The following is a 72089-nucleotide window of genomic DNA, read 5'->3' on the forward strand; positions in this document are numbered from 1 at the left end:
TCCAGGGGTCCACTAGGGCTGCGTTGCACTCGGGCACAAACCAGCTTCAGAGCCCCACTGGGAGCAGACCCAGGGCTCTGGACAGGGACAACGTATAAGCCCTAGGGGACAGGAAGCAGGGCTGCCTGTTTGTCACCTGCATCCCCCTCACCCAGCACAGAGCCTGGCATGTAGCAGATGTGTAGTCAATGGATAAAGGAATGATCCAGGAACTGAATGAATGAAGGACTTCTAGAGTGTCCAAACATCCTATGGAGGCCGTAGCAGCTGCCACCCCTCTCCCTCCACCAGCATGGTAGCAGCCCCCTGCTTCTCTCTGAAGCTCCCCAGAAAAGCTGAGCTCTCCGTGGCTTCAGCCACAGCCTGAGAGGTGGCAGAGTGTGACCCCCAGCTCCAGGGGACAGGAGAGGCGGGAGGCAGGTGAGTGGCCAGGAGACGAGGACCTGATAGAGACCCATCCAACACTCCACTAATTGGGAAGGTCATAACGCTGGTTCTCTCAAGAGTAGACAGAGGAAGGGAACACATTAAATCATCATTTTTTAATTTCAGTCGGTAAAGCACTGAGGAGTAGCAACAGCGTGAACCACTCTCACAAGTAAATAATATCCGAGGCGCCTACACAGTGACTGCCAGTGTCTCAACACTTGTTTCCTTCCTTGTCATCTCTCTGTTGCTTCAAGCCGCGATCTGATGAATCTCTGTGCCAGGAAAAAACAAAATTTATTAAAATTATGCTGCCTAACTGTTGTAATTTTACTTGGTCTTGCTTTCAGCTATTTAAAAGAAAAATGTTCCCTCCCCAGCCCAAGAGCTTTAAGTTTAGAAACAACACCTGCCTCGGGTCTTTCTGCTTCTTTCTTGCACAAACAGAAAGGCCTCCTATATATTGTCGTCTACAAAGGTCCAGAGAGAGAAATCTCTTGTCATTCCCCCATCCTCTGACTACATGAGGGTTGTCATTACCATACGTATGAGGCATTTTGAGGTTGAGAAATTCCAGTGATCAGAATTTTGCCACATATATCCCAGGGGAGTGTGTGCGTGTGTGTGTGTGTGTATAAATATAAATATATAAATTTTTATGTGTGTATATACACAAGCAAAAAGCCAAAAAGACTTGACCTCCATTGGGTTGTGGCCATATCAGTGACCTTGGTCCTGCAGATGAGCTGAATGGAAGAAATGGTTGTTCCTGAATGGATCCACTGTCCAGGATCCCACTCGATCCTGGACAGTGGAAGGTATGGGGCCTGCCAGTCCCCTTCAGGTGAGAGGGGGCCATTATCAAGGGGTGATGGGTGTCCTTCTTGGGCATTATGAGGCCACTGGTGAGCCTCCGACTTCATGACCAATGAAACTAAAACTACCCAGAGGTAGGATCGGCCCCAAGAATGAGCTGGGGGGGGCTTCCCTGGTGGCGGAGTGGTTAAGAATCCGCCTGCCAATGCAGGGGACATGGGGTCGACCCCTGGTCTGGGAAGATCCCACATGCCGCAGAGCAACTGCGTGTGCCACAACTACTGAGCCTGCACTTTAGAGCCCGCGAGCCGCAACTACTGAGCCCACGTGCCACAACTACTGAAGCCCACACACCTAGAGCCTGTGCTCCATAACAAGATAAGAAGACGCAGTGAGAAGCTCGTGCACCGCAACGAAGAGTAGCCCCCCACCCCAGCCCAGCTCGCCTCAACAACAGAAAGCCCGCGTGCAGCAATGAAGAGCCAACGCAGCCATAAGTAAATAAATAAATAAAATCTATAAAAAAGAATGAGCTGGTGAAAGCACCTCTGGAAAATCACGGCAGCTGATGCCGGGGAAAGAAGCGAAAAGTTTGGGGGTCTGGCAAAAGCAGTCCCAGCCAAACTAGTTGGTGGCAGAACTTCAGTGGAGTTAAGAAATCAGCAGTCTGTGATCACATTCATCTCCTCAACTCATGTGTTTCTGTGTTGTTTGGCTGGGATTTGTTTTTCCATGCATTTCCTAATAAGATTCCTTTGGGGAAAGTCCAGCCTCACTTCAGTTGAATGAAGGGATGAGAGGAGGCAGACAGCTGGACCAAGTCACCAGTAGACATCAGGCTGCTCCCCAGCCACTCGGAGGAGTGGTGGCCCTGGCAGCTGCTCAGCTGGAAGCAGTGCGGTGGGTAGGAGAGAAAAGTGAACCACAGGAGCTGGAGGTTAGAACCCTGTGCCCCTGGGGTACTCCCTCTCACCCCCTTACCTCCTTGAGTCTCTAACCTTCGTTGTCTGCTCTGAAGAATGTGGGCTGGGGACTGAGGAGGGAGAACAGTGTTCTGAGCACAGCTGCGTATTCAGACAGATGGAGATCAAGGACTCAGCTCTGTCACACTAGGCTGAGTCACCTTGGAAATGATACTGAATATCTCCAAGTCTCAATTTTTTCATTTGCTAAAAAGGAATAACAGTAGTTATTTAATCATTGCTGGAATTAAATGAGATAAAAATATACATAAAAGTTTTTATTGCTCAGTCAGCCCATCACCTCCCACCTCCTCTGGGAAAAGCCCTCCTCCTTCCTGAACTACCCTTCCCCCACACCTCTACTTCAGCATCCACATGGGAGTCATTACCTTTTTACATGACCTTAACCGCAGTGACTGACCAAGAGGTAATCCCCCTTCTAAGTTATGCCAGGAACAGTAGACACCCCATAACTACAGTCATCGGTCCAGGGATGAGCATGTAACTTAAGCAAGTCCCTGGGACTCTTCAAAAGGAAGAGAGGCTCCAGTCACCCCACCCTTCAGTGGTCTGGCTACACACTAATCTGAATTATGTTCGTGTCACATGCGACCAAAAGAGTCCTGTATAAGCCAGGAGTGGAGTGTTCAAAGTGAAAAATCCTAAAATGTGAACAGGTTGAGTTGAGGGCAGTATGGCTGTTTTAACACGTTTGCAAGTTCTTTTTTTTTAAAATTTAACATCTTTATTGGAATATAATTGCTTTACAATGGTGTGATAGTTTCTGCTTTATAACAAAGTGAATCAGTTATACATATACATATATCCCCATATCTCTTCCCTCTTGTGTCTCCCTCCCACCCTCCCTATCCCACCCCTCTAGGTGGTCATAAAGCATCGAGCTGATCTCCCTGTGCTATGCGGCTGCTTCCCACTAGCTATCTATTTTACATTTGGTAGTGTATATAAGTTCATGCCACTCTCTCACTTTGTCACAGCTTACCCTTCCCCCTCCCCATATCCTCAAGTCCATTCTATAGTAAGTCTGTGTCTTTATTCCCATCTTGCCCCTAGGTTCTTCATGACCTTTTTTTTTTTTTCTTAGATTCCATATATATGTGTTAGCATGGAGAACAGCATGGAGGTTCCTTAAAAAACTAAAAATAGAACTGCCATACGACCCAGCAATCCCACTACTGGGCATATACCTTGAGAAAACCATAATTCCAAAAGAGTCATGTACCAAAATGTTCATTGCAGCTCTATTTACAATAGCCAGGACAGGGAAGCAACCGAAGTGTCCATCGACAGATGAATGGATAAAGAAGATGTGGCACATATATGCAATGGAATATTACTCAGCCATAAAAAGAAACAAAATTGAGTTATTTGTAGTGAGGTGGATGGACCTAGAGCCTGTCATACAGAGTGAAGTAAGTCAGAAAAACAAATACCGTTTGCAAATTCTTGACACACCTTCCATCAAGAGGAGAAATCTGTCCCCTCCCCCGACACTGGGCAAGACTTAGTGACTGCCTCAACGAACAGAATGTGGTGGGAATGACAGTGTAGGATTTCTGAGCTTAGGAGGAAAAGAGCCACAGGGCTTCTGCCAGGTTCTCTTGGGACACTCGCCCTGGGAGCCTTCAGTTGCCATATAAGAGATTTAGATCCCTGAGACCGCCGTATGGAGAGACCACGAGGAGAGAGAGTTGTGCAGGGAGCCCATTAGGGGATAAAGATGACTTTGAGAGGACCCCAGCCCCAGCCACTATCTGAGACCACGAGCCAGAACTGCCTCACTGAGCCCAGTCAACCCCCAGAATCACGAGCAAAAAAAAAAAAAAGGGATTGTTATTGTTTTAACCACTGTTTGGGAGTGGTTTGTTGCCCAGCAACAGGCAACCAGAGCAGCAAAGGGAAGGCGGTCAGGATCCCTTCATTCTCTCTTTGGTAAGAATCCGTTAAGCTGTTTGTTCATCGATTACCTGCCGTGTCTGGGGACTCAGCCCACTGAGACTAGAGCCTTGGGAACTTGGGTAAGTTGAGAAAAATTAAATGTTCATGTTGCCTGTAAATTACAGGACCATAAGAAGCTATATCTGGAGCTGATGAAAAGGAATGGACATCACAAAAGATGTGGAATTGTGGAATTTGGAAATGACTTTCGATCATTTCTAAAGGCTGAGGAGGTAGGTCTGTTTGCGGTTTTGCACAAGGTAATTGCATTTTTGGAAAGATCTCAGATGGAGAGAGAGAGAGAGAGTGTGTGTGTGTGTGTATGCGTACGCACGCATGTGTACACACATACCCAGGTACTGAATAGCCAACGGTATGGACTGTAATGGATTTATTTTTCCCTTTACCCAGCACTCCTCCCTTCTTTTGAGAACAACCCTCTCTCCCTCTTCCATTAGAAAGACCATCCCTCCCCCTCCTCCTTCACTACAAGGTCTGAAGCCGCCATTGCCGTCTTCTTACAATACCCACTATCACCATTGATCAGGAGGTAGAAACCTGACCCAAGCCAGCCATCCCGGGCCCTTCCCCAGCATTTTTCACACTTGAACTGGGATGGGAACAGTAGGGTTGGAGGGAGAGACCCCTCCTTTCTAAACTTGGATCTGTTGAGACGTAAGTCCAAGTCTGATAGTCGAAATGGTTCTAGCCTCTTGAAGAATCACATCAACCCAGAAAAAATAATTAATGAGAGACCAGTGAAGCCTGTACAGTGCTTCAGTCCCTACCTTTTCCACCATTTATTGGTATCAGCTAAAAATTCTTGGCCAAATTGCTTGATTCTATCATCCTCAACCGAGAGAATCTTTAATGCAGTACTAGGTACCTAGAAAGGGGCCAATTAGCTGTTTCCTACTGCTGTGCTTCTAGCAAGAAGGAGAGAAGTCAAGTGCGCATGAGAAAATCGCCGAAAGCCACACTCCACCGGGGCTTAGTGAGCCACCAAGTCGGCTCACCTCATCACCCTACTGGGAGCCCTTAAAATGTAGGAACGCCCAGATCCCACCCCAGGCCTCCACATGGGAATCTTGAGATGGGACCTGGATGCTGAGATATTGTTAAAATTCCCTCGGTGGACTTCTGATGACATAAACACAGGTGTTTATCTCCACTTCCTCCTAAAGCCTGATAAAATGACAGCAAAAGAGTTAAAGAGGGACTTCCCTGGTGGTGCAGTGGTTAAGAATCCACCTGCCCATGCAGGGAACACAGGTTCGATCCCTGGTCTGGGAAGATCCCACATGCCGCGGAGCAACTAAGCCCGTGCACCACAACTACTGAGTCTGCGCTCTAGAGCCTGCGAGCCACAACTACTGAGCCCACGTGCCTAGAACCCGTGCTCCACAAGAGAAGCCTCTTCAGTGAGAAGCTGCGCACCTCAAAGAAGAGTAGCCCCGCTCGCCGCAACTAGAGAAAGCCCGCGCGCAGCAACAAAGACCCAATGCAGCCAAAAATAAATAAATAAAATTACACTAAAAAAAAAAAAAGAAAATGTACAAAAAAACCCCCAGCAGACGAGAAATGTCAATAACATTCTGTAACATGGAAACTACATGGAGAGTCAAAAAAGATAGCTGAGTCTTAAGTGCCTTCTGGGAAGGCAATCAGAGGCGAGGTTATTGTACCCCAGGACCCCAGGAAGACTCAGGAGTTGGTAATATTATGTACCCCTGAAGGCAGAGGTACAAAGCAGGGTTGCAAAGAAGAGGATGACTGATGGGGAGTCTATGTAAGAAGCAGTTCATGCCCCGGGTGCCTGCCCCATCCATGCAGCCAGGTAACAGCTCTTCCCCCGCCAGGCAGAAAACTAGGTTCATTCTGGGAGGATAACCAAGACAGCAGTGGGAGTCTGCGGCTTAGGCACAGGTGAGGGCAAGATGAGATGCATCTAAAAGAGGAAAAATTGAAGAAGATACTGCAAGCTGTATGGACAGAACCTCCTGCCCCTTCCCTTCTTGCTCCCCAAATGCTGGAACTAAATTGAAATTCTCAAGACAAGAGTATACAGAGGATTCCTCTCCAAGAAAACTGATGGGCCCAAGGGAAAGACTCCCTCCCAGATAAAAACATGTGGGTGTCCCCAGCAAAAAGCCAAGTGTCCCCGTCCATCTTCCACACCAGCCCATAGTCCTGCTCATGCACACGAAGCTCCCATTCAGCTTCTCAAGACCTCACACTTAAGTGGCAATGACAGCCAAGGATCCCAGACAAGTGAGGAAAACCACTACAGGAAAAGAGAGTCCAAAACCAATACACAGGACAAAGAAACCAGGAGGAAATAAAGACGATGCAGGGAATAGAAGAAAAATTCCTTAAAAACTGTAATTCAAAAATTCAAATAATAAATAAATAATTTTTTAAACTGTAATTCATATCCTCTTAGATATAAAGGAAGGTATTACATCAATGAAACTAGACTAAAATGCTATTTTTAAGCATCATTTGAGGAGAAGACATATGACAACAGAATTAAAGAAGTGGAAGATAAAGATGTGAAAAATTCACAGAAATTAGAATTTTTTAATGGGAAATTTTTAAAAAATGAATGATCATTCAAAAGATTAAAAAATGCGAAGACATGGGCTTCCTTGGTGGCGCAGTGGTTGAGAGTCCGCCTGCCGATGCAGGGGACACAGGTTCGTGCCCCAGTCTGGGAAGATCCCACATGCCGTGTGAGTGGCTGGGCCCGTGAGCCATGGCCGCTGAGCCTGCACTTCCGGAGCCTGTGCTCCACAACGGGAGAGGCCACAACAGTGAGAGGCCCGCATACCGCAAAAAAATGCGAAGACATAGGGAAAGAAATTGACTTCCAAAAGGGACAAGAAAAATTCTTAGAACTAAAGGATACACATTTCCCTTTTATGATGCTGTAGGTGGCAGAAAGTCCAATCTCAAAACCCAAAAAACACTGGGTGACTGTTCATCATATCTTTACACTGCTTACATTCACAGGGAATACATGGGAATAATAAAATAACAGTACTTACCAAGGGCTTGCTCTATGCCAGCTACATGTTGTGTTTCCTATTCCCTATATCTCATTTAATCTTCATGGCAATCCTATGAAGTAGGCACTGTTATCTTTCCCACTCTCAGATGAAAAAATTAAGACTCAACGAAATAACTTTGGGACCTGTGACTCAACCCAAGACGGTCTGTCCTACTAACCGTTACGTTCTTATGCACCTTGTCTGTTAATGCCAACTGTGTATATGTACGCACACACACACACACACACACACATACACACACAGACACAGATCTTTTTTTCCCAACTTTTAGTGGGTTTTATTATCGTGTTAAAAATCTCCATTCCCCCCAACTCCATGCCACCGTTCCCAGATTCTTTTTTTTTAATTGAAGTATAGTTAATTTGCAATGTTTTGTTAGTTTCAAGTGTACAGCAAAGTGATTCAGTTACACATATCTATCTACCTATCTTTCTATCTATCTATTCTTTTTCAGATTCTTTTCCATTATGGGTTTTTACAAGACATTGAGTATAGTTCCCCGTGCCGTATAGTAGGTTCCTGTTGTTTACCTATTTTATATACAGTAGTGTGTATCTGTTAATCCCAGCACACACACAGATCTTTACCTGTGCCATCCCTTGCTCTCACTACTTGGGTAGCTGCTAACAAGTCTTATTATTTGTTTTTATGGTGGTTATTTTACTTTTCAGAAAGACTTTTAGTCCTTTGTACTACTTCACATTCTCAAGTTTTAACTAAATTGGTCATTTTCTGCTTTTCATTTGGGAGAAATGTGAAAAATAGATCAGTCCTTGAGTCTGTTACATCAGCTCATATGGCCTTTTAACCTCCCAGTCGGTCCTTGGAAGTCAAAATCCCCTAGAAAAGAAAAATCTTTTTTGTCCTGTTTGATGAAGTGGGGACCTGCTAAGGAAGGACTTTGCAGGGACGGAGAAAAGTACAAATGCTTGTCCCTCGCATTCTCTGTGAAATGCAAAGACCAGCTTGGCAGCCAGTATTGATAGATCTTGGGAGAGGAGCAAGACCGCCTTTCACCAAGGAACGTTTTATTTGAAATTGCAAAGATAATGTCAACTGTGTCTGTCTTTGGACTTTATTCTAAAGGAAGAGTATATCTTCAGCTGGGCCAAGCCAACCCTCTCCGGATAAAGGCAATGACAGAAACTTTCAAGACATGTTGTCTACTATGGAACACTATTATACACCAGCACTGAAAAGCACGGAAAAAGCTCATAAAATGCCTCAAAGGCTACATTGTTACTGCACAGCAAGAAGAGGACTTTCTTCAAAAAGGCACATTTATGCAATTGCTTAAGTTCTGCCTGTCCATCGAGGTGGTCTGAATGTGTCTGTTTCCATAGTGTCTCTAATATTCCCCTCCTGCTCCGTAAAGATTCTGCAGAAGCAGTGCCCAACTGCTAGCAGAGATCATCTCTTCCAACTCTCAAAGGTGAAAAGAGCAATGAGGAAATTAGCGTTGGCTGCAGGCCAATATGTGCTAGCTGTGTATTGCTGAAGCAGACAATAGAGAGATCAGAAAACAGGGGTTATATCTGCCAAAAGGAGAAAAGGTGGGTACAATGATGGGTCAGCTTTCAAGAGGAGGCTGTCCTGTGAAGTACTGAAAACAACTTTTTGGTCACATGAGAACATTATTTTCTTAAGCCACCAAGTTACAATTATGCTGTTGACTACTTAAGGGATTATTAGAATCTTGGAAATCACCTGTATATCAAACAAAACAAATGGCAACATTCAACAAGGAACAGCAATCATTCAATCATCCCCAAATGGACAACACTCAAGGCATTTCACTTGAATATTTTTAAATTAATTTTTCTAAATTGCTAAAAAAGTATTTTGCCATTTACCCAGGTTTTAACGTTATCTCATTTTGAACTTTAAGAAAACTTTATGGAGTGGACAGGCCTGCTATTACTCTCCCCATTTTACGAAGAAGGAAACCAAGGCTCAGGAAAGTTAAGAGATTGGCTCAAGGTCCCACAATTAATAAGAATAATGGCTAAGTTAGTACAGTACTTTAGAAGACACAAAGCACTTTCAAGTACATCATATTCCATGGAATGCACCTAACAGTCCTATGAGAATAATGTTACTGATAGGTTCATTTCTCAGAGATAAACTGAGGCTCTGAGGGGTGAGAAGGTTTTCACAGTTGCTAACATTGGTCCATATAAGACCCACATCTCAAATTTCAAATCTCACCCTCTTTCCACTTGAGTTCAAACCCAGCTCTATCAAGTACAAATCCACTGCACCTTCTTCTAAGCCATCTGCCCTTGAAGAAGATGGAGAAATAAATCTGCTTCCTCTTTAACAGGCAGTTGTTGAGCCAGATGTTTTGAGAGGTTTAGCATCCTTGGGTTCTATGTTGACTGTTTCAGCTCAGCTCACAGGATATTGGAGCAATAGTCTACCCAGCAGTCAATTTAAACTGATTTACAAATGGAAGATGCCTGGGAAACTGTAGAAGTCTTAACATGCCCTTATAGAGCACAATATTTGGCATTTTAGATCCAGCTAAGAACATCCATGGCTTAAGAACAGCTAAGTGTGTCTTGGAATGCCACCACTAAGACCTGAACCAAACCAACATACTCGAAATGAAGAGGACTAAATAAGGTAGTTTCAAACAACACGATACTCAAGCAGCCAGCTACAAAATGCCCAGCTGTCCTGTGTAACCTAGACACTCCTTCTTTAGAGTAATCTAAATTGGGGTCCAGTGTGGGAGACAGTGTATCTACAAACAAAGCCCAAAAGTTATTAGTCTTCACTTGGCATTCTGTCACTTTCCTTATTTTCTCATTCAAAGTTAACCTTATTTTGGCATTGATTTTGGTGTCTAATTTCATTTTTCAAGCAAAATTTAAAGACTGTCATTTCCACACACATGTACCCCATGAGAAACAGCTCTGGTGACAACTTTTTTAATTAAAGTTCCTCATGACCAAACAATAGCGCTTCATTCATCTGAATTGAAAGACCAGGTTGTCAGAAAATCTGTAAGCTGTTTCCACAAAAATCCCCAAGTGCTATGAATAGCGCCTCTGTCCAGCTCCCTTCATAGATCTGGCTGGCTTCAGCACAAAACTTGGCTCAGTGGGTTTCATAAAACCAGTCTTGAGCTGCCATACATACCCAGGGGGTTTTGTGTCGACTCTGAAAATACCGTGTATTTGCCGTGTATTTAATCCTTTCATGCAACATGCTCATTCGCTCAGTTTCCACATTCCTGAAATACTAGAAGTTTCTCGGGTGTTCAAGGTCCGCTTTGAGACATCAAATTAGCTGATTGCTTTTTAAGTTTTGTACAAAACATTAAGAACTACTCTCTTTTCAACATTCTTACTTTCCTAAACAACGTGAAGGCTGGGTGAGAAGAGAAAAACTTAATATTGGGATGAAAAAGTCCCAAGTGTTTCTGTTTTCTTTTATGGAATTCTTGTGTAACTATGTAAAGAATCTTTGAATTCAATGCCGAATCTCAATGTCAAAGGAAATCTTGGTCCCAAGAGAATTGCTAAGGATTTCAAACAGAAAATAGCTCACATGACATGTGTAGCTGGCATAAGTCTGAGAAGCCAGCTTATTAGGGAAGCTACTCTTTGAATTGCAGCATGAAAGGCTGATCTCGTGGCTGCAGACAGTATCTTGACTCAGGGAAGGTAGAGCAGGTGCCTATGGTGATTCTCAGATTTTGCATTTGATTTTTTTTTTTTTTTTTGCAATTCAATGAGAAGTTAGGAGCCTCTTGATTGCTCACGTTTGTTTTTGGTACAGCTGCTCCCAGGAGAAGCGGGATCTTCGCCATCTGTGAATCGGCAGTGACTCCCAACTTTACGTCGTAGCATATGTTAGCAGCAGTTTTCTGTTGCTCGTGCACTTGATATGCTCCTTGAAATCCCTACTTAAAACTCACTTCTCCTGTGCTTCCGTGTGTGTAGGCCCACCAGCTTGCTCCTGGGTCACTATCGTGTGTCTCCATTTAATTTAGCACCTGCTACACGCCTGTTCCTCTCTATGCTCTCAACAACCTTCAGGGATAGGTCGTTTGTTTAAATTTATGTTATTGAAGTATAGTTATTTACAATGTTGTGTTAATTTCTGCTGCACAGCAAAGTGTTTCAGTTTTACATATATATACATTCTTTTTCATATTCTCTTCCATTGTGGTTTATCACAGGAGTTTTTTTTCTTTCTTTTAAATTTATTTATTTGTTTTTGGCTGCGTTGGGCCTTTGTTGCTGCATGCGGGCTTTCTCTAGTTGTGGCGAGTGGGGGCTACTCTTTGTTGCAGTGCGTGGTCTTCTCATTGCGGTGGCTTCTCTTGCTGCGGAGCACGGGCTGTAGGCACGCAGGCTTCAGTAGTTGTGGCTCGCAGGCTCAGTAGTTGCGGTGCACGGACTTGGTTGCTCCGCAGCATGTGGGATCTTCCCAGACCAGGGTTCAAACCCATGTCCCCTGTATTGGCAGGCAGATTCTTAACCACTGAGCCACCAGGGAAGCCCATATCACAGGATATTGAACATAGTTCCCTGTGCTATCCAGTAGGACCTTGTTGTTTATACATCCTATATAGAACAATTTGCATCTGCTAACCCCAAACTCCCAATGCATCCTTCCCCCGCCTCTCCTCACCCTTGGCAGCCACAAGTCTTTTCTCTGTGAGTCTGTTTCTGTTTCATAGATAGGTTCATTTGTGTCATATTTTAGATTCCACATATAAGTGATATCATATGGCATTTGTCTTTCTCTGTCTGATTTACTTCACTTAGCATGATAATCTCTAGGTCCAACCATGCTGCTGCAAATGGCATTATTTCATTCCTTTCTACGGCTTAGTAGTATTCCATTGTATATATGTACCACATCTTCTTTATCTATTCATCTTTTGATGGATATTTAGGTTGTTTCCATGTTTTAGCTATTGTGAATAGTGCTGCTGTGAACATAGGGGTGCATGTATCTTTTTGAGTTATAGTTTTGTCAGGGTATATGCCCAGGAGTGGGATTGCTGGATCGTATGGCAACTCTATTTTTAGTTTTTTGAGGAACCTCCATACTGTTCTGCATAGTGGCTGCACCAATTTACACTCCTTCAGGGATAAGTTTTGATGTCCCAGTTGTACAGATGAGCAAAGGGAGGTTCAGAGAGATCAAAGGAATTCAGCCACAGTCACAAAGCTTGTCACTGGGGGAACTGGGATTTGCTCCCAGGGCTACCTGACCGCAGAGCCTGGCCTAGCCATTCCCAGTGTCCTGCTTGTTAGTGATGCACCATGTCTGCCTGGAGGAGGAGAAGGCCTATGAACAGCGAAGGGCCTTGGCCACATGTGTATAAACGTCACACGGATGATGGGTGAGCCTCGTACATTCAGCGAGACTTCCAGATCATCTAGTTCAAACTTCTACCCCAATCAACAACAATCTCTCCACAGCAGTCCAGTTTCCCAGCCTGTACTTGAGTTGTTTTTAAATGAAAAAAAAAAAAAAAGGTAAATGGCCATGGCTATGATCACATTTACATGTAAATATTCTTCCAGTGTTTGCGTTTCTGCAGCAACGTTCTATTTGGGAACGATTGTGCAAACAGCCACGATCAGGTTGGATCAGTGTATTCCCACCAGCAGAGCCAGGCCCACAGGAGAGACTCCGTATTAAGGTATATTCAGGAATTGCAGCTCTTGTTGCTGTTTATATGCCTTCCTGGGGCTGACAGTCTTGCAAGTGGTTCCCCAAAGGGCAGAACAGCATCCTTTTGAAACTGCACAAACAACATGAAAAACAGCACACAAATGCCAAAAGCAGAGGAATCTCTTACAATTCCGCTGGCTGAATTAATTATCTGTTTTCATTCTCCCTGCTTCCTGCTAGTCCTTGCCACATGTAAACATGATTTTTAGGGTTGTAATGAGGTATACATGCAATTTGCTATTCCACTTTGTGTGCTTAACATTATATCATAACCATTTTCTGTTGCTACACAGTCTGCCTGATTCTAAGTTTTAGTGACTGCATAATAACCCATCAAACTGACACAACGTAATTTACTTAACATCTCTTCGGTTGTTTCTAGTCGTTCATTATAAATTACTCCACAATGATCACCTTCATTTTTATTGACTTGTTATTGACTTTTATTGACTTTTCCTTCTTTTGGATTCGTTCCTTGGCGTCAAAAATCGGTATACTCTTTAAAAAATAAAGTTGATGTAAGTGGATTCTGTGTTGAATTTTTTTTTGTTGTTGTTGTTTTTTCGGTACGCGGGCCTCTCACTGTTGTGGCCTCTCCTGTTGCGGAGCGCAGGCTCCGGATGCGCAGGCTCAGCGGCCATGGCTCACGGGCCCAGCCGCTCCGCGGCATGTGGGATCTTCCCGGACTGGGGCACGAACCCGTGTCCCCTGCATCGGCAGGCGGACTCTCAACCACTGCGCCACCAGGGAATTTTATGACATACAACAGATCCAAGTCCTTAGTAGAATTCACATCAGGTGTGGTTGTTCATCCACATATTACTTAGTATTTAGGTGTCTAATCACTTCGTGTCATAAATTAATAAAATTCTGCTCTCAATGAGCTTACTTTCCACAAGAAAGTAAAAAGGCAGGTTTTTTAAAAAGAGTTAAGCAATTTTCAACTCTTCCCCCCAAAGAAAGTTTTTAAATTTTTGTTATCTTTCCTTTTTTAAGTCAGCCACATCTACGTTTTATAGTCTTCAGGCACAGGTTTTTAAGCAGGAGGATGAGGTCACTGGATTTGTTATTCAGGCAGATCACTTTGTCCCCAACATGGGAGGTGGCCTGGACAGGGTAGAGGAGTAGCAGGGGTCCAGTTAGGAGACCCTAGCAATTGTCCCAGCAGGACAGGGTGAGGCTCTGAGGTATGTAGGGCAGATGTGATGGGGATGGTCAGAAGGGGCCAACGCAGGTGACAGAATGGTCAGAGCTTCGGCTTCCCTGGAGGCGCAGTGGTTAATAATCCGCCTGCCAGTGCAGGGGACATGGGTTTGAGCCCTGGTCCAGGATGATCCCACATGCTGCAGAGCAGCTAAGCCCATGCGCCACAACTACTGAGCCTGCGCTCTAGAGCCCATGAGTCACAGCTACTGAGCCCACATGCTGCAACTACTAAAGCCCATGTGCCTAGAGCCCGTGCTCCACAACAAGAGATGACACAGCAATGAGAAGTCCATGCACCACAACAAAGAGTAGCCCCCACTCAGTACAACTATAGAAAGCCTGCTCGCAACAACGAAGACCCTACACAGCCAAAAATAAAAATAAATAAATAAAATTTATAAAAAAAAAAAAGAATGGTCAGAGCTTGAAGGTCAATCGGATATGCAGGTTAGGCAAGTGAACTTGTTTGCCAGGTTTTGGGAGATTTTCAGAATGATCCTGCCTCAGGCTTAGGTGTAGGAAAGAGAGACACCTGCTAATTCAGAGTCCTTTGAGGTACCCCAAATCTGAGCTCACCTGCCCAAAATGCAGCCACAGGAGGGTCATTCATTTAAGTTGACATCCTCTCCATCAGCCTCCAGTTATGAGGTGACCTGCTCTTGAATGAATGACACATTATGACATCATCCACAATGTGGTACTGGGGAAGGGACAGTGGGCTAGGGAGTCAGAGAACTGAGTCCTAGTCTTTGCTGCATGGCCACAGGGAGTCACTTGATCCTGCTAAGCCTGTTTATTTATCTTTAAAATGGGGATAATAATGACTGTGCTGCCTCTTTCACAAGTTGTGTTTGAGTATCATGTGAGCTCACGTATGTGAACTGTCTGTAAACTGTGTTGTACAACACAGATGTTGGAGGGGTGAGAGGGCAGGAAAGGGAGGCAGGAAGCTGATCATGTCACCAGCTGTTGCTGAATGGCGGAGAACAGAGCCTTAAATGAGTGGGACACAGGACAGGGAAATGTTGATGAGTGTACCTGAAGGGTTGTCTTAATCTGTTCAAGCTGTCATAACAAAATACCACAGACTGGGTGGCTTAAACAACAGACACTATTTCTCATACTTCTGGAGGCTGGGAAGCCCTAGATCAAGTTGTTGGCAGATTCTCTTCCTGGTGAGGACCCTCTTACTGCCTTGCAGATGACTGCCCTCTCACTGTGCCCTCACAAGGTGGAGAGAGTGAGCTCTGATGTCTCCTCCTCTTCTTATAAAGGCACTAATCCCATCACGGGACCCCACCCTCATGACCTCATCCAAACCAAATTACCTCCCAAAGGCCCTGCTTCCACATACCATCCATGGGGGCCAGAGTTTCAACATATGAATGGCAGAGCACTGGAGAACAGAGCACTAAGAGAAACAGACCTAAATGGGAGGCTGATGGGACTCTGAGCACCCGGAATAAGGGGATGCTTGAGGACGGTGAGTAAGATGTGAATCCTGGCTCTGTCACTTTCTAGAGCTGGACAACTTGGATGGGTTACTAACTTTGCCACACCTCAACCACCTCCTTTAAAATGAAGACTTAACTGTTCATCCACCAAATATGTTACAACTGGAACGGTTGTAGGTGCTGGGGATAAAAAGGTACACAAGACAGGCCACGTCCCTGCCATTGTGAAGCATATATCCCCAAGGGATGGTAACAGTGTCCCATGGGGTTGCTCTGAAGAGTCCGTGGTATAAGCTGCATGGCACGGTGATTGTGCAGAATATGTGCTCTAGAATTGTTAGCTGCTATTACCATCTGTTTCACCATTCCTCCTCAGGTTGGTCCTGTTAAGATGCTATATGAATAGAACAAATGAATAGAAATCAGGGGCATCAACCCAGAGGTCCATTCATACGTCGCATCTGTTTGTATTTGCTGCCGTGGATAGAACTTCCAGGGTCACCTCCACACTGCTCATTTCACTGAGTAGCCAATATCTGTGTCATTTAACCATTCTCTGGGCTCCCTTCTCCAATGAGTCCAGAAGGGCATTGCTTATTTAGGAAATGACATGTTCCGAGTTATTAATACATTCCAAATATTAAAATTTCAGTCGAAGCACTGGGAAAATCATGGCAGGCTCATAATTTAGGGAGGCCAGGTGGCTAATGAATGCTTGGTGCCCAGGAATATCTCGATTCCTCTAACCCTCTCTCCCAATTAACAAAAGCACTGATGATCTCAGGGCTGTTTCTGGCCAGCTGGGATAAATTAGCCCACTGGCAGCTGCCCAAATGATGTATTTTAAGGGCACAGGCCATGTGGCTCTCTATTGCAAAGCAATTGGGGTCACCGTGTTTGCATATGGATTAACTTGCTGTGCAGGGATCCTACCCACTTACTGCGCCCGCTGTGGGTTGACACGCAGTAGCTATTCAGCAAGGATGCAGAAGAGGCAGACCTAATGATCCTTCAGGATGCCCCCATCTTCATTTCTCTCTATTCCCATGTTTATTACTTTCAGCAAAGAGAATTCAACTGGCTTTCCCTATCTATTTTCACAGTCCCTTTTCTTAGAAGGAATTTCCCGCAATTGATGGAAAAACATATCTGGATGAGTATGGCTGGAGGACCATAAAGATTCATATGAATGGGACTTGAAAGTTACCAACTTGGCCCATTTTCCTTAGTGATTCCAAGGCAAGGTGTGTTGAAGTCATAGTCATGTTAAATAAACTGTTGGGCTTCCCTGGTGGCAAAGTGGTTAGGAGTCACGGGTTTGAGCCCTGGTCTGGGAAGATCCCACATGCCGCGGAGCAACTAAACCTGTGCACCACAACTACTGAGCCTGCGTGCTACAACTACTGAAGCCCACGCCTAGAGCCCGTGCTCCACAACTAGAGAAGCCACCGCAATGAGAAGACCACGCACCTCAACGAAGAGTGACCCCCACTCGCTGCAACTGGAGAGGGCCCACCCACAGCAACGAGGACCCAACGCAGCCAAAAATCAATCAATCAATCAATCAATCATCAATTTTTAAATAAATAAATAAACTGTTAATTGGATGAGCTGTTCTCTGAGGGAAACCCAGGGCAAATCAGTGAATGGGCTCAGGTGGTAATTGCTCTGTTGTGAAGAGTGTCTAGATGTTCCTGAGTATTCTGTCTCCGTTCCCCTGAGCAATTACGTGCAACACAGAGGAGATGACTGATTTACTCCGTCTTCAACATCAACAAACATCAGGTGGCAATTGCTCTGTTGTGAAGAGTGTCTAGATGTTCCTGAGTATTCTGTCTCCGTTCCCCGGAGCAATTATGTGCAACACAGAGGAGATGACTGACTTACTCCCTCTTCAACATCAACAAACATCTACCAATGACCTACCATGTTCGACACACACCACTAAACATTGGAAGGGTCCAAAGTTGTACAAGACAGTCCCCAGCAACACAAGGTCATACAGTTTAGATGCCAATTGCTCTGCTATCCTTATGATCCGTGATCATAGGTCCTGGATTTACTAGGCTAGTTTTATTTTTCTTGCCCCCCCCAAAACAGGCTAGTATTAATACTTCATTTTCTATGTCATTATCCCCATAACTCATTGAAGTACTCCAAGAATCAGCATGCAAACTGCATTTCTCAGACCACCTCTCCTATCTGGAAGGAAGGCAAAAATCCTGTTAAACCATGAGTTCTGGTTTTTAGCTAAAAATGATGGTCACTGAACACACGAGTAGCTCCTACCATAAGGTGAGTGACCATTCATAATTCTACAAAGGCAATTAACAAGGAACATGAGCCTTTCCAGCAACGTTTCCTAAACTATGACTTGTTTTCAATGGCCCTTGCGCTGCTTCTCTTTTCATTAATTAATTAACTATGCATCTATCCAATGAATGACAGTGAATAAGACACAGTCCTGACCTCCTAGAAACTTACACCACAGTCTGGCGGGGAAAACAGACAAATAACTAGAAAAATGGGCAACTGGAGAAGTGGCTGGAGCCTCGTATGTTCTTTGAAGGAAGATGGACTTGACTCTGGGCACTGAGAGCCACTGTGGGGTCTTAAGCAGAGGTGGGAGGGGATGGGAGTTGCACTTTAGAAAAGTGGATCTCACTACAGTGCAAAGGGGTTGAAGGGGGGCAAGCCTGAAGGGAGGCAGGCAGACACAGAGGACGTTCTCATGATATCCCAGGGATTACTGCCACATAAAGCTCCATCAAGGGGGATTTCAGTTCTTGAGAGTGGAAAGGTGAGATGGAGCCAATGAGCCGAGAAATAGCCACCTAGAGGGGTGCAGTGGCAGGCTACGGCTCCAATTACGTATACAGGCTCTGTATCACTATGTTCTGCACGTTTTCTATACACTCTGGCAGTTAGATGAAGAGAAGGAGGCAGCTCAGGGATGAGTAGTGAAAAATCATCTGGAAATCAACCTATCTATGTGGACTGACAAAAATTTTAAAGGCTCAAAATTGGCTAAGCTAAAGGGAAGAAGTCCTGCTTTGATGACCCCAAAAGGCAGATAATAAACTAACCCCTGGTATGTAGCATTGGAATGTACCTTTTTTTTTTCCTGGAGTGTATCTGCCATCAGTGCAATGGCTTTTTATTTTGTCAGTATAAAAATGTTCCCTGCACTAACTCCAAACTGGCTGCACAGCAGGAATTGGGAAAGGAAAAGCAAACAGAACTCATGAGCTAGCTCATGAGCACGGGGATATAGGGACTGGAACGATACACCAAGATTTAACTGCCTACGACGGCCGTACATCAACGCGCTCTCAGTCCCCCAGTTGTGGACATCGATGTTGCCACGGGAAAGTTATAGAGAGGTGCCAGCTGCCTGAGTAGAGTAAGTGTGTGTTAGTGACACCATGGAATCCCTTTTTCCCCAGTTTTATTGAGAAATAATTTACATATATCAATGTGTAAGTTTAAGGCGAACAGAATGGTGGTTCGATTTACATATATTATGAAATGATTACCACAATAGGTTCAGCCAACGTCCATCTTCTGATATGGTTGCAATAAAAAGAAAAGAAAAGTAGGAAAAGAGTTTTCTCCTTGTGATGAGAATTCTTAGGCTACACTCTCTTAACAACTTTCCTATATATATACATATATATCACATAGCAGTATTAACTATAGCCATCATATTGTAAATATATTACCTCCCTAGTATTTATTTGTCTTCTACTTTGTTTGTACTTTTTGACCACCTTCCTCCAATTGCCCATCCTCCCACACTCCACCTCTAGTAACCACAGATCTGATTTCTTTTTCTGTGAGTTTTCTGATTTCGTTTTGTTTTTCTTTTAGATTCCACATGTAAGTGAGATCATACAGTATTTGTCTTTCTCTCTTGTTTCACTTAGCATGATGCCTTCAAGGTTGATTCACATTGTCAAAAATAGAATTTCCCCATTTTTTATGGCTGAATAATATTCCCCTGTATATACATTTCTCATCTTCTTTATCAACTCACCCATTGATGGACACTTAGGATGTTTCCATATCTTGGTTGTAAATAGTGCTAGAGTGAACATGGGAGTGCAGATATCTTTTTGAGTTAATGTTTTTGTTTTCTTTTGGAATCCCCTCTTTTAACCACTTGTCCACCATTTCCTCGCCTAAATGCCAGAGTATACAGGAAGCAGAAGTGATAGAAAACCCGTATAAAAGTAGCTACAACAATAGTGCTAATATTGGAGCTCTACGCTGCTCCTCTATCCCTCTCCTGGAAAGGAGACGTACTCCATGCATTCCCTGGAGACCAAAAGCTGTTTCTGGTTCTCTGCAGTCCATTCCCGGACTGGGTCTCACCACCCTCTTGGAACAGAGTTCTTCTTCTGACGTTCATGCATCCATTCACGCCATCTTTTTCTTTTTCTTTTTTTCACACCATATTATTCACTCCCTCATCTCTGGCCAAGGAGTTCCATGCAGAACATTCTCCCTCTTTCCTTAACAATTTCTGCAACTCTCTTATAGTTTTTTTTTTTTTTCTGTCACATCCTTATAACCCCTACTTCAACTTCAAAATCACCCTGACCTCAATATCCTCAACTCCTAGAAGCATCATCTCCAATCCGCTCTGTCCCTAAGTCCACACTTTAGACCACATTTCTATGCAGAACCAAACCACCTCTAAGTTCTCAAATTCTGTGTTCTCCCCCTCTGATTACAACCTACATAGCTTTTTCCTCTCCCACCCCATCAGGCCACCACCATCACGCCAATCCTTCTCCAAGTTCATCAGCACCTCCCAACTTCAAGGACCTCCCTTTCCAGCCCATACCCTAGAATCACTAGACCCTGAACTTCTGCCCTTCCCAAGACCATCTTCAATACCCAATTGTGATGGTTAATTTTTTCAGCTTTATTGAGGTATAACTGACATATAAAATTGTAAGATATTTAAAGTGTTATGTTGTGCTGATTTGATAACATATACATTGTGAAAGAATTTCTCCCCATCTAGTTTATTAACATGTTGTGATGGTTATGTGTCAATTTCACCAGACTAAAGGATGCTCAGATGGCTGGTAAAACATTTCTAGGTATCTGTGAGGCATTTCTGGAAAAGACTAGCATTTGAATCAGTAGTCTCAGTAAAGAAAATCTGCCCTTACCAATACGGGTGGGCATCTTCCAGTCTGTTGAGGGTCTGAATAGAACAAAAGGGTGAATTCACTCTCTCTGCTTGAGCTGGGACACCCATCTCCTGCCCTCAGACATCTGTACTCATTCTCTGGTCTTCAGGACTCTAACTGGGAATTAACAGCACCTGCTTTCCAGGGCCTCCAGGTTTTAGATGGAAAATCATGGGACTTCCCAGACTCCATAATCATGTGAACCAATCCCCTGTAATAAATAACTTTCTATTTACCTATATACACCCTATTGGTTCTGTGTCTCTGGAGAACCCTGACCAATATACCCATCACCCCCAACGTCATCCAGCGCCCTCTACCCTGCTCCTAGCTTGTTCCGAGCTGATGGGGTCCTGGCACCTTTCTGTTCTCCAGCTCCAAATGGTCACAGCTTCTGTAAACTCCATATTGTGTTTCTCATAAAACTGCTATCAACTTCTCCCACACTTCAGTAGCCCTGCTCCGTCTCCCAGCCTCTCTGCCTCAGCAGATGGCCCCCTCTGCCTCTTCCCTGACACTATCAAGTACAAGTCCTCCACCTGAATTTTTATAGTTCTTACACTTAACGTGTCCAAAATTCAGCCAGCACTCCCTCCATCTACCCAGTTATTTGTGCTCCAAATTTAGGGGTCATCTTGACATCTGCCTCTGCCCCATACCTCACACTCAATCAACCTTCAGAGCTTGTTGATTCTTCCTCTAAAAGAAATTTCCAATCCATTCCTTCCTTCCCATATCCATCGTTTGTGATTCTCCTGGTCCTAACCACCATCATCTCTCTCGCTTGGACTGCTAAGGAACCTCCTAAAACATCTACCCCTTTCAATCTTGCCCCCTTCCAATTTAGTCATTCTAGCCCACGGAGGTCAAAATGATGTTTCTATTATTTCATTTCATTTCATTTCATTTTTTGCAAGTAGTAATGTTTTATTTCTATGACTATCTATAAGGAAAAACATAGACTTATAGAAGGTCACAAATTGAGACGCCTTTTAGACTTTTCTTTCATCTTAAAGATGAGAAAAAAGAGCACCAAAGAAGTGAAAAACCTTACCCAAGGTCACACAGCAAGTATATGACAAGTTTAGGAAAGAAAAGAGGGTTTTCAATTCCAAGTGTAGCACTGTTCTATAGTCTGGTAAAGTATTTCCCTATATATAGCCAAAGATCTAGGCTACCGGGAAAAGGTGTCTGAAAAAATATAAAATCATTATAATCAAAAATATTCAGGTAAAAAATTTATCATGAGTTTGTGTGGGTTGTAATAAAAATGATGTCTTTAAAATGCAAACCTGATCGTGCCATTCCACAGTTTCAAACCCCTTATGACCTCCCAATCCCAAGAGAAAAAAATTCAAAACTCTTAACATGGCTTTGTCTGCTGAGATAACTGCCTCTCTCTGTAGCCTCATCTCCTGCCACTCTTTCTCTCATTCTCTACAATCCAGCCTCTCTTTTTTTCAAATGCCAAATTCTTTACCACCTCAAGGCCTTTGAACCCACTGTCTCTCCACACTTCCCACACCCCTACACCCATCTCCACCTGGAAAATTCTTACTCTTCTTTCGGTCCTCAGCTTAAATGTCACTTCCTCAGGGGCTCCTTCCTCTCCTGCCCAATGTAGAGTACATGTTATGTTATCTTGGGGTACCTGTACTTTTCCCTCTTATTGTTTATCACAAAGGCAGGGACACTTTTATTTTACAATTACCTGGCTAATGACTGTCTTTCCCACTCCATTATAGGCAACTCAAGAGCAGGGACCATGTCTCATTTGCTCATTGCTGTGTCCCCACACCTGGCACAGTGCCTGGCACAAGGGCAGAGTCGGGTCCCGACCCCCAGGAAATGAGCCCGTGGATTAGGTACAGCAGGGGGATGAGCAGAAGGGAGCAAGCCTGTGAAGTGGGGATCCCTTCATCCCCTTCACCCCGGACCTCCCGCCGTGCTCTTGCCTCTACTATCTTTTCATCATTCTTAACGATCATTGTATAAACGTATAACCTTAAAATTGTTGAAAATATACCACTTGGGGAGAATGTGCTCAGAGGATGTAAGTGGTCTCCCTGCCCAACCCTCACCGCCATCCCTCGAGCCCCAGTCGGCTACTTTCTGTAAACAGGCATCATTGGCTGTATGAATGCGGCAGAGTCCTGCATCCCCAGCCACACTCTTCACCCTCTCCTCAGCATCCATATCCCCAAAGCATCCCTATCGTTACTTACTCCCCCAGACCCTCTCTCCTTCTCAGAGTTATTCTTCTCGCTTGCTTTGGCTCCACCCCCTCCTTTCCCATCCCCCTTCAGCCTTCAAACATCTTTCCAGCCTGGGTGGGTTGGGGAGAACTTCCTTGATCCTCCAACTCCCTTGATCTGTCCTCCTTACTTTCTTCTCCCCTGAAAGCCAAAGTTCTCGAAAGAATCGCCTCCATTTGCAGCATTCGCTTCCTCCCCACCCACTCACTGCTATTTATTGTTTTTTTGGTTTTTTTTGCGGTAGGCGGGCCTCTCACTGTTGTGGTCTCTCCCGTTGCGGAGCACAGGCTCCGGACGCGCAGGCTCAGTGGCCATGGCTCACGGGCCCAGCCGCTCTGCGGCATGTGGGATCTTCCCAGACCGGGGCACGAACCCGTGTCCCCTGCATCGGCAGGCACAGACAGAATGCAGAACGTTCCAAAAGGTACACAGTGAAGCACCTTCCCCCCATTGGTGTCCCCAAGCCCCACGGTTCTCCTCAGAGGCAAACCCTGCTGTCAACATCCTGTGTGTCTTTCCAGAGAGCATATGCATATACATATTCTTGTTTGTATTTTTTTTTTGGTCGCACTGCACAGGTTGTGGGATCTTAGTTCCCTGACCAGGGATAGAAACCGGGCCCTCAGCAGTGAAAGCATAGAGTCCTAACCACTGGACCTCCAGGGAATTCCCTTGTTTGTATCTTTTATACAAATGGAGGCATTTATGAACATTTTCTACCCTTTCCTTTTTCCACTTAAAGTATCTTAGGTGATGTTCTTAGATCAGTATATTCAAAGCTTCTTCATACTTTTAAATGCCTGCCAAGATCCCTCTGTGAGGCTGTACCATAAATTCTCTGCTGTGGACACTGAAAACGTTTCTAGTCCTTTGTTCTAACAAACATGCTACAAGGAGTATCTTTGCATGTAGAGGACTTTTCCAGCCTGTGAGCGCATCTGTGGGATAAATCCACAGAAATGAAATTATGCTTTGCATTTTGGAATTAAATTTTCTCCATAAAAGTTGTACCAATTCACCCACCCACAGCAACAAGACCTCGTTTCCCCTCATACTCTCTAACAGATTGTTTTAACAAGGGTTTTTATTTTTGCCAGTCTGATAGGTGAAAAAGAATACTTTTCATTTGCATGCCTTTTTATAAATGCAGTCAAGCATTTTTCTTTTGTTGAAGAGCCATTTGAATTTCCCCTTCTGTGGAGTCTCTGTTCCTATCCTTTTATCTCTTGGTGGTCTTTTTATGATTCCGAGGACTTCTCTATTTAAGAAAACGAGCTCCTTGTCTGTGGTATGAGTTGCAAATATCTTTAGTCACTCTATGATGCTTTGAGGCATGTCTTCTGTGCCCAATAAATAAGACAACTGGAACTGCTGTCTCTTTGGTTCCCGCGCCCTCCTAACTGGGAAGTCCAATGGCCTTTCCGTGTATTCCTTCGTGCTTCCGTGATTTCAGCATCTGACTCTGTGGACCCATCCTTCCCGAACTCTCCTTTTCTTCCTGCATCACTACTTTATCCTGGATCTTCTCCCAATTTTCTGACTGTGACTACTCTTATTGCTTCTGAAATTCCCATTACAAGGGCCCTTGGGAGAGGAGGTCTTGAACTCTGCAGCAGTGCCCTGGGGCTGAGCCTCTGCAGAGTGTAAGGGGGTTTTTCAGCCCCTTACGTCTAGTGGGAGGTGCAGCCAGTGGTGCCTTGTCTGAATCCAAGGCAGGTTTGGGACGTTCCCGGGCTCTTCTTTTCCATTCCCCACAGCAAGCTCAGCAAGTCTGAAATTAGTCTTACCATATCCGCTCTCTCCCAACTGCTCCTCGCCACTTCCTCATTTCCCTTGGGCTCCCACCACTCTCCCAGCCTCCCTCGGCCTGAAGCCTCAGTCTCCCCAGCCCAGCACCGGCAGAGACCTACAGACTCTTCTGTGCAAGTCTCTTCCATTCCTCCGCTCCTTCCCAGCTCCGCTGTCATCATACTTGTCACCACGTGCCCCCTCTCATCAGCATCCCCTCAAAATCCAACACTTCCTCCTACCAAAGTACTGTCCACCCAACCTCCCGCTGCTCAGGAAACCGCAGGTCCTCCCCTGCACCGTCCCGTACCCCGCTTACTCCCCAGCAAAGGACTCTGCACCAAGCTAGAACCCAATTAATGAAACCTGGATCCAAATGAGGAACCACATAGTCCTAGTACTGGCAGATGGCATTTCCAAAAGTGAAAAAACTCTCTCCTGTTCTGCTTTAAAAACACATACTATATACTATATCGATCTGTCTATCTCTCTGTATATATAGTATAAAATACATACTATATATGTACATATATACTTAGCTATTCCTTTGGACATATCGGTGTTTTTGGTGTATGCGTGTTGCCATTGTTGTTTTTGTCTCTGTTTAACTTAGTCAATCAACCAGAATGTACTCTTATTCTGGTCTCGCCAGCTCTTTCCCTCCAGCCCCTTTGCTTGGCTTTCAGTTTTGCTGCAGCTGTGCCCTCCTGCTAAGGCTCCTAGAGAAACCAGTGACAAGGGCCCATCTCTAAGACCCTGATCCACGCTCCTGTCCCAGGGCCATCCAGCAGTGCCAGGCCAGCATAAACCCTGGCAAACTTTGGCCAGTGTCCCCAGTTCCACCTTCACGGCCCTGCTCTCCTCTGCGTCCTGTTCCACCAGCACCACCGCCCAACACACACATCCAAGGACACTGCAGGAAATGGGCCTCCTGCCAAGCGTCACGGCAGAGCCCTCTGACATCCTAAGAGATCCTTGGATGGTGGAAGGAGTGCTGGCGATTTAGCATTTCTTGGGGTCAGCATCCCTAGTCTACTCACTCAGCACCACCCACCATGACACACTCAGGTTTACCAGGATGTTTGGGGCAGGGGGTGCGGGGATGGGGGGGTGGGGGTGGGGGTGGGGATGGAGTGGTGAGGGCAGTAGATGGGAGAGAGCGAGAAGAGGGGCATCTGGAAGGCAGGATGAGCTCACTGCTGCTCCAGGCGCGAGAAGGAAGGGAGGAGAAAGGTGAGGCGCCGGGAGGGGTGGGGAGCGCTGGGCTGGCCCAGGAGGGACGGGGCACGGTGCAAGCAAGCGCGCGTGCGCCGCGTTGAAGTGCCCGGCACGTCGGGGCAGCAGGACAGAGCCCAGGGTGCGCGCGGAGCCGCCCAGTGTCCCGCTCCTGTGACCGCAGCCATGACGGAGAACTCGGACAAAGTGCCCATCGCCCTGGTGGGACCCGACGAGGTTGAGTTTTGTAGCCCCCCCGGTGAGTACCGCCTGGGAGCCCCAGACACGCGGGGCCCGTATCCCCTGTCCCGGGTCAGCGATTTGTGTCACCGAATTGAGGAGCTGGGAACAAATGTGGGCGCCCAAATGTGGGCTTGGGGTGGCGCCCCACGCGTGTGCGTGTGCAAGGGGCCTGGCATCCCCAGTCTGGTTTGAAGGGGAGGGTGGATAGGGAAGAAAGAGGGGGCGTCGGGTGGCTGGCGGAGAGAGACCCGCGGGGCGATGGCCCTGCACGGCGAAGTTTGTTCAGCGCACATCCACTCCCGAGCACCAGGGACCCACGGACGCAAGCGCGGCGAAAGGGGGAGCCCGGAGGAGCCCGGGGCGAGCTGTCCGACACCCCCGATGCGCCGGGTCGCTGCGCGCGGACATGACAGTCCCTCTCCCGCCGGCCCGCAGGCGTACGCCACGGTGACCGTGAAGCCCACCAGCCCCGCGCGGTTGCTCCAGGTCGGAGCCGTGGTCCTCATTTCGGGGGCGGCGCTGCTGCTCTTCGGGGCCATCGGGGCCTTCTACTTCTGGAAGGGGAGCGACAATCACGTAAGTCCGGAGGGCGGCTGCCGGCTTGCGGGCACGAGTCAGAGTGCGCGAGGCCGGGAGGGGCGCGGGGCCTGGGGGCGCACGGGATGGCGGGGTCCTCTCTGTCACTCGCGTGTCCCCTCCTAGGTGGCGCCAGAGCGGCCCCCTCGCCCCAGCTGATGCTTTCCCCTCGGGGCCTCCCGGGTACCTTCCCCCTTCTTCCAACCAACTCCACGATGCGGCTTCCCACTCACGGGCAACTTTGCAGAAAAGCCAGTCAGGGCTTTATGGGAAGATGTTAAAGACAGAGTAGCGGGGAAAAGCAGTGGACGGTTCCAAGAAAGTTCTTTTTGGCCCATCCCAGCCTGGCGTCTCCGCTAAGCAGTTGAGTGACCATGGGTAAGGCACATCCCCTCTGGCCTCGCTTTACTCATCCTTAGGAAAGAAATGGAACTAAGCCCTCTCCCAGCTGAGAAAGGCTGTGAATTTAAGACAAAGACAGTGGAGGGACATTCAGACCCAATAAGGGGACGAATCTGACCTCTCAGTAGCGCTGTCTCTCTCTCTCCCTCCCTCCCTCCCTTCCTCCCTCTCCCTTCTGTCTTCTCTCTCTCTCTCTCTCTCTCTCTCCCTCCCTCTCTCTCTCCCTCTCTCTCTCCCCATCTTTTAATGCCCCCTTCTCTCATGCAGTAAGGGGGAAAAAAAAAAAGATCTAACTTCCTTAAAGATGGCAAATGTCTTTAAAAATCACTTCTGGCTTGGTCACATGTGATTTAATGGTAAATGTTTTACTAACTGCTGTCCTACTTTCTTTGTATGCAACTATTTATTTTAGAGCTCAGTTGGCTCTCAAGGAATATAAAAAGTGTTTCTGACCCAACTAAGCAAAATACCCGTGTTTTTGTTAAATACTCTGAATTTTGTTCACCTACGTAAAGAGAGGCATTTTATCTTGATGACCATTGCCAGGCTTGGTATAAGTATTTCAATTAAAGGAAAAGAATTCCATCTCCAGGGTGCACACAAAGGGCTGTTTCTTAATCACTACCCTCAGAGGATCTGTGACTGCTGTTTCCCGTTTCTCTCCCACCATGAAATTCAAAGCATGAATGAATCCCAGTACTTAGAGAAAATGGTGCTGAAAGCAATTCAGCCATTTTACACATGACATCTTCTGCAGTCACTGCATAATTTGTATTTTTAACTCAAATGCCTAACGTAGATAAGCATGCCATTTAGCACTGAGTCTGTTTTAGAGACTATATCAAATTTACAAGCATCGATTTGTAAGATCAGAATTGCACAGTATCTTGTGTATATTTGAAAAGTGCCTTAATCTATTTGTATATTTTAAATATAGAAGCTAGGCCAGATGCTCACATTTGAAAGCAGCATATCTGAACATGAGAACGATGTCAGTAACTCCACCTCCATTAATAGCAGGGTTTAGATTGTCATCCCTTGGGAAATTGTACCATCTTCGAATGTAAATGCTATCTTTTAGATGACAAAACTTCAATGGTATAGGTCCTTTGGGTACAAAAATAGCTTTGCTTTTTTGGGGGGAGCGGGTAAAGATTTTGGTCCTCGTATGTATTAAAATGAGCACCATTTGGCATTTAATTATTCAAGGCAAACACAGCTAACTGACAAGCTTCTAGAAAGAGAGACTGAAAGATCACCTTGAATGAGCAGGGCCTCCTTTTATCATAACTTGTACTTTACTGCAAGATGTTTGGTTTTCTGGTTCAAGAGATCAGTATTAAATTCTAAAAATACAGAGGAGTAGTGAATCACATTTTATTGCCAACAAAGTTATCCCTGTCTCTTATAGAGGCAGGAAAATGAAGAAAATCGTGGTAGGTTTTTTTTTTTTTTTAACTCCCAAAATATTCCATGCTGATCCATATTACTTAAGTCTGAAAAACAAATCACAAAATACTAAATAGAGTAAATTTGGCACCATCTATGCATAGCACAGGCACAGGTCTGCTTTCCCTGAATACAAATGTAAATGGCCCAAACAAAACATAATCAAGTCTCTGTCAAACAGAAAGACATCCCCAACCAAATGAACTACCCACTCTTTGGGGATTATCTATGCCTCTGCTGCTCTATATTGGTTTATAGAGGAGAGCCAGCAGTAATTTACCTCCTATGCCTTTCATATGGGTAAATCCCCTTAGGACAGGTTTACTGGAAAGCAGCTAGAGAACTCTGAAGCATTGGAGTGCTAATAATCAGGGGACAAGCGACTGGGCTCAAATATTGAGGCCATGCTTCATCCACATTATTGTAAATGGAACAAGGCATTGAAATATGGGAAACTCCCACCAATATGACATAACTGACAACCCTACCCCGTGGGATGAGGTGAAGACGTCATTGCTTGGGGCCTTTATTCTCAGCCTGATTTTTCAAGACATTGTCCCAAACATGATGTAATTATCTTATGAACCCAGGCTTTATTAGAAACTCATTAGCAAACCTCCTTGGCTGTAAAAGGTACCATATTGAGCAGACTACTGGCACATAATAAACCTTCTTTGTGCTTGGACAGAAATAGCCTTAGGTGCTAACAGCTCCATCAGTTTAGAGCAGATAATGTGATTACTGCTCCACCAACCGAGCCACTTTCTGAGCTCAGGGCCCAGTACTTTGGAAATAACTTCCGACTTTTTACCACCCCCCAACCCAAGGCACTTCAGGAGGGCACAAACCTCCATTGCTGCCTCATGCAGACAGTGTACTGCTTATGAAAGCCGGGCTGCAGCTACATTACAAAGGACGCCTCGTTAGGGAGCTTTTGCTGGCGGGGAGGTGGCAAAGGGTGGTAGAGGAAAGTGAAATTAGGATAAAAGCCACAGTTCTAGTGTTGCGATCTTGTCTCCTTAAGACCCGCTAAGAATTTGCAAACAGTTACTTAAATTTAAGATTGCTTGAGTAGTAAAAAGCTTATGTGCAATGCTTCAAAAAAAAAAAAAAAAAAAAGAGCCTCTAGTCTCATGAGTGAAGGAAGGACACTCGTGCCAGCAGAAACTCACATGCCCGTTGTCTGCCATGTGCCCTTGGACAGCCAAAATTAGTTCAAGTGAATAGTGGCTGCTCAGAGAGCACAGGGGCAGAACAGAGCCTGCTTTCTGAGCTTTACCTGCAGAAAGCCCTGGCTCAGCCAAAGAAAACAGGTTTCCCCAAATTGGCTGATGGTGAGGAGGCCTGAGGTGCAAAGTGAAAACAGATTGGTGGGCTCTGCTCCCGCTTCCCCTAAAGCAGAACCCCTAGAAGTGGTTCTTTTTTATTTCTTTTTTGCGGTACGCGGGCCTCTCACTGTTGTGGCCTCTCCCGTTGCGGAGCACAGGCTCCGGACGCGCAGCCTCAGCGGCCATGGCTCACGGGCCCAGCCGCTCCGCGGCATGTGGGATCTTCCCGGACCGGGGCACGAACCCGTGTTCCCTGCATCGGAAGGTGGACTCTCAACCACTGCGCCACCAGGGAAGCCCCTAGAAGGGGTTCTTATGATCAGGTGAGCTGTGGAGACAGTGTCCTACAGGAATCGAAGTTCATCAGAACGAGGGAAGGAGGGTCACTGAGAATGAGGCTGAACTGCATGCCGGCATTTTCTCTTCCACTGACCGAGGGCTGTTACCTAAAAGGGTACACGCTAGCAAAGCCGTTTCTACGTCTCTGCTGATAAACTAAAATAGCACCCTGTGGGTCTTGCAATAATGAGTTTTCTACAAGTAATGATCCAATAACAACAGATACTTTTCCCAGGGTTTGTCCATGCTTCGGTCAGGCATTCGTCATAATGAGGGAGAAAATCAGACTTGAATTGAATCTGAGCTCTTTGCAGTTCTGACCTACTGACCTGACACTAAGTAGCAAGTGTCTTTCATCAGTTCCCATTCCTTCCCCTTTAAAGATTTTATAGCTTATATATCATATAAGAGATATATTATATATCATATATAAGATATAGATATATACATATATATACCTTGAAGAAAAAGGAAGAAAAGACAAGAAAAGGAACCCACCTACTACCCCATGACACAGAGAATGTTCTAGAGCAGCGGCATACTGAACAGGAGCAGTGTGTGAATTACTTTTTAAACTATTGTCCTTACCAGATGTCTAAACTAAGAGAGCCCTTTGGATCATCTAATTTAGTGGTACACTGTAAAAAAAATTTCTAATGGTGGAATTTTAAACAAGATGTTACTCAGAAATCCAACACATAAAACAGATCAGAAGCAGAGCTGCTCTGGTTGAACTGCGTGGGGCTGGGGCTTGGGGTGGATAAAGGAACCTCACAGTCCCACCTACTCTGCTCCCCTCACCTCTGGACCACCTCCATGAAGCCCCAGAACTCTAAGGACATAAATGAAAATCACCTCTGAGGGGGCTTACCTGGTGGTGCAGTGGTTGAGAGTCTGCCTGCTAATGCAGGGGACGCGGGTTCAAGCCCTGGTCTGGGAGGATCCCACATGCCACGGAGCAACCAGGCCCGTGAGCCACAGATACTGAGCCTGTGCTTCTGGAGCCTGTGCTCCGCAACAAGAGAGGCCGTGATAGTGAAAGGCCCGCGATAGTGAGAGGCCCACGCACCGCGATGAAGAGTGGCCCCCACATGCCACAAGTAGAGAAAGCCCTCACACAGAAACGAAGACCCAACACAGCAAAAATAAATAAAGTAATAAACTCCTACCCACAAAATAAAAAAAACAAAATCACCTCTGAGGTCCCACTTCATTGTTTTACACTCAAGGCAACTCCCAAGACCCAGGGATAAGGGGTGTGGCCACCTGTTTTTCTGATTCCTGGGCCAGTGCTCTTGGACAATGCCAAGCCCTTCTCCCCACACGTCTCATAACATAATGCCTTATGACGCCATGTCTGTCCCATAGAGTCATTAAAATGAGTACCTCTTATTTTGAGCTGAAACAGATGTGCACATTGACCTTGCTCTCTGTAAATGCTACTCTATCTCAGGCATATCCTAGTCCTGTCTGCAGTTCTTACTGTATACCACACTCCACGCCAAATCTTGACTGAAGGACTTAAAAAAAATACCTTCAAAGTGAGGTGCCACTGCAGATTTGTTCAGGTAACAGCCCAGTTAACCCTCTGCCTCCTCAATTTCCATTTATCCATCAACGGGTCTTAACTCTGGCTGCATAGTAGAATTGACCTTCAGAAAAAGAAAGATCTGTGCTCACACCCCATCCCCACAGGCTCTGATTTGATCAGTCCAATGGGGGGAACCTAAGCATGGTAGCTGGAGATTCTACTAAGATGCTTCTACATGTAGCCAGGATTGCAAATCACTGAGCTATTTGATTTAGCATCAGAGACTATCAAAAGCTTTACTTTTAAGATATTTTTTAAGAAATCATGTATTAATTGATTGGTCTATGAATAAAGTCCTCACAGATAACTAAGATAATCATCCCTACTATTAAGGATGATTCAGTGTATCTCTGAGAAATAGGAAGGCTACTTTATATACTGCAGATCTAAAGATAAGCCCTGAATTGCTCTAAAAGGGAGGCATCACTAACTCTGATGTTCTCTTCCAGATTTACAATGTCCATTATACCATGAGTATCAATGGGAAATTACAAGATGGGTCAATGGAAATAGATGCTGGGAACAACTTGGAGACCTTTAAAATGGGGAGTGGAGCTGAAGAAGCGATTGAAGTTAATGATTTCCAGAATGTAAGTATATTTCATGCATTTAGGGAGTTTAACCAGGCAAACCTGGGAGACTTCTCATTCAGGGAGAAGGAGCGCCCCACACACACATCCAAATGGGAACTGTTCTTTTTGGCAGTCATGGTACCGCTAACCCACCTGCACCGTGCAGCGTATTCTCTCTGAGAGAGGACCACTCTGTGTCCTTTACATTTTCAAAATGAAAAAGCAACACCTTAGCATTGAAAAAAAACAGGTTCTTAGAACTATACAAAGTCTTGGCAGAGGGACTTCCCTGGTGGTGCAGTGGTTAAGAATCCGCCTGCCAATGCAGGGGACACGGGTTCGAGCCCTGGTCTGGGAAGATCCCACATGCCACGGAGCAACTAAGCCTGTGCGCCACAACTACTGAGCCTGAGCTCTAGAGCCCGCAAGCCATAGCTACTGAGCCTGCACACCTAGAGCCCATGCTCCGCAACAAGAGAAGCCACCGCAATGAGAAGCCACCACAATGAGAAGCCCACGCACCACAACAAAAAGTAGCCCCTGCTCGCCGCAACTAGAGAAAGCCCACGAGCAGCAATGAAGACCCAACACGGCCAAAAATTAATTAATTTTTAAAAAAACTTAAAAAAAAAAGTTTTGGCAGAAAGACTTGCAAGAGCTATTTCTTTCCAAGCAGCTTTCTTAACACAGTGAATAAAATGCTCAAGCTCCTCTAGAACGTTGCAAGGTCTGAAAGTGGCACTTGTCAAGAGGAGGGAAACTTTAATGACCTAATAATCTCATCAACAACAGGTGGGATCTATTTATACATGTTTCTCAATTCTTCAGATTTCCCGTTTAATCCAGGAAATGACCGTGGAGAAATTCCCCTGGTGTATCACCTGCTTTCTGACTATGGCCTATGACAGATGAAACCTTCGAGTCTCCTTTGAAAAGGGCACACATGTTTGCTTTCAAAAATTCAATTTACAGGCAGTTGGAGACATTAAGCCACGCGTTGATGCTTCAGTGGACATCTGTGAACCAAAGTGTCACTGCAGGCCTCCTCTCTGGATGACCACCATAAATATCTTACTCTCATGTTCTGAGATGAGAAAGAGGCATCACTGTTTGTGCTCTCCTGTTAAATCTGTAGATGGAGTCGGTGAGACTTCATGAAAAAAGGCTCTTGAAAATAATGTCTCTCCTGATAGTTTATTGGCCTGCAAACATCTCATCGACCTGTCTTCCTCTGACTGATGAGAAAAACTAGAGATGCTTTTCATTCGAATGAAAGAACTCCCCTTGTTGATACCCAAACACACTTCACAAGCCCTTTTGAATAACAAACAGATGCTAACCTCAGAGCCCGACTGATGTTACACATTATTTGATGATGACAAGGGCTGGCTGTGTTCAGCGTGGGCTCTGCCCCGGGACCAAGCTCTGCAGCCCCATGTGTGCGTGGCTGCATTTCGCTTAGTCATAGCTTTGCAGATGGTTCTGGTCAAGGCACAGGGATAATTTCTCTGGACCTATTAAAGGCTTTTACTGCAAGACGGAGGACAAGGTAAAAGGCATGTTTTTCTTTGCACTGCTCAATATAAAATTATAAAATGTGACTCCCACACATGCTTTATTCATCCAACCCAGAACAAAATTGAATACCTAGGATGTGCCATAATATCAAGATATGCAAAGGTAGCTATGCAGTTAAATAAGAAAAGATCCATCTCTCTCAAGATGTGCATGTATCAGGAATATCCTTTTAAAATAGTTAATCCTGGGCTTCCCTGGTGACGCAGTGGTTAAGAATCCACCTGCCAATGCAGGCGACATGGGTTCGAGCCCTGGTCTGGGAAGATCCCACATGCCACGGAGCGGCTAAGCCTGAGAGCCACAACTACTGAGCCCACGTGCCACAACTACTGAAGCCCGCACACATGGAGCCCATGCTCTGCATCAAGTCGTCGCAATGACAAGCCTGCGCACCGCAACGAAGAGTAGCCCCTGATTGCCGCAACTAGAGAAAGCCCATGCGCAGTGAGGAAGACACAATGCAGCCAAAAATAAATTTACTAAAAAAAAAATTTAATCCCAAACCTATATTTCTGTTTTATAATCCTTTGGTTCTAATAATGGTATTGATTGTATTTTGTTCTCAGAGGCCAATGGGGCCACACATATTTTATAAACTGATCAATCCTCTTTGATAGCCTCCACATTTCTCTAAGTCAGAACTGGTGAGTAGAACATTTTTTTGATGGATAGAACCTGTTATGGGTTTAAATAAGCCCGGACTTTTGAAAACCCATGAATCAGCCACTATGGTACCTGCAGTGTTACTTTCTCCTGTATTCCAAACTGTCAGTCAAATTCAGGAAGTGTTATTGGAGCCCACTGTGTGCAAGGGATGGTGTGAAGCATGGAGGATGCAAAGATGACTGACACTTGTTCCCTCCCTCAAGGACCTTACAGTCCGTGTCCAGGAGGCAGACATCCACACAGAAGTGGCTTCAGGTCAGGCCGGGAAACACGCTGCCATGGAGCTATGAACAGAAACGTGGAGCCATCGAGAGGAGGAGGCCATCGCTGTCAGTTAGGGGATGGAGCAGGTTTTACAGAGGTGGCAATGAAGCTGAATCCAGTCTCTGAAAATCCCAACACTGAATTAATTTTTGGAGACAGAGTCTTGGGTGAAGTAGAAAAGAATAGCTTTATTGCTTTGCCAGGCAAAGGAAGCCACAGTGGGCTAATGCCCTCAGAACTGTGTGTCCCAACCTGGAGGGGGGAGTGAGGAGTTTACAGTAATGGTGCAAAAAGGGTGTGATCAGCTCGTGGACCTTCTTCTGATGGGTTGGTGGTGAGGAGTCAGCATCATCAACCTTCCGGTTCCAACTGGTCTGGGGTCTACGTGCTTGTGGGCAGCGTACAGCTAACTTCTCCCACCTGGAGGGGGTTTCAGGATCTGCACAACAGCTCAAAGATATTGTTGTTCGTATCCCTTGATGGGGAACCAGGACCCTGCCCCAAGGCTGCACTATTGTTTCTTGACTGTTCCTCCCTGGTCTCTGCATCCCTTCCCTTCCTTAATTAGCAACTGTTTGAACCTGCCCATTGGAACTCAGGGAAGATCCTGAAGGCTGAATGATGCCTATTTCCTGTAACCAAAGAAATAGGGGACACAGAAAGGCTTTTGTGCCCAGGAGCCCCACAGAGACCTGCTCATTATCAGCAACAGTTGAATCAGGTCTGGAAGAATGGAAGAAGAATTTTGACCGGCAGAGAAGCTGGGGTAGGGCTTTCCAGGCCCAGGGAAGACTATGCAATACCCGTGCTCAGGTCTGCTCCCAAGTTCTAAGTAGCCCGGGAGGTGGCAAAGATGAGAAAATGGAGTTGCAGGTGGGGCCAGAGTAGGAAAGTTTCTGAATAGTAAGTGAACAGCCTTCCCCGCTAACCCCACCAAGACTGTAGTAGAGCCAATGGAAAAAAAAAAAAGCCCCCTGAGAGGGAATTAGCACTGAACAAAGGGCTCCAGGCTCTACGCTGTTAGAGAAAAGGTTGTTCAGGACACTTGTTAAAGAAGGTGAGGTGGACTTCATTCAAGGCAGGCTACTACCATGGGGTTTTGTAGTAGGAGAGAGAGAGTGGGCTCAGCCCCGAATACAATAAGGAAAAGTGGGGATTTATAGCCAAAGAACAGGGTGGAGGTATTGGTGGATGGAAAATTACTAAGAGGTTCTTTGCTAAACTGACCTAACAGGATTTTTGCTGCAGGCAGGTCAAGGAGATCAGATATCCAGGTTGATCAGACCAAGGCTGACTCAGCAGGATTCTTGCTAAAACTGGAATAAACGGGCCAAGACAGAGCCCAAGGTTGGGGCCTAGTAAACAGAGGACCCAGAGGAGCCTGACTAGAGTTAGGTCAGGAGAGTCTTTGTCAATACACTGTGGAACACAGAAGCTAAGTTTGTTGATAATATATGAGTTACTTTCTAGAAAGTTACACCCTCAATAGCATGAGTGATGTTGGTCTAAGGCAGCCCTCTCAGACCTAATGACCCATTTATATAACAAAAATCCTGGTTAGAAATTAAGATAGAATAAACTGATATATACAGATTTTCACTATACAACGCTTTTGACTTTGTGTATATTTGAAATTTTTAATTTAAAAAGCTGGGAAAACGGAAAAAAGTGGGGGGGGGGGTTGGGAAAGGATAGCACAACCTACCTGGTAAGTAAGTAGGTTATTGGTTTCAAGAATCAGTATGGCCCCCAACTATAACATAAAGAAAAAATAAATTGAAAGTAATTTATAATAAAATTTGGACTTGAGCCTGATGTACTAGAAAACATCATAAAAGTCATATGCTTGGGTCACTGTCTGTGCCACAGCCTAAAATGCAGATTGACCTAAGTGTGTGTTGACAAATTAAATACCAGGTAATTTTCTCAAACAGTAAACGAAAGTACCATTTTTTTCTCCATTTGCACAGTAATTCCAGTCCTAGGAAATTGGTTGTACATTAAGACTCTTTTATATGTAAAATGGTGTTATGTTCTAGGCACAGATGCTTACCATCAGGTTTTTCACCCAGGGCTCTAGGTGGTTCGTTCTTCAGGGCCCCCCTGAGCTGGTTGGGATCTGACACCACTGGGCCCCACCCAACAAAAGCCCAGAGAGCCCCCAGTTTTTGTGACAATAAAAAACTCCCTCAAAAGTTTCTAAATGGCCCCCAGGGGAAAGGACCCCTTGCCCTCCCTGGAAACTTCTGGTTTAAGCTACAGAAATAAATGAGATCCCCTAGAAAGAAAAAAATTGTGCAGCTAACATGAGATTAGCCGACTCGATAAAAGGATGTTAGATCACTGGGATCTTCACTCATTACCTTTTTAGCAAATTTCTTCATTATCACCAGCTTCTAAGGTTTTGTTTGTTTGCAAAAACAGGATATTTTCTTGACTTTCCCTTCCCTCTGTTTAATCTCTTAACATGTCTGGCTGTTTGATATGGATTTGTAGCTAGACAGGGCGGTTAATAAGTGTGAACTCCTTCCCACAGGGCCCATTCCTATGGGGTTTCGGTTTTCTGTGCAGCCTCTAGACTGTCAGAACTAACTCAATACATACTACACTCACAATCAGGGCTGTGAATCCTTCCAGAGCGTCAGTTCTCTCCCTGGGGATATGGTAATAGCTCTATGGTGTTTCCTCCCTGGCATCTCAGATTCAGAGGCTATGAGAGTTTGAAGTTAAAAGAACATATCCCGTAGAGGGGCAGTAATCCCCCTCCCCGGCCTTCTGTTTTTCAAACCATGCGCCCTAGATTTACAAGTAGAATAAGAACAGCAGACCTTCCAGAGATAGCATGGTGGAGAGCAGTGGTTCACCAAGTGTGTTCATTAGGCCACCAGCAGCAGCAGCACCTGAGTGCTTGTTAGAAGTATACAGTTTAGCCCCCACTCCAGACCTCCTGAATCAGAAACTCTCGGGGAGGGGACCAACACAGTATTTTATTTAACAAGTCCTCCAGGTGATTGGAATACAAGGGAAAGTTTGTGAGCCACTAGTACAGAAGAAACTTGGGTCCAGAGGCTGTGTCTTAGTCCCTTGAGGCTGCTATAACAAATTGCCATAGACTGAGTGACTCTTAACAACAGAAATTTGTTTCTCATAGTTCTGGAGGCTGGAAAGTCCAAGCTTAAGGTGCCAGCAGGTTGTGTGTCTAGTGAGGGTCTTGCTTTCTGGCTCACAGACAGCTGTCTTCTCACTGTGTCCTCACATGGCAGAAGGGGGAAGGAGCTCTCTGGGAAAAGGGCACTAATCCCACTCATGAGGGCTCCACCCTCATGACCTCATCACTTCCCAAAGGCCCACTTCTGGGTACCATCACATGGGGGGTTAGGTTTCAACATAGGAATGTGGCGAGACACAGACATTCAGTGCATAGCAGGCTGTTTCAGTTATTTTAAAACTTTGTTACCCTGAACAAGTTTCTTTCTCCCTAAACTGGTGGTCCTCAGCTCCAGCTGAGTTATAAACACATGGGGAGCTTTTAAGCATGCCAGTGTCTGGGCACGGCCCCAGGCCAATTAAATGGGAATCTCTGAGGAGAGGCCCAGGCCTCTGTGTTTTTTAAATCTTTCCAGGTGATTTTGGTGCAGAATCGAGACCCTCTGCAGTAAGCCTGGAGTCCATCCTCTGTAAAGGGGGCTCGGGGGGTGTCATGCCGCCACCTCTCTCTGGGTGAGAGGTGACACCGGGAGGAATAAGTGAAATGTGTTACATGTGTATGTGGCCAATCAGGCTGCAAGGCGGATAACGAGAAGCTTCAGGAAGAAGGAGCCTTTCCTTCTCCTCTCCAGCCTGTCACCCACCCCGTTTTGCAGGGCTCCTGGCTCTGAGATTCCATATGGTGTAACCGTCCATGAATATCCTCAAGCATGAATGACGTTTGACTTCGTTCTTCATTTAAGAGGGCTGACTCCTGAGCCAGGCCCCTAGGTTGATAAAGGCTTTTCTTCTTCCCGCTCCTTGGTGTTGACGTTAGAACAAGTTCTGTATCTTCCTGACATTTGTCTCAGTTCAACAGAAGATTGATCAGTTGAGATGTTCAGATTTGTGTTGGTATCTACATTATGATGGCATAAAATTTGTAGGTCTTTAATACCGCTTTTGGCCACTCACTAGTCATGAAATTAACCAGCAGAGTGAAAGTAAACACTCTTGGGTCAGAACATACCGTTATGCCTGATGCGCTCCGCGGGCGGAGTCAGTGCCCAGCTGTCAGCCAAGACTGGAGCCTCGCGGCTGAGGCTTCCCTTGAGGCTGTTCCCTAGGCAGAGGAGGAGACACTGTTTATATCTCACAGGAGACAAAAACAAAACGTCCAAGTCCTTGGATAAGGTCTAGGAGCAAAATTCAGTTCCCAGTGTTATAGAAAGCTACTATTTACTCTGGGCTCAGCAACTTGGAAAAATCCGAACTGATGGAATTAATTAATTGGACCAACATCTTTTGAGAACCTTTGTGGGAGCACCAAACAAACGAAAACAAAAAAGAAAACATTCAGATCGATCTCAAGCTTAGAGCTGAGTAGGGAGGTGACATTCACAAGGAGCAAGGGCCCTGAGACCTAAGTGCCAAATGAGGGATGAAGATGGGAGGGCTTTCAGGGAGTTAGAGATCGGGAAGCCCACTTAGCCTGAGATGGTCAGAGAAAGCTGCATAGGAAAGATGGCATTTCATCTGAGCTTGGCGGGATGGATGGAGCAATGAACAGCTCTGTCTCAGCTTGAAGGCAGCCCCTGGCAGGGGCCTCCCCATCACACGGTCTAAGGCACCATCCCCTGTCACTCCTATCTCTGCACTCTGCTTTATTTTTCTCCATAGCACTTAACGCCACCTGACTTTATCTCTGTTTTTTTATTTTTGGTAAATAACACTAAAAGATAAGCTCCATGGGGGCAGAGACTCCATCTGTTTTGTTCATCCCTGTACCCAGGACCTGGAATGGTGCCTAGCTCACAGTAGACACTCAATACACTGAATAAATGAATGGATGGATAGATGGATGGATAAACTTTTGTTTCCTAGGGCATCACAGGAATCCGTTTTGCTGGAGGGGAGAAGTGCTACATCAAAGCACAGGTGAAGGCTCGAGTTCCTGAGGTGGGCACCGCGACCAAGCAGAGCATCTCCTCTGAACTGGTGGGTACCAGCCTGCACCACACAGCAAGGGCTTTGGGCAGACATTGAAGGTACAACCCTTTCTGTCTCTAGTTCCTGGATAGGTTCATGACCAGAACATAAGTTCTCTTTCTTCTCTGCCAAAGGAACTTAATTATTTTGGTCCTACTCATTGGTTCCAAGTGATCATTCTTACATGATGTAGTATAATTGGAGGTTTTGGAAAACCAGATTTTAAAGTACATAAAGGGGATTGGTCATGACATGGCCCTTATTTGCCTGATGTTAGGGAACTATCTGATCAGTGATTACGACAACCTAAAGGGGACTTCCCTGGTGGTGCGGTGGTTTAGAATCTGCCTTCCAATGCAGAGGACGCAGGTTTGATCCCTAGTCAGGGAACTAGATCATGCATGCCGCAACTAAGAGTTTGCATGCCACAACTAAGCAGCCCACCTGCTGCAACTAAGACCCAGTGCAACCAAAAGAATTTTTTAAAAAAATGACAACTTAAAGGACTTCATGGGCTTCCCTGGTGGCTCAGTGGTTGGGAATCCGACTGCCAATGCAGGGGACACGGGTTCGAGCCCGGGTCAGGGAGGATCCCACATGCCGCGGAGCAACTACGTCCGTGAGCCACAGCTGCTCAGCCTGCGCTCTGGAGCCCGCGAGCCACAACTACTGAGCCCACATGCCGCAACTGCTCAGGCCCGCGCGCCAAGAGCCCGTGCTCCCCAACAAGAGAAGCCACTGCAATGAGAAGCCCGCACACCGCAACAAAGAGTAGCCCCCGCTTGCCACAACTAGAGAAAGCCCATGCGCAGCAACGAAAACCCAACGCAGGCAAAAATAAATACATTTTTAAAAAAATAATAAAGGACTTCACGTGTTAGGATCTTTTCATTAAAGGGGCCTCAGGAGCCTCAAGCCTCACTCCAGCCTCAGCGCCACTCAGCAGGGGGATTTCCTCCTGAAAATTCACCATAGCTGATCCCTTAGCCTCTGCTGGAAAGCAGCAACAGGGCGCTCCTTCCCTGTGTATCAGGCAACTTCATGGGAGGTAGTTCTAATTGTTTTGCCCTACGTTGAGCTGAGTGACTCCCTCTGCAATTTCTTCCCACTGGTTCAAGTTCAGCCCAAGGAGGCTACTCAACATATATCGAATTCCTTTCCTATGTGTCAGGCTTGTGAGGTGCTTTAAACATTGTTCATCCATTTATTATTAATAGCTTGCCTTTGAGCTTGGTATTATAAAAATTTATGTTAAGAACTGCACACAGAGTTATAAAGACACATTTAACAATAATACCTTACACTTATTTGGTGCTTTAGGGCTTACAAAGTAGCCGCATTCGTTCTCATCTTCCATTTGAGTTGTGGCAGGGTAGGGTGGAAAAAAAATGGACTTTGGAAAAAGTGGGTTCAAATCCCAGCTCTGACACTTGCTATGGATGTGGCTTCAACTCTTTGAGCCTCAGATTTGTCACCTACAAACTACAGTGTGCACCCTGTCCCCATAGCCCTGAACTCGATAGATAATGAATACGGCTGCTCCTTTAATTCTTAATTTTATTATGATCAGCTTTGATCTTTCCAGTATCCCCGAGAGGGAGATATATCAGGCATCAGCTCCCTCAGGGCAGCTGAGGAAAAATAAGAATAAGCAAAATTGCCTGGAAACTGCCCAATTGTTTGCTCTCCTAGGAGCAGCCCCAGGTGTCTCAAAACAAGAGCTAAAACCAACCCGTGAGTTTTTAAAGTTGGCTCTCATGTCCTCAGTATCTCCTCTACTCCCAGTTTCCCCACCATTCATCCTGTGAGGTGGGTTCCAGCCCTTCATCCCTCTGGTGATTGTCCTCCGATCATGATCTGGTTTGTTCCCCATGAGCTGCGCCCTTCAGAACACAAGTGTGGACCCACTGGTACAGAGTCTAAAAATGAGACGGAGACCGCCTGTGTTCTGACCTTGAACATCCCTTATTGCATTACCTTTTTTTTAATGGTCCTATCACTCAGTTTCTGTTATGAAGCCTTTAGTGAACTAATAACTCTTGACATTTCCCCCATGAGTGGATATAAAGAACCAACTCCTCAACCATAGCCGACCGAGATCTTATCATAAGTTTGCAGTTCATTTTCTGATTTTTTTAAAAACAAGGTGGCGTTTTTTTTCTGATTTTTTTTTTTTTTTTTTTGGCTGCGTTGGGTCTTCGTTGCTGCGTGCGGGCTTTCTCTAGTTGCGGCGAGCAGGGGCTACTCTTCGTTGCGGTGCACGGGCTTCTCATTGCGGTGGCTTCTCTTGTTGCGGAGCATGGGTTCTAGGCGTGCAGGCTTCAGTAGTTGTGCTCATGTGCTCAGTTGTTGTGGCGCACGGGCTTAGTTGCTCCACGGCACGTGGGATCTTTCCAGACCAGGGATCGAACCCTTGTCCCCTGCATTGGCAGGCGGATTCTTAACCATTTTGCCACCAGGGAAGTCCCTTTTCCTGATTTTTAAAAACAATACTTTGTCATTGTAGAAATTTGGGAAATACATAAAAGAATAGAGAAGAAAATCACCCACAATTGCATAATCCACAGATAGCTAATGTTAATGTTTTGGTGGATTTTCTCCATGTGCAAATGTATGTGATATTCTTTTCAGAATTGAAGTTATACTGGTGTACATTCTTATTATTTTCACTTAACTTTAGGTCTTCTAAAATGTAGATTATAATGGATGTATTGTATGTCATCATATGACTATAATTTTAAAAGTCTTTTGTTCTTGAATACAGGTATCTTCAATTCTCCATTTTTCAAATAATAATAATAATTCAAAATAATTTTTTGAATACAGATATAATTCACTGTGGTGAATAGTTTTGTATTTAAATCTTTGCCTCTGATTCTTTTCTTAGGCCATGGGATGAATGCTTTTTCTTGTGTTTTTGTTGTTTATAGGGTGTGTGGTGGATTCTCTGGTGGACAAAACCAAATTCAGGCAACGTGTTTGTGGGAATTAGGAATGTGTTTGGCTGTCAGTAGCAGCACATTACGCTTAGAGTGACTTAGACAAATAAGGATTTTTCTCCACAGTAAGTAATGTGGAAGTAGGCAGCCCCAGACATTGGGGCTCTCTGATTTTTTCGTCCTTTCCTTCCAGCTCTAAACATCAACCACGCAGTCAAGTAAGGAAGGCAGGAAGACGCTGAGTAGTGCCAACCACGGTTTCCCTTAACTCGGGAAAAGCCAGATGCCTTCTCAGCCCCGCAACACACTTTAGCATGGGTCGCATTGTCTAGAGCTGGTCACACGGGCACCCCTAGCTGCCAGGGAGTCTGAGAAAGCAGGTGTCTCCCCTGGGGCCAGCAGATTGCTGCCACCAACAAAAGCAGGATTGTGTTGCAAGGAAAGGGAGGGAGGGAGGAAGGAGATGGGGTCGGCAGCTGAAAGTATGTGCCATACGCTTTTTATTTAACATCATACACTTTTTATTTAACATCCCTAGCTTGTAGGTTGCACACACATGCATTCTTCCTATCATCCCATTCGGTGTCCACACACTTTAGATTGTGATGGGGTAGATTTATGCACCACTAGCTCTCATACATTTTTCATCAGTTTTGTATAACTTTTATTTTATTTATTTTTTTAAAAATTTATTTATTTTAGGCTACAGTTATTTGGGTCTTCGTTGCTGCGCTCGGGCTTTCTCTAGTTGCGGCGAACAGGGGCTACTATTCATGGCGGTGCACGGGCTTCTCATTGCGGTGGCTTCTCTTGTTGCGGAGCACAGGCTCTAGGCGCATGGGCTCAGGAGCTGTGGCTCACGGGTTCTAGAGAGTAGGCTCAGTAGTTGTGGCGCACGGGCTTAGCTCCTCCGCGGCATGTGGGATCTTCCCGGACCAGGGCTCGAACCCGTGTCCCCTGCATTGGCAGGCGGATTCTTAACGACTGCACCACCAGGGAAGCCCAGTTTTGTATAACTTTTAAAAGCTCCTATACCCAAAGAACATTCATTTCCTGGATGGAGCCATTTAACTTAAGGTAAATAACTGGATTACCTGAGTGTTGGCTACCTCCAATAACTTTAACTTGTTTTAAGGCAGCCAGAAGCCTGAGGGAGAAAGCATAAATGAAGTGCTGCTTTTAGCTAAAAAATAAGAAAACATTTTAATTTCTCCAACCTACAACCTATTGCAAACTAATAAATGCATGAAAGGAGCAACCTGGCAAAATAAATTTGTCCCCTAGGTTATCAAACTATTCTCAGCATCTCGCTGTAGAAGAAAACTCAGCATTTAGCTTTGACATCTCAGTGGTGTGCTTGATGCAGAGAACATCTGAAATACGTTTTGTTATAGCTGGGAAATGTAGAAGCGGTTTATGTTAAATACTACTTAGAACTGAAGACATTAAAGAACCAGTTGCCGGCTTCTTCCATCGTGGTTTGGCAGTGGCAGAACAAGCCCCCAAAGGACTTTCACTTCACACGAAGGGCTCCTCTATCCTTTATCAGATTCCAGAGTCCGTTCAGTTGCTTTTCCTCTAAAACACCTTTGATCAAAAACATCAGATTAACCTAAATCTCAAAGTTGACATCAAGTAATTTTCACTTCCACTCAGGACGCTCATATTCACACATTCGAGTTATCCAAAGGCAGGACGGCATGAGGGGTGTGGAATATTGTGCGAAAAGCTACAGAGAGAAGAGATTAGAACTTCAGAGTGTGTGTGTGTATGCGTGCGTGCACACGTGTGCGAACGCGAATGCGCACACATATACACGGAGAATTCTCATTAAGTTTTCTTTTAAATTTTATTGAAGTATAGTTGATTTACAATGTTTTGTTAACTTCTGCTTACAGCAAAGTGACTTAGTTGAACAGATATATGTTCTTTTTCATATTCTTTCCCATTATGGTTTATCACAGTATATTGAATATAGTTCCCTGTGCTATACAGTAGGACCCTGTTGTTTATCCATCCTATATATACTAGTTTGCATCTGCTAATCCCAAACTCATTAAGTTTTTATAGGGCGAAATAATCTTTTACCAACACATGAATCTTAATATGCAACATGTTCCACTGCCATCTTTGTTTAGTGCATTTCATTTTCACTTACTTACAGGAAGGCAAGATCATGCCTGTTAAATATGAAGAAAATTCTCTCATCTGGGTGGCTGTAGACCAGCCCGTGAAGGACGACAGCTTCTTGAGTTCTAAAATCTTAGAACTCTGTGGCGACCTTCCTATTTTCTGGCTTAAACCAACCTATCCCAAAGGTAACATTTTAAATTCTTCTGACGCTGCTTGGAATTCTCCCTGCCCTGGTGAGGTTCCTGTGAGCCCCTGCACAGGCCCAAGCATGTGACAAGGAAGATGAATCCGGGTGCACATCACAGTGTCACAGTAATTGGCGTGAGAGATCAAAGGGAAGGGAAAGGACAGCCGTGAATGCCGCAGGGCAGGGCCAGAGCAGCGGGGTGACAGGAAGCAGGTGGGCCCGGAACACCTCTGCCTTACCTGAGGATTTTATTTATGACACTCCCACTGCTTCCGCTCTGCCCCTAATCTCTGTTGTTTGCACTTTGCAATTTTACATTTTTTTATTCCTAAAGCAGAGAATCAGGGGTCTAAGAAGCTGTTACGCCGCCGAATCCTTATTATGGTCAAACCTTGAATTCTGGGGCAGCCAAAAGCAGCTGTGGGCATAGGCTGAGATTCCTTAAGTTCAAGGTCCACTTCCAAGTCCGGGGGAAAATAAGTGAAGGACCCCTGGGGTTCAGAGCTAGGTTGGAGCACCCTGTGGGCTGTTTCCCGGTGGAGAAGGGTAGCTGATGAGCTCTGCAGGCCAGGCTCTTTTCCCGGATTTTGTCTGTCTCCAGGGCTGCTCTCTTGGTTCCCATCCCAGTCACCCCACTGGTCTCCCAAAGTCCTACTTTGTAGCTCTGGCTCAAGCGGGGCAAAAAGGCCCCTCTCCTAGCACAGCCTAGATAGGCTATGTTCTCAGAAAGATTATGTTGAACTCAGAGAGACAGCAGCATGGAAATAAAGAAAACACAGGAATTAAAACCACCAGACTTAGGAGAAGGGAACGAGCAGTTACTATTTAACGGGTGCAGGTTTCAGTTTTGCAAGATGAAAACTGTTCGGGAAATAGATGGTGATGACGTTTGCAGAGCCATGTGCCTGTACTTAATGTCACTTAACTGTACACTTAAAAATGGTTAGAATGGTAAGTTTTATATATATATTTACCACAATTGGAATAAACAGGGACTTCCCTAGCCATCCAGTGTTTAAGACTCTGCGTTTCCAATTCAGGGAGCGTGGGTTTGATCCCTGGTCGGGGAACTGAGATCCCACATGCCGCGCACAGTGCGGCCAAAAATTTAAAACACACACACACACACACACTCCAGGCTTCTGATTCTGCCATGGCTAACTTATTCCTACAGTTCACAAGTCTTATTCAGTTCCAAAGCTTGGATAAGACGGTTACTTTTTAGCCCAGGCAAAGCAAATAGGATGCAATTTATAAGCTGCTGGCAGTGGCTGACTGGAAGAGTGGGTTGAGAATTCCAAGGCTACACGCAGGCTCAGTGAGAAGGAACCCTCTGAGCGGTGTCTGCCACAACCCTAGGGGCTGCCAAATGGACCATCGCTTTTGCCATCCTAGGTCTTGCCCCAGCGGGTGGTCGCAACTCAATTCTCCGGCCATTTACAAGTTCTGGCTTTCAGTTCCCCACTTGCCTCCACGTGGAATGGGCCTTCTTGCCTTCCACTACCCAGCAACTCCTTCTCCAATACCTTGTCACCTTTTCCAGTCAAGGACAAAAGTCTCCAACTCTGCTACATGTAGACCTCTCTCTGATCACTTTCTGTTTGAGGACATGCTTCTTACCCAGAGAGTTCATTCATGTATTCATTCAACAAACATTTATTGACACGTTTATTATGTGCCATTTATTTGTTCTAGGCACCTGGAATGTGCTGATGAACAGAAGAGACAAGAATCCATGCCCCCCAGGGGCTTTACGTTGTAGCTAAAGGGAGACAGTAAATAAACACTAAACTAAAATAAGGAAATCATATGGGATGATCCAAGGTTCTATGGAAAAAGAGCAGGGCAAGGGGTCTGGGGGTGGGGTTGGGAAGACAGCGCTCTTGGCAGTGCTGGGATGACTGATAAAATGAGAACCATCACCCTCTGGGAAAGAGCTTGTTTCCTACATCCAAGATGTGACTTGGCCCCTCACAGCTAACAGCATGACCAAATCTTTTTTCTTTTTGCCGCACTGTGCAGCACGCGGGGTCTTAGTTCTCCAACCAGGGATCGAACCTGTGCCCCCTGCATTGGGAGCACAGAGTCTTAACTACTTGGACTGCCAGGGAAATCCCATGAGCACATCTTAAGTATTCAATTATGTATCATTAAGTATTAATTACACATCGTAAGTATTCAGTCATCACACCATCCATCCAAGAATTACACACATTACATACAACACCAGAAAAGTAGAAACCACCTAAATGGCCCCAGATTTGAAAAGCATTAAATAAGTGTTGGTGTAGTCATAGGATGGAATATCATAGACATTAAAAGTGAGGGAATTTTTTTTCCAGTCTCATAAATGCAGTCATATTTTACAATAAAGTCAACAAAATGAAACCCTCCCTGAGGATGCCTGGCTCCCCGCCACCTAATTCTAATAAAAGCCTCCCAGCTCCAGGGTCCAGCAGCCCCTGCCCTTGGATCTTTATGCTGGCAGGTTATCAGTGTCATGTAGCTATATCATCAGAGACCCTGGGAATGACGCTGTACAAGGTCAGAGGAAAGCGGGGAGGGGGGTGGGAGCTGAGGTCTGCTGAGCTCGGGCTGTGCACCAGGCACCGTACTGTGCTAGAGCTTTACATCTTGTCCTCATTTAACCTTTGCCACCAACTGTCCAGCTAACTAGTAATATTCCCACTTTATAGATGAATAAACTAAGGTTCAGAGATTGAATCACTCTCCTGAGGTCATTGTTAGTTAAAACAAGTGGAGTTGCTAAAAAAAAAAAAAGGAGTGAAGTTGAGGTTTGAATGCAGGTTTCCCTGATGCCTCTCCAGCCCTGCCACAGAAACCAAGAAGCTATCTGGGGAAGCTATCCATGGCTGGACGCACATGCATGCCCTCACAGATAACATAGCATCATATCATCACCACCTGACGTTTGAGGGCTTATGATATGCCAAACGCTATGCTAAAACCCTTAGAAACAAATTCTCATGAACTCTACTACTATCCTCTGAATTAGATACTATTATTATCCCCGTTTTACTGAAGAAGAAACTGAGACTGAGATGCCAAAGCCACCCTGTGTGGTCCTCTCTCCGTTCTTGTTACTCGGCAGCCATCAGTCCTGCTGCAGGGCCCATGAGGCATTGTGGAGAATGAGGGCAGTGGGCTGGAAGCCAGAGAAGTTCGTGTTCGACCCTCTTCTCTGCCACCTTCTGTGATCTCGGCCAAGTCACTTGGTCTTTCCGAGCCTTGTTGCCCTTTTGTATAAAAGTATCTGCTTATTCTATCCCAAATGATTTTTAAAAGAATCAACCAAGATAATAGTAAATCCCCTGAAAACTGTAAAGCTTTATACCTATATAGTAAATTCATGAGGAATGTGTAGGGCGGCAAGTAACAGAATAGCAGACCAACAGTGGTTTCAACAAATACGGGTTGACTTTTTTCATACAGCCAGAAGTCTGGAGGTAGGTTTTTGGCACTATCGTCAACTCTCTTTCTAGCTCACCATCTGCTATCTGAGGCATGCTGGCTTGTCATCCTTGTGCCTATCACTTCTGGTCACATAACCCAGATGTCACATCTACATTCAAGGAAGACGGACGAGATGGAGGGAGCTGTATCTGTCCCCTTTTAGAAAGCAAAAGCTTTCCCAGAAACTGCACTAGCCTAGTCTGCTTATGTGTCATCTGGCCATTCCTAATTGCAAGGGAGGCTAGCGAAATAAGTGCTATTTTACTTTCTCAGCCCCTAAGTAGAGGCAGGCAAAGAAAAAGGGAACTGAGAATGGATTTTGTCAGTTATCTTACAACACCTGCCTCAGTTAGTATGATAAACCAAATTCTGATTATCTGATGTTTAACTACTAACCCAAGACTGTGAAACATGCTTTATTCTTATGAAAATCATTAATACAAATTTAAATAGGATCTGGTCGTATGTGTTTTAATATCCTTTTCTTATGTTTTTCACCCTGATAAACACAGAATTTCCTTAATTATTCAAATAAAGGAATTAATTTACAGCAAGTTTTGGGTTTTTTTGGGCAGAAATCCAGAGAGAAAGAAGAGAATTGGTAAGAAAAGTTGTTACAACAATGACCACAAGAAGATTACGCAGTGGCCCATGGGGCAACCCAGGGCCTGGAAGACCAAATAACGAAACCAGACCCAGTGTTCAAGAGGATTCAGAGCCCTTCAATCCAGACAACCCTTACCACGTGTGTACTGGTGTTTGTATGACAGGTTCAGATGACTGCACTAAACCCAGCACTGAAGCAGTGATATTTCTGCTTGAGATTTCAAATAAGCGTCTAGTATTCAACTGAGACTTTTACCCAATTATTTTAAAAAATACATCTTTTGTTTGTTGCAGGGTTTATAAATGAGGGTAACAACTCTTCAGCATTGCTTCTGTAGTGTAAAATCCTGATTGGTTGTACTCCTTGTTCAAAGTTGTTTTCTGTGCTCTCCTTTTTCGAATCACAGGTGAATTTATAAAGACAAATTCATATCAGGAATTTGATGATTTAAAAATATTTCCGGGAGTGTGCCCTGCAGGCAACACACAGGATGAAAGTATTCTCTTTCCTCCTTTATATCCACTTTATTCGTCCATTCAACAGACATTCGTTGAGAACCTGCTCTTTTCCAGGCCCTGTGCACACAGACAGGAGTAACTTCTGCCCTTGAGGGCACTCAGTCCATTCGGGAGACAGACTCACATATGGGGATCAAACACTTTAGACAGAAACCTCGAGAACTGGTGTTTGTAAGGATGACACCAACATGCTAAAAACTTCTCAAATCTTCAATGAAATGTAGTTTTACCATTACTATACTTTGCAGGGAGTGAAAATAGAAAAATAAGTACTTATGTGTAACTAGTGTTTTAATTGAAAAAATAATACACGCATGTATTTTTTTAAACAGTATAAAAATGTATACAATGAAAAGTGAGTTTCCCTTCTACCACAGACACCCTCCCCTGAGCAACCTGTTAACAATGGCTATTTGCCCAGTTCCTTTGTATAAGTGTACACACACACACACACACACACACATTTTTAACACAAAAAAGCATACACAACTTCCACTTTGCTGTCTTTTCAGTTCCAATACAGTATTTTGGAAGTTTTTTTATATCTCTTACATGGATCCACCTCATTCATTTTAATGGCACCATTATATTCCATTGTGTGGATAAATGTACAGAAGTTGAACTAGTTCTGCTTTGGTGGACATGTATTTTCCTCGAATACCATTTTTTTTTTAAACTTTTTATCTTATTTATTTCTCTGCGTTGGGTCTTCATTGCTGCATGGGGGCTTTCTCTAGTTGTGGTGAGCGGCGGCTAATCTTTGTTGGGGTGCACGGGCTTCTCACTGCAGTGGCTTCTCTTGTTGCGGAGCATGGGCTCTAGGTGTGCAGGCTTCAGTAGCTGTGGCACGCAGGCTCAGTAGTTGTGGCGCACGGGCTTAGTGGCTCCGTGGCATGTGGGATCTTCCCACACCAGGGGTCGAACCCATGTCCCCTGCATTGACAGGCGGATTCTTAACCAATGCGCCACCAGAGAAGTCCCTCCTCAAATAGTGTTAATAAGATACACCTTATACATGTTTCATAGGGTATGGGAAGGAGTAAATGAGGTAATGCAGGTGAAGCTCTTAGCACTGTGCTGGGCACATAGTAAGCACTACCTGACTCCATGTTAGCTATTAGTCTATACCTCTTGTACACTGTAGGAGTATATCTTTACCACTAATACTGAAACATGGGTCTGCTGGGTCAAAGAATTTTACATTTTAATGGAGGACACTAAATTGTCTTCTGGGGAATTACAGCAGCTACATGTCTTCAAACGGTAATGAAAGGCCTAATTTATTATCAAACTTTTAAAAAGTCTTGGGTGTAAAACTGTATCTCCTGGTTATCTTTTTCTTGCCAGTCTTTAATTATGTGTAAGATTGAGCATCTTTTCATACACAGAGAAGTCATTTGTACATTTTCTTTCCTCTTGTTTCAGGTGTTGCAAATATATTTTCTAGTTTACCATTTTAGACTAATATATTTTAGAAAGATTTAGAGCAAAAAAGTATTTTTTTTTAAGTAACCCAAGGCTTACCAGAAAACTCAGGACACCAAAGTACTTCATTCCGTAAAGCTCAAAGAATAATAAAGAAATAAAATCTGGGACTTCCCTGGTGGCGCAGTGGTTAAGAATCCCGCTGCCAATGCAGGGGGCACGGGTAATCCATCCCTGGTCCAGGAAAATCCCACATGCCGTGCAGCAATTAAGCCTGTGCGCCACAACTACTGAGCCTGCACTCTAGAGCCCTCAAGCCACAACTACTGAGCCCGTGTGCTGCAACTACTGAGGCCCGTGTGCCTAGAGCCCGTGCTCCGCAACAAGAGAAGCCACTGCAATGAGAAGCCCGTGCACTGCAACGAAGAGGGGCCCCCGCCCACCCCAACTAGAGAAAGCCCGTGTGCAACAACGGAGACCCAACGCAGACAAAAAACAAAAACAAAAACTGAATAGGCAAACAGAAAACTTAATATAGTTTATTCTCTAGGTAGCTGGCCTAGCTGCATCTGGTTCTAGGGATGAGGGTATCAGCCCCTCCACAGAAGGGCAGGACGTGACTGCCCTGCTTTCAGGCTTAAGTGATCCATATTGAAAAAATTTCACTGGTAACAGTTTTTTCCTTTATTACATGTTGAGCTTTAAGTAGGAACACCTTCCCCATGATCTCCGTCCTTCACATATCCCTTTAAGGAAATATCTCAGGGCAAGAACCTGAGATTTCTGCCAACTTTTTAATCCTAACAAACTTTTGTTGAACCCTCAGGTGAGGAAATGCCTCAACCAACAGGCTTTTTGACTACTGCCCTGGAAGAGTCAGCGACAATTAATTAATGAGGCAGTTTCTAATTTTGCTGTCCCAGATGAACCTATTTCAAGAGATAAGGGGGAAAAAATGTCTAAAGGGGACATTCTAAAGGGGAGAGTCTAAAGAATTTTTTAAAAAATGGTGTTAAGAGAGTAAGACAAATACTTTGATGACAAAATCTGAACATAGGCTGTGTCAGATGGTGTTAATGAATTGTTAGTTTTGTGAGGTGTGATAATGGCAGTGTGGTGCAGGAAAATGCTATCTTATTTTGGCAAGACATTCTAATGTATTTATGGGTGAAATGTCACAATGCCCTCAAGTCTCTTTAAATTTACTTCAGAATTTAAAATACTTTAAAAAAATCAAATTTGACAAAAGGTTGGCAATTGTCAAATCTAGATGTTTGGCACACAATTTTCTCCACTTTCCAATACGTTGGAAATTTCTCATAATAGAAAGCACCCCCTCACACACACACAGCAAAAAAAGTTGAATAAAGACTTTTTAAAAAGTATACCAGAAAGGTGATAGGGTTGCTTAAGTTCACTTAGCTCAAGCCTAACCTATGTTGGTCCTGCATCTCCCCAAGTTATTCTTCCAGGAAAGAGGCTTAAATTGAGCAAAGAATTTACATGAATGATAAGGGCTTTTTGCCAGTGTAATTCAATGTCATATTAAAGAGGATACAGACTCTTTACCCCTAGAAATCCATGAAAATGAAAACCAGATATTACATAACTTGGCAGGGGCACGTTTCTTCCAGTTCTGTGATCTCTCCAGCAGCGAAAATAGGGTTCTGTAGGTGACTTTTACTTCGATACGAGTTTGTATTTATGTAACTATAATGATGGCACATAGAAACTAGAAGATAAAGTTTAAGGTCTTGAAGCTTTACACCGTATGGTGCCTTCTTCTGAGTGTTACAGACCCTTATGTTGACACAAAGGCAGAAGCTAAGTGACTTGGCAGTGTTCTCAGCCAGTTCAAGTGGAATAGCAATCTGTTGTCAGCCTGGATCAATGAGTTTCAAAATGTGCTCCCCAGAGCCCTGGAAGCCATTACTACAAGAAGGCACCAGGGTGCCGCCGCAGTGGCAGAAACGCTACTTTTGAATCACGCTCCCTGTTTTCCTATTTAAAACAAATTGAGTCACTAGTGAGTGGTAACCATGGCTCATTTAAGGCATGGAGAAACTTCACCATAACATTCAAAAAACAAAAAAAACTAAACCTTCCTGCCAGCGACAGATTAGCTAGGATGGGAGTTCCCTGATGTTAGAAGGATTTCTGAATTATAAGGTTTAAAGATTGAAAACTCCTTACAGAAAATAATGCCGATTTCTGGTAGCAGTAAGACATCCAGGACCTTATTTTAAAATAACGTGGATGCTATAAACTTCTCATTATGAAGGAGACACAAATAATTCTCTTTTATTTCACAGCAGCAGGAAGGAGAAGGCATGACATTCGACCCTAGATTGGATCATGAAGGAATCTGCTGTATAGAATGCAGGCGGAGCTACACCCACTGCCAGAAGATCTGTGAACCACTGGGGGGCTATTATCCATGGCCTTATAATTACCAGGGTTGCCGTTCAGCCTGTAGAGTTGTCATGCCATGTAGCTGGTGGGTGGCCCGCATCTTGGGCATGGTGTGAAATCACTTCATATACCAGGTGCTGTAAAGAATTAACTCCAGAAACAACCAAAGTTTGAGGCATCTTGATGCTGAAGGGACCACGAAGTATTTTATATTCCATCTGAGCAATGTTATTCGAGACACTTAACAGAATATTTTTGAACTGCTTTACAGAACTTTATCCAGAATTGCAAATGTACTGAAAGGGTAGTTTAAGTCTAAAATATCATCATAGTCCTTTTACTACTTGCTCTGCTTTGCTTTTCTTTGCCAGTAAGGCCTGCTTTTAAGACTTCCTTACCAAGCTATTTTGAAATAATCATGAAAAATTATTTACAGTTTGTCAAAGATCTCAACTGTACACTTGAGTTCCTTTTAAATCGTCACTAAAACAATTAAGTTGTCTTCTGTTGTTATTTGTACATAATTCCTCAGTTGTTCTTAACCTTTATTGTTCTTTCCCAGTCTTGCAAATGTGCCCCCAGAGTTCCTAGATAAAAACATAGACAGAAAAGGGAAAACAAGACATACAATGGCATTTGAGAGTGAACATTATAAGGCAGCTCGTAGGAAATTCTTTATCTATACTATGTGCTGACATGTGATTAAGAGGTGGCTGCCCTGTTAAGAGTCACCCCCAAGAAAAGAGAATTAGCAAGCATTAGGATAAAGGAAAATGTAGGCGAAGGTAAATCAGACTTGTGGGGAAAGGACTTTCATTGACATTCTGAAAACCAGGTCTTCACACCCTTTCAGTCTGCTTTCAGAAAGTGGTCATTGGGCATGAAGCAGCATAATGATTTCTACCTTTGCAGTACAAATCAGGCTGCTGATGTAGTCCAATTACCAATAAGTTACTCTCCTAGTAACAGGGCTGGCAGTGTGGCTTGACAGACATGGCTGAGGAGGAATGGCTTATGTATCTATAATGACATAAAGAATCTCAGGAACAAGGACTGTCTTTAAAAACTGAAATATTAGATCAGGAAGATGAGCAGGTATTTCATGTTTTTGACATTTTAGTTTTGACTCTCATAGTTTAAGAGATTAAGAACTTTCTTAAGGAAAATAAAAGTTTTCCAAAACAACACAAAGATTCAGAGATGAAAGGTCTTGATACCATGACAGTCCCATAGTCTATATACACCATACTACTGTATATCTAGTGTTGCCAATTTACATCTGTAAAGTCATACGGAATTTTTAAAACTTGGTTATCAGATGAACACTCATATACCTGCATTTAATGGAGTGTACAGCAAGCTAGTCTTTGGAGAAAAAAGGGATGAAGGAAAGATACACATTGAATTATATGTAATGATCACACTGTTCAGGCAGCAGCAACTTCCTGCAGCTACGAATCTTACACGTTTTCAAAATGGTTGTCACTCTACTAACTAAGCAAATAAGTGCCAATGGTTCTGCACACCATCTCCCACCTCACCACCCAGCAAACTGTATGTACTTGGTTCTGGAAATGAAAGGAAAAAAAAAGATTGAGCCAGTGATCCCACCCCACAAGAGCCTGTGGTCTAATGAGAGAACAGATCATTGGGATTCGGTACACCAAAGGCCTTGATGAAGATGGGATCATTGGGCTTCTTGGAGAAAGAATGCCTTCAATGGGTACTCAAGGATGAGCAGGAGAGCCCCGGGTGGTGAAAGGAAGGGCATTCCAGGCAGAGGGAATAGGTCAGGTAGAGGTGAGGTTGTATGGTTCGAGCAGGGAAACAGAGCATTCAGGCTGAGGTAGGCAATATCAAGATGGAAATGTAGGACTTCCCTGGTGGTCCAGTGGCTAAGAATCCTCGCTTCCACTGCAGGGGGCATAGGTTCGATTCCTGGTTGGGAAGATCCCACATGCCACAAGGTGTGCCCCCCCCCCGCCAAAAAAAAGAAAAGGAAATGTAGGCAGGAGCTGTATCTTACTCATATTGCATGTTAATTGAATTTACTTGGGGATAAGGAATAGGAAACCAATGAAAGGTTTCCAGCAAGGAGGAGGCTGGTTTCCATTTTAGCTGGATCCCCTTGGTAGCTTTCCATGTGAGAACTGAAGAGGTGCCAGACTTAGCAAGGAGGAGAGCATGTCATAGGGAAGGAAGGCTGCCTCTTGAAAAGGTGTTTCCTTTTCAAAGCACCACAATTAAATGAAATACAGGAGGTGTATTTACTTAATTTACTTAACAGAGAATGGAATTATGCTGTGTTATGAAAAGTCATTCAATACCCAAGGAAGTCAACTTAACATGAAAGGAAATGGATGTTTTAAGGGCAGAGGGGAAACTCAAGGTTGGATTAATCATAGGAATGACAAAAGAGACTCAAATTGTGTTCAATGAAGAAAACTGAAGGTCTACTTTGAAAGAGAAGAATCAAGTGTACAAAGGAAGAAGTGTACTTTACGGAAGAGAGGACACTGCTGAATACAAACTTTTTGCAAATTGGTACCAATCCCTAAATAACCTCTAACCAGGCCAGTCCAAAAGCTGCAAATGCTGCCCAGTTTGCTGTGCTGAATCTTGACTTGTCCTTTAATTAATTCTCAGTGGTGACATAAACCAATCCTAATGGACATCACAGGTTCGTTTTCAAGGTCCTAAGGTCCTAGTTTGACTCAGTAGTCTTGAATGTGACAGATGCTGCTGTGTCAGCACAGAGAGAAAATGAAGAAATGGTACTGCTGGGCTTCAGTAAGTGTTCTATGTTACATGAACATATCCCATGGAACAAACTTCCACTGCAATGTTAAAAACTTGTTTAACTTCATCCATACCTCCTTCCCACCATCACCTCAAATAACTGTTGACACTAAAAAAGTAAATATATTCAGAATAATCACTTAACCCACTCAACAGTTGTTCTTACACCAGATTTTATTACACTCCAAAATACAAGCTACATTTTTACAAAGTAGAAATTCCTTGTGTGAGTGGAATAATTTGTATTTCTGTATAAGCTGAATATGCTAATTTGCTTTATGAACATTTATTCTATAGAAGTGTCACATTTTTTTTTAAGTTAACGGATTTACTGAGGGGGAAGGAGGGAGCTGACAAAAATCTACATGCACAGAATAGTCCTAGTAGCGTATGCAGACAGAAAGGTGCAAATCTTAGAGTCAGTGATGCGAACTTTAGCAAAAACAGTTTACAGGCAGAGTGAGTTTTGGTGTTTATAAAAGAAAGCTGAATTCCTTTTAAGGGCTTTGGTACATATATGCATGATCATATTTTATATGCATATACAGGTTTCACTTTGAAAAGCCCAGTATGTTAGAATCAAATTTACAAGACTAAGTTAGTGTTGACTGACCTTTAACAATAAAGGGACTCAACCACAGGTTTTATTTAAACTGCCTACACTCAAAAGTAATCAATTTACATACAATTTTTGGGTACTTACTGTGTAAAAGGTAAGTACATCTATATATACATTTATGCGTGTATAACCTGACCCAGCAAATATTTGCTAAGGTGTTTGGTTTACTGAACCTTTACCATGTCTTAATATTTTTTAAATCAAATACACAGGCGTCAGTCTTTATTAGGGTCTATGTTATTACCATAGAGTGATAAAGATAAGTAATGGGACTGGAAACAGTATACCTACAAAGCTATAAATAAATCACTAGGTTAAAACACCAAATTATTAAAAACCATTTTAAGTTCCTTTAAACAAATGAGCTTACTAATAACTTTACAGATATGTCATATTCCTGTTCTCTTTGTGCCTCTTCCTTTACAAATATTCTCTTCATATCAAATTTCTGTAATTGAATCAATCTTTTTCTCATCTGTAACATGGCTACAAAAATTTTAATAGCAATGAGATAGTTTGGAAGAAATAACCTCTATACACTTTTTCTTAAAACTAGCATTGTATTTGCAAATTTACTTGCAATACATTTTTTTTCAAAACATGATTTCTTTAGCTTCCTGTTCTTCAGCCTTTCAAAGGTGTGGATTATTTAATTACTAAAAATTTTCAACTACCTATATTCCATTAACCTAGACTATTATCCATCTTTCTATAATGAATTTACTTTATACTGACATAGTCAAAGACCTGGAATAAACTTACCAAGCATAAATTTTCTCTTAGCAGGACATTAGCTGCAAGACACAGTGCCTTATCATCAATCAGTACTATCATATTCCATATACACTCCATGAATACTGACTCTTCTAATATTCTCTGCTCAGTTTTAGTAATACCTCAGCAATGATAAACTAGCATCTTGTCCAAATAGTCTCAATTTGTTTCACTTTCATTGAAAAAGATTTCCCTTCATCATGTGGTGTACCATTGTGGTCATATGGATTCAATGGCTTGTATCATAATGACCCTAAGGTTCTGATGACAGAGGAACAAAAATAATCATTAAGCATCTCTCCTCTGCCTTTACATCTATGTGAGAGGGAAATAAATTCTTCAAAAGAACAAGACCTCAAGTAGCTTTTTACTTTTTTCTAAAATTTTTCAGAAATAAGACATCAGAGATGATTAGTGCTAATAACCTCACTTTTTCTCTCACCTTTACTCTGCGAAATCATTTGTTTAAGGGCGAGGTCCCAGGTCACATACTTCAAAGTCACCAGGTCATGATAAACACAGATTTACTGGGCCCTATCACAAACCTACTGATTCAAAATCTCAGGAAGGAAACAGAGAAAGCCTACATTTAAAAAAAAACAAGCTTCCCAGGTGAGGGTCACTCACCCTTACGCTTGAGAACCACTATCTTATACAGAGTATCTTCCCAATGCTGGAATTTTTAGTTGCCTGATACTTGGGACAACTGTCAGAAGATCAGTACAAGACTGGGGTAAACAAGTTTTATCCAAGTTAAATTCTGATTCTATCACCAACTATCTGTGTGAGCTGAAGAACTCTTATGAAGAAAAACGTGTATGAGAGTGCTCTGGGAAAACGCATTTGTAAAACCAGACACTACTTAAGATTCATGCCAGCTCTAAAATTCTGAATTTATTTTTCTTTGTTTTGTCTCACGTTGACAAGGAATGGAATGCAAACACATGTTTAAGGGAGTACAGGTACCAAAGCGACTTCTAGTCTTGGCAGACGGCCCATAAAAACATGCCTGCTGATCTGATTTTGACAATTCTATTAAACATAAAATCCTATGCCACACTCATTAAGTCCCTGTCCACAACCAATCATTCTAATTAATCCAATTTTGTCTCAGCATCTAGTATGCTGTAACCATACTTATATTCCAGAACAGGAAACAGCTTTGCTAAACACAGATTACACTAAAATGTGACATTATCTGTAATTTAATGTGTTAAAAGAACAGAAATAAATATTTCAATGAAGTACTGAACCTGAGGCCTTCATATACCACGACTCAAATTCATTCACATCAATACCATCAGGTGTTCAGAGCAAAACTCCACTGCAATCCCTGCTAGATCTATAAACTAAATTTGATTCGACCGTATATACACTTGATAAAAATCAGAACATTCTTAAAAAGGACGATAACCAGTAAAATTTTGACAGCACTGAGGACAACAGGATTCCACATTAAGCTGGGGCGAGCCCTGGCACTGGCTACCACCACGTCACCTCTACCACCTGCAAGGTCCCACGTGACTGAGGCCCCCACTGCCTCCACTCACTCAATCCCGACCCTCACCAAGTCGGCACCAGCCCCACGGCCTTCCTAGCGCCCACGCACACCGAGGCCTGCACGTCTGCTGCTTCTCCTGCTGGCGGTGCTCCGTCTCAGGAATCTCCACCGCTCCCTCTGCTTCCTTCGAGTCTGTACTGAGTTCCAGTCGGCTCCCTGAGTTCTCAATTGGTCTCCTATCTCAAATTTCAACCACCTACGGGCCTCTTCGCACGTGCAGTTTCGTCCCTTAGCACTTAACATCATTTAACATACATTCTGCTCATCTCCCCCGTAAATTAGGCTTCATAAATGCAGGGCATCTGTTCACCAGTGTATCCCTAGTGTCCAGAGCAGTGTCTGGCACATACCTTGCACTCAACGCTGATGAATGAATGAATGGGTATGATATCATGAACATGTATTTGTCACTTACCTATATTATTCTATATGTTATTCTATTACCAATATTAAAGTGAAAACCCAATCCAAAAAAAAAAAGTATATGGCTTTTGAAAGACGGCAAAGGTATTAATATTGTTAAAAAAATAAAAGTACGTAACCCTCACCGAAGAGGTTCATGTAGTATTCAGTAGCTCAAAATCTCTTTGTGGGTTTTCCAGAAAAAAAAAAATGTACTAGTAAGCAGTCCAAATTTTTGCCTCCAGGAGTTGGTATGCTTATAAATGAAACTGCTCGGCTCACTCTTACTTTCCAGGCCTGTGCATATGCCCAAACCAACTCCGGGGTTTGTAAAACTCTGGCCTCCTTTACCCAAGTTCCTTGGGCTCAAAATTTCTTCTCAAAGGATGACTAACCTAATTAGAAAGTAAATTTCAGTCCTTTCTTTAAGGAAACACATATATTTTGGTTTTAAAACAATCGGGGGGAATAAAAGCAACCTGAAAATTAAATGGCAACACAAAAAAATGTTTTACATGGCTTTTGATTAGTTATATAATTGCTATTCCCTCTAGTGATGTAGATAACTGAATAACAAATTAGATTTAGCTCTCATGACCAGGGTTAAATATCTATTTTTAAATTACTATTCTATCTATATTGATGAATAAATAATTTCAAGGGCACATATTATAAACAAAGTACAGTTTTTAAAACTAATTCTTTAGTGTGCAACAAGAGTTTCAATACTTGAATGTCTACTATGTGAAAGGCACTGTGCTTGGCGTCAAAGATCCAAAAATAAGTAAATAACAACGTCATGAAGTAGGACACACAGGGTAAAACAGACACCACGCAACTAACCCTAAAATTGGTTGAAACTCTGAGCGGTGCCTTAACAGATGCAACAACAAGGCACCTCCACCACAACACAGCTGGAGTGGCAGTGAATTCCTGTGGAGGGGATGGAAGGGGGGATTTAACAAGAGTATTCTAACTGAGGACACTTAAAAGAATGAAGAGAAGAAAATAAGGGCATTCCTCTGTGCAGCGTTAAGACCACCTACCAAATTCTGAAAGCTTCTCTATGCACCAGGTACTGCAGGTACAAAGTTCAAAGCCAGCCCCCTCGACCCTCCCCAAAGCAGCTCAGTCACGAGGGAAGAAATGAGTCAACTGTAGTGACTTGATAATGAACAAACTCTCAAACACGCTCACAGGACACTGTGGTTTTGGTTTGATTCTATCAAAGGATCTAGTGGGTGTCTCAACCATAAGCAAATAACCCAATCCAACTGCTACAAAGCCAGTCACTGACAGTAGCACAAGATTAAACAGCTTTCCTGGAGGGGGCATATGAACTTAGTTTTGACACATCAATAGGAAACTGAAGCTTTCCAGCTTCCATTTGATGGAAGAAGGAATAAAAATACATGGGATGTTCAGACAGAGGTCTGCAAACTAAAAAGAAGAACATGCAATAGAGTCTTTATGTGCCACACAAAGCCTAAAATATTCACTATATGGCCCTTTACATGGAGAGTATGCAAACCCCTAAACAGACTATTCCTGTGTGCCTGGAGCTTAGGTACACAGTGAAACAGTGACAGATACAGCTAAAAACACAGCTGGGGCTGCCCTTGAATAGCAGCTAAGTCATTACCTTCCTTTTAGGAATTCTACTACTCAACAGCACTGAGAAAAAAAATCAAGGACTTATACTAAGTGACAATTATTGGTCACATACTTTTGAGTCAGGACTTAGTTAAGTCCTCACAGTCCTGACAGGTAATTATCATCTAGTGTTAGAGATGAGAAAAATAGTTCAGAAGGGTTAAGTCACTTGTCCTCAAAACACACCATTATTAACATATCAAAACTGGGGTTTTAAGATTCCAAATTCACGTGTTAGTGTCCTTTCTGCTATGAGACCATTACCTCTGTGGTAGTCGAAATAAATTGATCATTTTGCAACTAATAAATAGCAAAATAGTAAGTAGTAATTCCAAGGAAATACATTCCATTTCTTAGCATATTTCACAGGCACTAAGTTAAGCTAGCTAACTTAGGAAAGTGTTCATTTGTAGTCAATTAGGTCACAGAAAAGGTCAATGTTCGAGTACAAATGAGTGACAAAAAGCGGTAGTTGGGAGAGAAGACCCCCAAACTTGAATGTATAGTACTAGTGTCTATATACAAAGGACTGCACATATTTTTTGCTCCCCACTGATTGTCTGAGGGGCAGGAAGCAGGGTAGAGAGGGAATAGACTGATGAACTCTTGTAAAAAAACTATCAGTTTCTCTACACTGATGGAAATAACAGGACAGAATCCGTGTTTACAAGTAGCATGATTTTGCGACTTGTTTTTATAAGCCCTAATAGTTTTACTGTCTTGAATTTAAGTTAAAATGGAATTAAAATCAAAGAACTTCTGAAAGGAAGTCCCTTGACATTCTACATACAGTTTGTGTGTTCTGGCACCACTATACTTTATGATTCCTTTTTTTAAAATTAACTTATTTTATGCCTGCGTTAGGCCTTTGTTGCTGCTCGCGGGCTTTTTCTAGCTGCAGCGAGTGGGGGCAACTCTTCGATGCTGTGTACGGGCTTCAGTAGTTGTGGCACACAGGCTCTAGAGCACAGGCTTGGTAGTTGTGGCGCACGGGCTTAGTTGCTCCGTGGCATGTGGGATCTTCCCGGACCAGGGCTCGAACCCGTGTCCCCTGCATGGGCAGGTGGATTCTTAACCAGTGCCACCACGGAAGTTCCTACTTTATGATTCTTTTTAAAGTACTGCTGGCAATACTTGCATATTTAAGCTCTGCTTAGGTAAATTAAAATGCTCATTCAAAATAAAAGCGTTTCTGCGAAATTTATGCTCTCACTATAATTTTTTAAATTATACTAATGATTTTTAAGCAGCTGATATACTTTCCTCAGACAGAATCCTGAATCTTGAAGGACTGAACTTCGAACAAAAAGGCTCACCACAGTATTTAAACCTCGCAGCCTAAATGCATATACATTAAGCACCGCTCTCTGCACTTTACATATACAGGTACCTGTAACTCTATTCAAAAACTTTGGAGTCAGATGTGTTTCTGAATTCAGGATTCTGAATTTTAGAATTTAGTATAGCTATACTATTGACTTTTTAATATCCTCAGCAGGATCTGTGGTAGCACTGTTATTAAACAAATTAATACTTCTGCAGGAAAATATGACTATTCAAACTGCAAGTTTAGGACAGGTTTTTGTTTTTTTTAACCACTGAGTCACACACACAAATCTAGTTTTTAGAGCCCTCTGGATTAGGATAAATAATTGTAGAACTGTATTAACACATTCAACTCACATACGTCCATGAGGTGGGTATATGAGCCCAATTTAGATAGGAAAACTGAGGCACAGAGACATTAACTACCTGCCCACTGTCACACAGCTAGTAAGCGGTGTAGCCAGGATTGATCTCAAGCAGGCTGTCTTCTGAGTCCAGCATTTAACTACTATGCAATATTGCCTTTTAATGCACTTAACAGAGCATCAAGCACACAGTATGTATAACAGTTTACTATTACTTAGAGCTTTTGTAGTTGCACTGTAGAGCATGGTTTTTAAAAGCCCATATACAAGCACTGAAGATTGTCTTCCTTACTCCTTTTTGATATGTAAAAATTGCTTTTGGGCCAAGAGTACTGTTTTTGAAACATCTTTTGTATAACTGAATCCTATAAGAGAAAATAAAGTCAACGAGCTATGTATGAGAAGTCTCAATGCAAAAATAAGAATTAAAAAATCAAATTTGAAGGCACAGCAAAGGTAACATTTAGAAGACTCCAGACAAGGCAAAATTCAGAATATATAAAAAATGTTCACATGATTGGAACAAAGGGACTAAACCTGAATCATTCCAATTTTATTGAAGAAATCAGTGATACACTGATCCTAATACACGTATCTAAATAGGGAAAAAAACCCCTTGAAACAATTTTATTATTTGAACAAGGAAAACTAGCGTGAGAGCTCCCAAGTTTAAAGAACAAGAATTTGACCAGGATGATGTGCCAGTCTTCTTTCACCTGTAACAGTTCTAAGCGTATCTTGTATTACCTTTACAAGAGGCAAGAGATCTGGACTCCTAATAAGCTTTCCTACTTATGAAACTCATGATAACATTCTGATCTTTAAGAAATGTACTTCCCAGCTCATGTACAAGAATTAAAAAATTCAACTTGCACATCCTCTGCTTCATTGTGAGACAGCTGATTAATTAATAAAAATCACTCGTCCACCCAATTCATTCAGTTGTTAAAAGCATGGGAACTGAATTCTGACAGGCCTCGGTTCAAATCCCAGGTCCATCACTTATCAGTGGACTGAACTAGGCAAAGAACTTAACTTGGGCCTCATTTTTCTATCTGAAATGACAGGATGCTATCATTACCTCACAAGGCTGTTATAAACGAGGTAGTACATATAAAGCACACCTGGCCCATAAAAAGCACTAGTACAGAATAGCTATCACTGATATTGCCTGCATGGGCTAGCAATGTGTATGATTTTAGCTGATTTGGGGTATAAGTTTACTGAGGTAGGAAGAGAGGCTAAGAGTTAAATTAATTTCAGAAGCAAATCACAAATGTGGCACCAAATAGTAACACTTTTGAGTAAAGCAGTATCTCCAACTTACCCACCAGTACCCAATGTTTCCAAAATAAAACCTCTTGATACGTGTAAAATGGTCTTACAAGAGAATATGCATAGTTGGAGACAAAATAAACCAGATCAATGTTGAAGATGGCCCTTATTTAAAACTACACATGACTCTTCCTGGCACAGAAACCATTATTTTGTCCTTTTAGCTTTTATTATTTCCTCTCCTTGGTTCCTCCAAGGCAGAGATAACAGATATCCATATGCTGTTATGGATGCTAAAATATGGGGCTAAAATAGCAGGTAAGAGTGTCAAGGTAAACTTCTTTACAGCTAGCTGGTTACAAAAAAAAAAAAAAAAGTGGCTCTAGTAACAAACACCACGTTAACACCCAGAAAAGTTCTACCTATTTTTGGAAATATCAGTAATAGCTACAAGTCAGAGACATGCACACTAACCTGGACAAGGAAGATCCCAATAAAATTAAAGTGCACTAAGCAGATCAGATGGTCAATTAATAGGCAATACTGCTCTGGGTCAGTGATGTACTTCTCAGATCAACGACCTAATCTGATATGTAGATAATTGGGGAAGGAGAAAAGGTAAAATGGGAAAGGATAGCCAAAACACATTTCAGTAGTGAACTAAATTAAAATGTCTACCTAAACTATTCATAATAGCATAGTGACATAGCTTCATTTTATTTTTATTTATTTATTTTATTTATATGGCTGTGCTGGGTCTTTGTTGCTGCGTGCAGGCTCTCTCTATTCGTGGTGAGCAGGGGCTACTCTTCATTGGAGTGCGCAGGCTTCTCATTGTGGTGGCTTCTCTTGTTGCAGAGCATGGGCTCTAGGTGTGCGCGCCTCGGCAGTTGTGGCTCGCGGGCTCTAGAGCACAGGCTCAGTAGTTGTGGTGCAAGGGCTTAGTTGCTCTGCGGCATGTGGGATCTTCCCGGACCAGGGCTCGAACCCGTGTCCCCTGCAATGGCAGGCGGATTCTTAACCACTGTGCCACAAGGGAAGCCCATAGCTTCATTTTAAATGTTTATTTGAAATTTATCTAAAAAATTTATCTAGGACAGGTCAATTATCTTCTCCCTGTCCTATATAGTTAGCCTGCTAAGAAAATAATAAAAGTTTTTCCAGACTCAAGGAGACAATGACAATTCAATGTTCTGCAGTTAGTGAATATCTCAAATCAAAGGAATGGAAATTTTGGGGGTGGGGACGGAAGCAAGAGAACTGTAGTTATTAGTGCAAACCATCCTTTTCTTCCATTCCATATAAAGATAGAAAAAAATGTATTCCAAGACCGAACCTCAAAAAGGAAAATAAATACTAAGAGAAAAATGTACATTCTAAAGAAACAAAAGGGTAACTAGAGCACAAAGAGAACCAAGATTTGAGAACTGAAAATGGGGGTCTAGGGAGTTCCCTGGTAGCCTAGTGGTTAGGATTCTGGGCTTTCACTGCCATGACCTGGGTTCAATCCCTGGTCGGGGAACTGAGATCCTGAAAGCCATGTGGGAGAAGGGGGGAAGGGAGGAAGGGGGGAAGGGGGGAGGGAAGGAGGAAGGAAGGAAATGGGAGTCTAGAAAGAAAGTGGGACCAATTAATAGCCAAGCTGAGATAGCAGAGAATAAAGATAAAGGCTCAAAATGAAGTTTTTTAACTTTCTGGACTTACAATTTTTCATTGTCTAGAATGGTGAAAGAGAAGCAGTACTTTAGAGTGGTCCTTTAGGGCAAGCAGTCTAACCTACTTCTCAAAATTCCCTTCTTTACCCATAAACCTATTGTATTTAGACAAGGTAACATTGTAATATAACATAGTCATGTATATTAGGAACTCCATTTGGCTCAGCAAAATCCTGAATCAGACATCCTTAAGCAAATCTAGACAACAGATAAACACACTTTAGACAGTGTATCCTTTAAAATAAAAGCAAAACTAGTACTAGAACCTTTTTTAAAAAAACCCAACTTCTATTATAATAGTGTCATTCCTAAGAAAGAAAAAAGTTGCTTTTAAGAGGCAAAAATGCTTCCTTATTTAGAATCATGGACTTTTAATTAAACTTTAAGACTCTATGGATTTGCAGATAAAGGAACTAATAAAACATAGGAAGGCTGTAAACCTGTTAAAGATTTTAAAGCTAGTGGGTGGCAGAGACTTGCTAGAGCCAGAAGTCTCGTCTCTGGGGTATGCCCCTGACTTACCATCTCTGTAGAAGAGCCTCCCTACCCCTGGGGACTAATGGTACTGAGAAAACTTAACATAATCACTATCTTGTTTCCTAAGGAGAAAATTTTAGAAATTCATACATGCAAGAACTTAATTTTGCCTTTTCCTTCAGTGTTCAAGATCAAAAAAAGTAGCCTGTAACTCTAAGTGGGCAGAAGGACAAGTGAAAACCCCTACATGCATAAACAAGCAGTAACAGCAAGTCTGGGCATGATCTGGTATCACCCCACCACTTTTTCCTTATGAACTCCCCTACACATGTCAAATGACTAGAAGGAAGAGGCTGAATTCCCACTCTTTTTGGAGATGGCGGTTAATTTGTCCCCCATTTACCCTATCCTCAGCTATGAGGGTATAGAGTACTTCCTTGCCACAAAATGTTAGTGAGACCTAATAGACACCACCCTCTATGGTTCCGAAATTACAAGAAAAGGAATCACACCTACAGGTCATCCATGGTCTTTGCTTTATAACAGCTTAGACTGTCAATAGTTTTAATCACAGAACATTTAATCACAGATAGATATTTTTTCTATCTCAAAAGTGTATTTGTAGTAAGTTCACCATTCAACCATTCATAAGTCCTTCCTGAATGTTAATTTTCTCTCTCTGCTAGATTATAAAGTCTCTGAAGCCAACGATCATGTCTTTTAGTTTTTGTATTCCCATGGTGTCTATTTATTCTATAAACAGAATAGATACTAAATGTATACATATTACTCTCTCAGTAGCTGCCCTAAACCACCAAAAGCATGGGGCTATAAGAAGAGAGATTTTCTAATAAAGAAAAAAAGAAGAAAAAAAAAACAAACCAAACCACCAGTCTTGTAATTTCGGGAATCCTGCTGTGGCAAAGGCAGCAAGAAGTGGAGTTGGGCTCTCCTAAATTACTGTTTGACCCCGCTTCACAGATTAGCCTTCAGTACAGTTAAATTTGCAGCATGATAAACTCAGGTGTCAATGTTTTATACAGGAATTTGAAGGGTAAGGACCAAAATTCTCAGTGCAATTACAAATACTTCCCATAAAAATAATGAAATGGGAATCCCCTGTGATAAATAATTTCTCAAAGTTTTCATTAAAAACTTAAGAAAAAGGTAAATAAACCAAACTTCTTCATAGAAAAATTGTATTTACAACTCCATTCAAAAGCAGTTTTTAAAAGCAAACAATTTAACACTGAAATTGAGAAATCTATGCTCACCCAAAGTTGCCACGTCTAATAAATTATTAACAGAATACTGCATCAAAAATAAGGCAATAACCCAAGATATCCCATTAACAATTTCTCCACTCCCACAACTAGGAAGAATTAATCTATCTAGTAGCAAATGATACTTCATTCCGTTTCAGCATATCTGAAGTCCTTAAGGGCAAAAGTGATAAAACATGATCTTCATTCTTCATTAGACTCTTAGAACACTTGAAGGAAAATAATTTCTAAAGCACAAAGAGGTAAAGAGGTGTAATCCTTTAAAAAGATGTACTCAGTGTTCAAAATTCAAGAATGCAGTATTAATACACAATGGGCGTTAGCTGAACATATGCAATACGGTGATAGCAAATTAATTTATTTAGTACTTTTTCCATTCCATATCATCAGGAGGATTGATTTCAACTTTCCTTTTACCTACATCAGACCAATTGGTACTCAAAACTGTACCACCGGACTCCATCTGCAATAAAAAATAAAAATAGATTAATTATTGGCCCATGTAATCAAAACAGAATATTTTTCTAAAAACAGTCCAAGCACAGAGTCCCCAATATAAGCTATGTTTGGCTCAATATACACAAGACAATATTCTGGTTTAACCTTAGGCTTTCCAGATAAGTTACCATATCGTGTAAAAACCTGAAAAGGAAACTCTAGTTAGGTAGGAGGACCACGTCCACACACACTGCCATAAAGCACATGTCTCCCTGCTAATCAGCACAGAGGTATATGTGGAAAAACCACCTTCAGGTGAAAATACTGGGTTGGCCAAAAAGTCCCTTCAGTTTTAAAGTAAAAATAAAAGACACATTTTTCATTTTCACCAAGAACTTTATTGAACAACGTATTCACCATTTTGTTCCCCTACCTTCTGCCATTTTTCAGGCAACCTCATAATTCCCTCTTCCCAAAACTTATCTTTTTGAGCAAAGAATTGTTCCAGGTGCCTTTTGCAGTCTTCCAGGGAATTGAAATTTTTCCATTAAGAGAATTTTGTAAAGACCGAAATACATGGAAATCCAAGGGTACAATAATCTGGTGAATACAGTGGATGAATGGGAACTTCTCAGCCAAGTTGTAACAGTTTTTGCCTGGTCATCAAAGTAACATGTGGTCTCGTGTTATCCTGATGGAAGATTATGCATTTTCTGTTGACTAATTCTGAACGCTTTTCATTAAGTGCTGCTTTCAGTTCATCTAACTGGGAGCAGTACTTGTTGGAATCAATTGTTTGCTTTTCCAAAAGTAGCTCATAATAGAGGACTCCCTTCCAATCTCACCATATACACAATGTCACCTTCTCTGGATGAAGACTGGCCTTTGGTGTGGTTGGTGGTGGTTTATTTCACTGGCCCCACAAGTGAAATATTGTTCCACAATATTGTACAGCATCCACTTTTCATTGCCCATCACAATTTGTTTTAAAAATGGAATGTTTTCATTACATTTAAGTAGAGAATCACATGCGGAAATACAGTCAAGGCTTTTTTTCACTTAACTTATGTGGAACCCAAACATCAAAGCGATTAACATAACCAAGCTGGTGCAAATGATTTTCAACGCTTGATTTAGATATTTTGAGTATGTCAGCTATCTCCCGCATGGTATAACATTGACTGTTCTCAATTAATGTCTCGATTTGACCGCTATCAACTTCAACTGGTCTACCCAACCACGGAGCATCGTCCAGTGAGAAATCTCCAGTACGAAACTTCACAAACCACTTTTGATCAGTCAGAGCACCTTCTCCATACACTGCACAAATCTGTTTTTGTGTTTCAGTTGCGTTTTTACCTTTCTTGAAATAATAAAGCATAATATGCAGAAAATGTTGCTTTTTTCCTTCCATCTTCAATATTAAAATGGCTACACAAAAATTCACTAATTTTGATAAGTTTTAAAAAAATGCACCCTGATATGACAGCTGTCACAACACAATCTAACAAAATTGTTTCGAATGAAGCTAAAGACAACTAAGCACTACTAGAGCCATCTTACTGGGGAAACCGAACGAACTTTTTGGCCAACCCAATGAAATTGGCTCCCAAAGAAAACGATAATGTAATCTCTTTTGCTGAGCACAGTGAAGACTTTGCAAAGTAAACTCTTTCTAGTTGGAGAGAACTTTAAGAGCCCCTTCTTAATGTTCTCTCTCTGTCAAATGTACACAAGTGTATGCTGGAATTATTTTTAAATCAAGGTACATACATACACAGACACATAAAGTTAGTGTCCCAGTAAAGCACTGGTCATCTATTTACTACCCACTGAGTATAATACCTACTAACAAACCTAGCATATTCATAAATACATTTAAAAAATAAAGCTGTAACTGTTAATGCAATAAAAATTCATTGATTTGGATCACAGCAAAGAACAGAAAATTGTTAAAATCTAAACATTTGAAAATAATCAGCTATGTTACTGGTGAATGTATAAAGTTACATATGCTACCATTACACTGGAGCCTCAAAATAATCCCAATGCCCCACACTCTCTACCAAGCTCCTTTCCATGGGTTCCTTTGCACGGGAAGCTCTCCTCTGTCCCGGTTCTTTTTATGTCTTTAGTTATCCTCCAAACATGACATGTCACCATCTCTCTGTGGCCTTCTTTGACCCTAGTCAGGACTCTAGCTACTCTTGTAGGACTTGTCTATGACACTGCACTGATAAAATTTTACGAATCTGCCTTCTCATACCTGCTTCCCACCCGTGGCTCCAAACTAAAGCTGAGAGTTTCTAAAAGGAAAGAAACATATTTTACCAATACTTATATCCTAGATCTAAGTGCAGTAGCCTGGCACACAGTAGGCTGCAAATAAAATACTGAATAAAATGGGACAAGTTTATATAATAACTACTCCTAAGAGAACTAAAGGAAGCAGATTTAATTTATAATCTGATCATATTTGTTGATGACATTTATTTTCCCCTTTCTTCTTATGGACTGCAGTGCAACTGAGCACTTCCATGATTATTCTGTATATGTTGATCTTTTTGCCCAATTAGACAGAGAGATCAGAGATAAGATAGAGTCTGTTTCTTTGTACAGGCAGACCTCGTTTTATTGTGCTTCACTTTACTGCACTTTGCAGATACTGCATTTTTTACAAACTGAAGATTTGTGGCAACCCTGCATAAAGTGAATCTATTGACGTCATTCTTCCAACAGCATGTGCTCACTTCATGTCTGTCACATTTTGATAACTCTTATATTTCAAACTTTTTCACTGTTATTATCTTTGTTATGGGGATGTGTGATCAGTGATCTTTGATGTTACTACTGCAAAAAACTATGACTTGCTGAAGACTGAGATGATAAAGCTAGCATATTTTAGCAATAACAAATTTTTAAATTAAGGTACATGCATTATTTTTTAGACATAATGTTATTACACACTCAGTAGACTACAGCATAGTGTAAACATAACTTTCATATGTACTGAGAAACCAAAAAAGTGTGACTCACTTTATTGCAAAATTTGCTTTATGATGGTGGTCTAGAACTGAACCCACAGTTTTCCAAGGTATGCCTGTATTCCCCCACAAAGACAGAAGCAAGCCCTTGGTATGTTCCAGGTCAATGCTGCCAAACAGATGGCTTATTTTATGCATACGTATGGTTCAGTTACACTTAGCAAAGTTTCTGTATGAAAATGGACACAGATTCTCTAATATAACTTTGAAATCTCACACACTATTTTGTCCAGAAGTTCTTAAAAGTCAACACTGAAACTGATTTCAGGGAATTCCCTGGCGGTCCAGTGGTTAGGACTCCACGTATCCACTGCAGGGGGCACACATTCAATCCCTGGTGGGGGAACTAAGAGCCTGCAAGCTGCACAGCGCGGCAAAACAAACTAACAAAACCCTGATTTCTCCTTTTGGAGGCATTAAGTGA

The 72089-nt window shown here is 43.2% G+C and overlaps 2 protein-coding genes across 3 annotated transcripts in view; one reads left to right on the forward strand and one right to left on the reverse strand.

Annotated features, from left to right (window-relative positions):
* Positions 1-26242: 26242 nt before the first annotated feature.
* CNMD (chondromodulin) lies at positions 26243-54412 on the forward strand. 2 transcript variants are annotated; one of them, XM_029210262.1, is made up of 7 exons: positions 26243-26319; positions 26713-26875; positions 32434-32574; positions 40135-40248; positions 45343-45496; positions 49548-49717; positions 53835-54412. In XM_029210262.1, exons 1-7 carry the CDS (start codon positions 26243-26245, stop codon positions 54048-54050), a joined length of 1035 nt encoding a protein of 344 aa, XP_029066095.1. In that variant the 3' UTR covers positions 54051-54412. The 2 variants fall into 2 exon arrangements, with proteins under 2 accessions (XP_029066095.1, XP_029066096.1); XM_029210263.1 differs by having other exon boundaries at positions 53838-54412.
* Positions 54413-68085: 13673 nt separating this feature from the next.
* The window catches only part of SUGT1 (SGT1 homolog, MIS12 kinetochore complex assembly cochaperone), a 43641-nt gene continuing 39637 nt past the window's right edge, over positions 68086-72089 (reverse strand). Inside the window, exon 13 of the mRNA XM_029210350.1 lies at positions 68086-68646. Coding sequence (XP_029066183.1) covers positions 68545-68646 — 102 coding nt within the window. The 3' untranslated portion in view covers positions 68086-68544. The remainder of the gene's footprint in view (positions 68647-72089) is intronic.

Source organism: Monodon monoceros, unplaced genomic scaffold (assembly GCF_005190385.1).
Source record: "Monodon monoceros isolate NGI ecotype Baffin Bay Population unplaced genomic scaffold, NGI_Narwhal_1 Super_Scaffold_8, whole genome shotgun sequence".
Lineage (NCBI taxonomy): Eukaryota > Metazoa > Chordata > Mammalia > Artiodactyla > Monodontidae > Monodon > Monodon monoceros.

What these genes read in the sequence shown, in the direction of transcription:
- CNMD (XM_029210262.1), top strand. Translation starts at nt 26,243, where the DNA reads ATGACGGAGAACTCGGACAAAGTGCCCATCGCCCTGGTGGGACCCGAC. An exon ending in GGAAGGGGAGCGACAATCAC is followed by an intron (nt 26,876 to 32,433) that starts GTAAGTCCGGAG and finishes GTTCTCTTCCAG; the next exon opens with ATTTACAATGTCCATTATAC. An exon ending in AGAGCATCTCCTCTGAACTG is followed by an intron (nt 40,249 to 45,342) that starts GTGGGTACCAGC and finishes ACTTACTTACAG; the next exon opens with GAAGGCAAGATCATGCCTGT.